The sequence below is a fragment of the Bufo bufo genome, chromosome 2 (assembly GCF_905171765.1).
Source record: "Bufo bufo chromosome 2, aBufBuf1.1, whole genome shotgun sequence".
In the NCBI taxonomy this organism is placed as follows: Eukaryota; Metazoa; Chordata; class Amphibia; order Anura; family Bufonidae; genus Bufo; species Bufo bufo.
In genome coordinates, this window is record NC_053390.1 from 463,146,805 (window position 1) to 463,218,893 (window position 72,089).

The 72,089-nt window shown below is 43.5% G+C and overlaps 1 protein-coding gene across 1 annotated transcript; it reads left to right on the forward strand.

The window, feature by feature from the left end:
* The first annotated feature begins 42,533 nt into the window (after positions 1–42,533).
* Positions 42,534–57,903, forward strand: AMH (anti-Mullerian hormone). Its single transcript, XM_040420419.1, has 5 exons — positions 42,534–42,945; positions 43,345–43,514; positions 44,412–44,532; positions 50,327–50,471; positions 56,488–57,903. The coding sequence occupies exons 1-5, from the start codon at positions 42,534–42,536 to the stop codon at positions 57,371–57,373; spliced, it is 1,734 nt and encodes a 577-aa protein (XP_040276353.1). The 3' UTR covers positions 57,374–57,903.
* Positions 57,904–72,089: the final 14,186 nt, after the last annotated feature.

Here is a 72,089-nt window from a genome sequence, read left to right on the forward strand (position 1 = left end):
TCTACCTGGAGTGGTGGTCTGTTTATCTTATCTTGGACTGAAGGGTCGGTGTTTGGGTTTGGGACCTGTGGCATGGACGTGTCTCTGATCCCTTGCCCTCCATGGACCGGGGTTTCTGCCGTGACAACGGCGGGACCTTTTGGTCCCCGGCCTGTTGTCCTATTATGGAAGTATGGCACAGGTTATTCTTTCCAGTGCTGATATACTTTATGCAAGCCACGTTCACTCTGGTTTATATATATATATACAAATTACAGTGACCTTTTTTGGTCCTTCTACCCACATAGCTCATTGTTGCGATGCCAGTGTCCCTTTTCTCTCCTCTCGTCTGTTATTTCCCCCTCTTCTGCCGTTTTTGTGCCCGGGTGCCTGTACCTGTCATGTGACCTGTGGGTGGACCGCGATGCACATTGCGGGACTGCTGGTGCCGGGGGAGCAGTGTTTCACTGTTGCCTGGCAACGCGGGTCCGGCCTTGTGGGCGTGGTTCTACCCGGCGCGCCCTCCTGAGGAGTCACGAGTCTATCGCTCTGGTCATGTGTTTACACGTTTCCATGGTGATGACGCCTGGCTCCTCGGCTTGGGGCGTCTTTCTGGTGACGCGGCAGGGACTTTGGACATGCGCACTTTGACGGTGAGGACGCGGAAGTTTGGCGCGCCGACCCATACGATCCGGTGTGAGTTTGTTTTTAAACTATATGCACTTATTTATATGCACAGGTGATGTTACACTTTTTTGATGAATTGGATATTGGTCAATTAACTTATTTGATTGTTATCACAATGATCAAATGTGTTTGTACACTATATTGTACTATGATAAATATTATGCAATATAGATCACTTGGCTATACAACATGTGTTTTTTTTTACACTATATAATGTACTGTTTATGCTATACTGTCTTAAGATTGTATAATTGTCACATTTATTATTTGCAATGTATTGTGGGTATATATACCCCCTGATGACACCATTTTGTTATGCTTGAGAAAGACCGCATTGAGACGGTTGAAACGTTGCACAGAGGGGAATAAAGGATCCACTTTTTACGTCTATTGGAGTGCTGCCTCATCTTTGGAAACTATATATATATATATATATATATATATAGGGCTTTTTTCTCAGAGAAAAGGTGGTGGAACTCACCCCCCTGGGGGATCTGGGGATGGCACTGTTATGGGGTGGAGGATCTGGGGATGGCACTGTTATGGGGAATCTGTGGATGGCATCCACAGATCCCCCATCCTATAACAGTGCCATCCACAGACCCCCACCCATCCTATAACAGTGCCATCCACAGACCCCCCCACCCCATAACAGTGCCATCCACAGACCCCCCCCACCCCATAACAGTGCCATCCACAGACCCCCCCACCCCATAACAGTGCCATCCACAGACCCCCCCACCCCATAACAGTGCCATCCACAGACCCCCCCCTTAACAGTGCCATCCACAGACCACCCCCCACCCCATAACAGTGCCATCCACAGACCCCCCATAACAGTGCCATCCACAGACCCCCCCCCACCCCATAACAGTGCCATCCACAGACCCCCCCCACCCCATAACAGTGCCATCCACAGACCCCCCCACCCCATAACAGTGCCATCCACAGACCCCCCCACCCCATAACAGTGCCATCCACAGACCCCCCCCTTAACAGTGCCATCCACAGACCACCCCCCACCCCATAACAGTGCCATCCACAGACCCCCCATAACAGTGCCATCCACAGACCCCCCCCCACCCCATAACAGTGCCATCCACAGACCCCCCCCACCCCATAACAGTGCCATCCACAGACCCCCCCCCACCCCATAACAGTGCCATCCACAGACCCCCCCCACCCCATAACAGTGCCATCCACAGACCCCCCCCCACCCCATAACAGTGCTATCCACAGACCCCCCCACCCCATAACAGTGCCATCCACAGACCCCCCACCCCATAACAGTGTCATCCACAGACCCCCCATTGCCGCTCCAGTACAGTTATAAAATGTGTAATTCAATTAATAATGATTCATGCTGCCCCCTCTGTAGTATAACAATCAATATATCCTACTCACAGGGCTACTGTTATATCGTAATGCAGGCCGGCCGGGCAGACGAGCGACAGAGTGACTGACTGACGTCACGTGCCTGCGCCGCCTGCTTCATTCATAAAGTAGGCCGGGCAGGCACGTGACGTCAGTCAGTCACTCTGCCGGCCTGCATTACGATATAACAGTAGCCCTGTGAGTAGGATATATTGAATGTTATACTACAGAGGGGGCAGCATGAATCATCATTAATTGAATTACACATTTTATAACTGTACTGGAGCGGCGCGGCCGGAGCACAGCGAACGCACCGGCCCCCAGCTCCTCCTCCCAGTCCCTCCCCGCTGATACATCGCAGCCTGCCATGCTGGAGCATGGCAGGTTGCGATGTCAAAAGGTGGCGGAACGCCGTTCCGGTGCGTTCCGCCAGAAAAAAAGCCCTGTATGTATATATATATATATATATATATATATATATATATAGTCTGGTCTGGTCTAGATCATGACTAGCCAAAGGAGTGGGGTTTACACAGGAGGAGGGAGTTGTGAAGAGCGGGGGGCGGGGGGGGGGGCATACATAAAGATACAGATACAACACAGTACATAGAGGACACCACCACACACAGTTGCCTCCCTTCCTGCCCTCCCTGGATGCTAAGCAAATGTGGCTAATAATGTGTATGTATATAAAGTATATCCAGAGTCCACCAATATACAGAAAACCTATGAACGGACACTGAGAGCTGCTAAGCTATAAAAATATTATTTTATTGAGTACATTATTTAAAACATACAAAGGAGATGACAGACAAATGCAAAAGGTGCAGTACAATCCTGGGAGAATTTATAGAGTACAACAATATAATGAAGCAAGTGATATATATTTAACCACCTCCCGTCTCGCTAACGCCGAAAGGCGTGATTGCTGCGGCGCTTCCAGGTCACACTAACGTCAATAGGCGTCATCTCGCGTGAGCCGAGATTTCCTGTGAACGCGCGCACACAGGCGCGCGCGTTCACAGGATCGGAAAGTGAGCGAGTGGATCTACAGCCTGCCAGCAGCGATCGTTCGCTGGCAGGCTGTAGATGCGATTTTTTTAACCCCTAACAGGTATATTAGACGCTGTTTTGATAACAGCGTCTAATATACCTGCTACCTGGTCCTCTGGTGGTCCCTTTTGCTTGGATCGACCACCAGAGGACACAGGCAGCTCTGTAATAAGTAGCACCAAACACCACTACACTACACCCCCCCGTCACTTATTAACCCCTTATTAACCCCTGATCACCCCATATAGACCCCCCTGTCATTGATCACCCCCCCTGTAAGGCTCCATTCAGACGTCCGTATGTTTTTTACGGATCCACGGATACATGGATCGGATCCGCAAAACACATACGGACGTCTGAATGGAGCCTTACAGGGGGGTGATCACCCCATATAGACTCCCTGATCACCCCCCTGTCATTGATCACCCCCCTGTAAGGCTCCATTCAGACGACCGTATGTGTTTTGCGGATCCGATCCATGTATCCGTGGATCCGTAAAAAACATATGGACGTCTGAATGGAGCCTTTCAGTGGGGTGATCAATGACAGGGGGGTGATCACCCCATATACACTCCCTGATCATCCCCCTGTCATTGATCACCCCCCTGTAAGGCTCCATTCAGAAATTTTCCACTATCTCATATTCCACTAACTTGTGTCAAAAAATAAAATCTCACATGAACTCACCATACCCCTCACGGAATCCAAATGCGTAACATTTTTTAGACATTTATATTCCAGACTTCTTCTCACGCTTTAGGGCCCCTAAAATGCCAGGGCAGTATAAATACCCCACATGTGACCCCATTTCGGAAAGAAGACACCCCAAGGTATTTGCTGAGGGGCATATTGAGTCCATGAAAGACTGAAATTTTTGTCCCAAATTAGCGGAAAGGGAGACTTTGTGAGAAAAAACGAAAAAATATCAATTTCCGCTAACTTGTGCCAAAAAAAAAATATTTCTATGAACTCGCCTTGCCCCTCATTGAATACCTTGGGGTGTCTTCTTTCCAAAATGGGGTCACATGTGGGGTATTTATACTGCCCTGGCATTTTAGGGGCCCTAAAGCGTGAGAAGAAGTCTGGGATCCAAATGTCTAAAAATGCCCTCCTAAAAGGAATTTGGGCCCCTTTGCGCATCTAGGCTGCAAAAAAGTGTCACACAAAAAATAAAAACTTCCATGAACTCACTATGCCCATCACGAAATACCTTAGGGTGTCTTCTTTCCAAAATGGGGTCACTTGTGGGGTAGTTATACTGCCCTGGCAATTTAGGGGCCCTAATATGTGCGAAGTAGTTTGAAATCAAAATGTGTAAAAAATGACCTGTGAAATCCTAAAGGTGCTCTTTGGAATGTGGGCCCATTTGCCCACCTAGGCTGCAAAAAAGTGTCACACATCTGGTATTTCCGTACTCAGGAGAAGTTGGGCAATGTGTTTTGGGGTGTCATTTTACATATACCCATGCTGGGTGAGATAAATATCTCGGCAAAAGACAACTTTTCCCATTTTTTTTTATACAAAGTTGGCATTTGACCGAGATATTTATCTCACCCAGCATGGGTATATGTAAAATGACACCCCAAAACACATTGCCCAACTTCTCCTGAGTACGGAAATACCAGATGTGTGACACGTTTTTGCAGCCTAGGTGGGCAAACGGGCCCACATTCCAAAGAGCACCTTTAGGATTTCACAGGTCATTTTTTTTACACATTTTGATTTCAAACTACTTCCCACAAACTACTTCCCACACCTTAGGGCCCCTAAATTGCCAGGGCAGTATAACTACCCCACAAGTGACCCCATTTTGGAAAGAAGACACCCCAAGGTATTTCGTGATGGGCATAGTGAGTTCATGGAAGTTTTTATTTTTTGTCACAAGTTAGTGGAATATGAGACTTTGTAAGGAAAAAAAATAAAATAATCATTTTCTGCTAACTTGTGACAAAAAATAAAAAGTTCTATGAACTCACTATGCCCATCAGCGAATACCTTAGGGTGTCTACTTTCCAAAATGGGGTCATTTGTGGGTTTTTTCTACTGTCTGGGCATTGTAGAACCTCAGGAAACATGACAGATGCTCAGAAAGTCAGAGCTGCTTCAAAAAGCGGAAATTCACATTTTTGTACCATAGTTTGTAAACGCTATAGCTTTTACCCAAACCATTTTTTTTTTACCCAAACATTTTTTTTTATCAAAGACATGTAGAACAATAAATTTAGAGAAAAATTTATATATGGATGTCGTTTTTTTAAAAAAAAATTTACAACTGAAAGTGAAAAATGACATTTTTTTGCCAAAAAATCAGTAAATTTCGATTAATAACAAAAAAAGTAAAAATGTCAGCAGCAATGAAATACCAGCAAATGAAAGCTCTATTAGTGAGAAGAAAAGGAGGTAAAATTCATTTGGGTGGTAAGTTGCATGACCGAGCAATAAACCGTTAAAGTTGTGGAGTCCCGATTTGTAAAAAAGGGCCTGGTCACTAGGGGGGTATAAACCTGTGGTCCTTAAGTGGTTAAAAAGGTATCCACTATCCATGAGAGTGCAAATAATATCATCAGGTGTAAAGTGCAAGTGCAAGCTGCAATATAAGCAGGAAAAAAACAATAGCAACTCTCAGGTGTGAGTCTTGATTATATATATATCTATTCAATCAGATGCAGCAGAATACCATAGTAAAGTGCAAGTGCAGTAGTCAATCAGATGCAACAGAGTCCCATAATAAAGTGCAAGTGCAAGCCACATGGGATGACAGAGAAATATAGTAAATGTTTGTTCAGAAGGCCCAAACCGCAAGGAAATACATCAAACAAGTGGAAAGAAACAGAGGTCACATACTGTATCTTAAAAGTAACAAATCCACAGGAAGACTGCACACCCCGACGCGCGTTTCGATTTGAAACCTTCCTCTGGGGGTACGATCTTCCTACTGAAGAGGTTATACTTAAATGAGTGCTCCACCAATCAGGACACACCAATCCTTGTAAAGTTCAAACATGTGGTGTCCATGGAGCTAACTATCCTATCGCCATCCTTCTAGGAGAAGAGGCACAGGTGAACCGTGCGGTGGCCAATCGCACAAGTGCAGCTGCACCTACCGGTCAAGGACCTGCGGTGACATCATAATCCCGCGAGATATTCGGCGGTCACGTGATGGCCAGTCACGCGGCCGGCGAAGTCAGGGGGATAGATCACATGGTCGCAAGTCGCGATCACGTGATCTCCAACAGCACAACAGCCGGAGGATGGAACCTAACAAAAAGAAGTCCCATGATCGCAAGTCACGACCAAGTGAGTGAAAAAGGCATGAGTGATGCAATTATATGTCCCATTAGGGTACGATGCGTCCATACATGGTAACAATAGTGAATTAATAATGAATTGTGATTTAATACATAAAAAGAGTCGCGATCACATGATCTCCAACGGCGCAGCGGCCGGAAGATGGGACCTAACAGAGGAAGATCACATGATCGCGAGTCACAACCAATATACAATCTACTGGATCTACACTTCTACCCAACTCACATGCAGTACCTGACCATTCGTACATGTACATACAGAGACTCCTGCATAAACAGCATATATAATCTACACATATGTAAACACGTAAAATGGAATTGCAGACTACTTATATCTATATGTACACTAGAGTTGTTGCGATACCAAATTTTTGATTCGGTTTCGATACCATGAAAAAGTATTGCGATACTCGATACCATTCGATACCACGCGAAAAAAATAAACAAAAAAAGCCACGTGCATTCCTCATTTTTAAAAATGGCGAATCGCGCAGTTTTTATTTTATTTTTTCTGTTCCGGCATTCACCACCTAGATTTTTTTTTTATATTTTAATAGTTTGGACTTTTCTGACGTGGCGATGTAATATGTTTATTTATATATTTTATATGTGAAATTGGGAAAAGGGGGGTGATTTATACTTCATATTTTAGTGTTTTTTTTTTTTTCACTTTTTATTTAATAACTATTTCCCCCCTTAGGGGCTAGAACCTGGGATCTTTCATCCCTTTTCCTATTCACCCTGATAGATCTCTATCAGGGTGAATAGGACTCCACACTGTCCCTGCTGCTCTGTGCTTTGTGCACACAGCATCAGGGATGTTACCATGGCAACCAGGGCTTCTGTAGCGTCCTGGCTGCCATGGTAACCGATCGGAGCCCCAGGCTTACACAGCTGGGGCTCCGATCAGAAGCTGCCACTGCACCACCAATGAGGGGGAGTGGAGAGGTCCCTGTGGCCACTGCCACCAATGATTTTAATACTGGAGGGTTGAGAGGGGCCGGCGCACTGTGCCACCAATGATTTTAATGGGATGGGGGGATTGAGGGGGGGGCACACTGCACCACCAATGATTTTACCCCTTTATACAGGAGGCGGGTACTAGCAGATCAGCGGCAGTTAACTGCCGCTGATCGCAGCTCCCTGTCAGGGGCAGGGTGCCGGCAATGCGATTCTGCTGCCGGCACCAGCCTCCTGTATGTGTTAAAGACTGACTACTGTATATGAGTCCAGACTTTCACTATTAGGCCACACAGAGCGGCGCCCAGCGATGTCTCAGCACTCACCATTTAGTCCTGGGCGCCGCTCCGTTCGCCCGCAGTGCCCCATTACTGTCTCCTCTCCTGCTCCACATGCTGCTGATTACTATCGGAGCGATGGGAGGAGACATCAGCTTCACTAGTGGGCGTTCCTTCTCCCTGGCTGTAGCGCTGTCCAATCGCAGCGCAGGGAAAAGGAACGCCCACTAGTGAAGCTGATGTCTCCTCCCATCGCTCCGATAGTAATCCTATCATTGGTGGCGCAGTGCGCCCGCCCCTCCTCCGCCCCTCTCTTCTCATTGCCGCCCCTCCTCCACCCCCTCTCTTCTCATTGCCGCCCCTCCTCCGCCCCTCTCTTCTCATTGCCGCCCCTCCTCCGCCCCTCTCTTCTCATTGGTGGCAGCGGCAGCAGCACAGGGGGAGGGAGGACAGCTTCCTTCTCCCCGTGCTGCTGAGAGAGAACATGAGCGCGCCAATAGCAGCGCGCTCATGTTCAGAGATACTAGACTGCGCAGAAGCGCAGCCCAGTATCGAAAAAACGGAAATCCCGGTATCGTATCGATACCGGGACAAAAGTATCGATTGGGTATCGAAATTTCGATACCCGCAACAACCCTAATGTACACATATAAAGTCTACTGGGATATTATACACTGCTCAAAAAAATAAAGGGAACACTTAAACAACACAATGTAACTCCAAGTCAATCACACTTCTGTGAAATCAAACTGTCCACTTAGGAAGCAACACTGAGTGACAATCAATTTCACATGCTGTTGTGCAAATGGGATAGACAACAGGTGGAAATTATAGGCAATTAGCAAGACACCCCCAATAAATGAGTGGTTCTGCAGGTGGTGACCACAGACACTTCTCAGTTCCTATGCTTCCTGGCTGATGTTTTGGTCACTTTTGAATGCTGGCGGTGCTTTCACTCTAGTGGTAGCATGAGACGGAGTCTACAACCCACACAAGTGGCTCAGGTAGTGCAGCTTATCCAGGATGGCACATCAATGCGAGCTGTGGCAAGAAGGTTTGCTGTGTCTGTCAGCGTAGTGTCCAGAGCATGCAGGCGCTACCAGGAGACAGGCCAGTACATCAGGAGACGTGGAGGAGGCCGTAGGAGGGCAACAACCCAGCAGCAGGACTGCTACCTCCGCCATTTGTGCAAGGAGGAACAGGAGGAGCACTGCCAGAGCCCTGCAAAATGACCTCCAGCAGGCCACAAATGTGCATGTGTCTGCTCAAACGGTCAGAAACAGACTTAGCTTGCTCCTCAAGTGTTGTTGGTCCAGGGGGTGGCAGGAAGATAGAGAGTCCTTAAGTTTCAAAATAGGATATACAGTACAGACCAAAAGTTTGGACACACCTTCTCATTCAAAGAGTTTTCTTTATTTTCATGACTATGAAGGCATCAAAACTATAAATTAACACATGTGGATTTATATACATAACAAACAAGTGTGAAACAACTGAAAATATGTCATATTCTAGGTTCTTCAAAGTAGCCACCTTTTGCTTTGATTACTGCTTTGCACACTCTTGGCATTCTCTTGATGAGCTTCAAGAGGTAGTCCCCTGAAATGGTCTTCCAACAGTCTTGAAGGAGTTCCCAGAGATGCTTAGCACTTGTTGGCCCTTTTGCCTTAACTCTGTGGTCCAGCTCACCCCAAACCATCTCGATTGGGTTCAGGTCCGGTGACTGTGGAGGCCAGGTCATCTGGCGCAGCACCCCATCACTCTCCTTCATGGTCAAATAGCCCTTACTTTCAAAATTTTCCCAATTCTTCGGCTGACTGACTGACTTTCATTTCTTAAAGTAATGATGGCCACTCATTTTTCTTTACTTAGCTGCTTTTTTCTTGCCATAATACAAATTCTAACAGTCTATTCAGTAGGACTATCAGCTGTGTATCCACCTGACTTCTCCTCAACGCCACTGATGGTCCCAACCAAATTTATAAGGCAAGAAATCCCACTTATTAAACCTGACAGGGCACACCTGTGAAGTGAAAACCATTTCAGGGGACTACCTCTTGAAGCTCATCAAGAGAATGCCAAGAGTGTGCAAAGCAGTAATCAAAGCGAAAGGTGGCTACTTTGAAGAACCTAGCATATGACATATTTTCAGTTGTTTCACACTTGTTTGTTATGTATATAATTCCACATGTGTTAATTCATAGTTTTGATGCCTTCAGTGTGACTCTACAATTTTCATAGTGATGAAAATAAAGAAAACTCTTTGAATGAGAAGGTGTGTCCAAACTTTTGGTCTGTACTGTATGTTCCTGTGTCCCAGGACCAACCATGGACTCCACCCTATGACCACCCAAATATCTTCCCAATCTGTTGGCCAAGAGAATGTTGTCCAACTGCTTTTACAATGTGCCCTTCCTGCATTTGATATATTAAAAAGGGACACAATGACCAAATGGCTTCTGGCCATACTGATATCACTCAATGGGTGAATCTCACTGAATAATATCAGTATATGCTACATCATATTTGTGTGGTCTTGGACTGAAGCTCTGGCTGGGAACCATATTTTCCTGTAACAATATTTATGTACATCCATTTCTCCTTAATTCTGGTATGAAATTGCAGTCTGATACAACCAGTTTTGGGGTGTATTTAGTTGGTATATAAGGACATCCATTCCTCCTGGAATCTGGGGTGAAATTGCGGCCTGATACTATTGCTCTTTCACCCTTGCACTTTATTTTAATTTACAGTATGTCGGACGGGCAGTGGCCAAAATGTTTCTGGAGCTGGCAGAGGAAGGAGGGGGCATCAGTTGCAGTGACAGTCCAGAGCTGCCCGCGTCATCTAGCGATCATGTTTTGACCAGAAACCCAGCTGTCCTTGAATAGTTGACTCAGTCTTCTACTTTGTCGCAAGTCACATCAGACACCCTAGCCAAGAGTCGGGGGGTACTACAGTCCCTCCCTTTTCATGTGGTGGACTCTGCAACTTTCATTGAACTGTTGGTTTGTTCTGAGCCAAGGTGAAGAGCCCCAAGCAGTCATTGCTTCTCGAAAAAGGCAGCACTAGCCCTGCACAGGTTTGTTGAACAGAAGGTGGGCCAGTCCTTGAGTCTGTGTCTGCTAAAGTTCACGGCCGGGGCGACGTGTGGAGCTGTAACTACAGTCAATGACAATATAGGTCCTTTACGGCCCACTGGGTAAATGTGGTTCCTGCCCAGCCACACCAGCAACTTGGCCAGGTGACGGCACTGCCGCCTCCACGTTCTCAAGCTGTGGGTCCTGCACCAATGTCCTCCTCTGCCTCCTCATCATCCACCTTGTCCTGAGCCTACACTGTAGTCACAATTCGGAGTGTTCCTCCAGCATACCACATGTGCATGGCACGGCGGTGTCACGCTGTTCTGAACTTAGTTTGTCTGAGCAAACGGAGTCACACAGGGAAGGAACTGCTCAGCATCCTCCATCAAAAAGTCAAATGTCTCCTCGCCAACTAAAAATCGGAACCACTGTCACCGACAACAAGAAGAACATGTTTAATCTGGTTGTAAAGCAGTTTCTGAAGTCTTCCACCCATCTGCAAGACATCCTGAAAATGGCCAGGAAACTGTGCATGCACTTCAGACACTCTTACACTGCAAAGCACACCCTTCTTGAGCTGCAAAGGCAGAATGGCGTTTCCCAACATTGCCTCATATTCGATGTTTCCACCTGGTGGAACTCCCCCCTCCACATGTTGGACCGACTATATGAGCAGAGCAAGGCCACAAGCGATTTCTTGATGATGCAGCCGGACAGGAGCACCCACCGGTGTAACTTTGACATTAGCCAGTGGCAGCTCATGCATGACACCTGCTGTTTGCTCAGGCCCTTTGAGAAGGCCACTTTATTTGTCAGTCGCCAGGACTACAGGATGAACAACATCATTCTACTACTTAATGTCCTGGAACAGATGCTGCTAAATCTGGCTGGCCATGGGACAGGAGACATGGGGCATACATCTCACAGCCACCTAAGCCCTGTGGAGGCTGAACTGGCGGAGGAGGACATTCACGCACAAGCAATGTATACAGAAATGGGAGGTTTTTCTGCACAAGTGACAGGAGAGGAGGAGCAGGAGGAGTTAGAGTGCGATGAGGAAGACCAGGCAGATGACCCCGACACACCGTGGCAGTATGCAATGGAGATGGAGGCAGGGAGTCCCTCCGAGTCCCTTGCACAAATGAATAAACTGAACTACTATCGATAAATCCTATGTAGTCAGTTGGCCACTGCCTAGGTGTGCCATCGCCCATCCTCACGAAGGTCTGACTGGGTGGGCCCTCTGTGCTCACATTCCAATGCCATGGCTTCTGGAGGGGGGTGGGCGGCAGGAGCAGCACCAGCTCCATCAGCAGAAACTTAAGTCTAGAGTCTCTGATGAGCACTTTACTTACCCTTCCTAGTGAAGAAACCACTCACCAGCAGCAGCAGCAAAACATGGAGCAGAACCTGAACCAGCAGGTGGTAGCATACTTGGACTGCACCCTGCCATTCCACATTTAAGATCCCTTTGACTACTGGGCAGCCAAACTTGATTTGTAAAAGCAACTGGCCGAGTTTGCCCTGGACAAGCTTTCCTGCCTGGCCAGTAGTGTGGCATCAGGGCGGATGTTTGGTGCGGCGGGGGTCATAGTTATCCCAAGGAGAACTCGCCTTTCCACCAAAAATGTGGAGACTTACCTTTGTGAAGATGAATCAGGCGTGGATCAGCCAGGATTTCCACATGTCAGTGCCTCGTGCATCATACTAGATCATTCTGGGTGCCACACCCAAACTTTGTCAAAAGAGACCCGTTTCTTCTGGCCACCTGCTTCTGGCCACCTGCTTCAGATGCTGCCACCCGCCTGCTGCCATGTGCTCCTACTGCCACCCCCCATCTTGTGCTGTTATTTCCCCAGCTTTTGCCCCCCACCTCCCCACTCTGTGACTGGGCCACTGTGTTGTCTCCTCATGCTTTTGCCACCCTCACCACTCTGTCACTGGGCCACTGTGTTGACTCCTCATGCTGTTGCCACCCTCACTACTCTGTCACTGGGCCACTGTGTTGACTCCTCATGTTGTTGCCACCCTCACCAATCTGTCACTGAGCCACTGTGTTGACTCCTCATGCTGTTGCCTCCCTCACCACACTATTGTCCCTGTTTGGCCTTTTTGAGATTACCATTTATTTTACCTTTCTTCTGATCTGTCAGAAGGATGGATAAATGAGAAACACAACAGATCCTGTCTTTGGAGCAGCCATAAGGCCTGTATCTTAGGCTACTTTCACACCTGCGTTCAGGTGTCCGCTCGTGAGCTCCGTTTGAAGGGGCTCACAAGCGGCCCTGAACGCAGCCGTCCGGCCCTAATGCATTCTCAGTGGAGGCGGATCCACTGAGAATGCATCCGTCTGCCAGCGTTCAGCCTCCGCTCCGCTCAGTGAGCGGACACCTGAACGCTGCTTGCAGCATTCGGGTGTCCGCCTGGCCGTGCGGAGGCGAGCGGATCCGTCCAGACTTACAATGTAAGTCAATGGGGACGGATCCGTTTGAAGATGACACTATATGGCTCAATCTTCAAACGGATCCGCCCCCATTGACTTTCAATGTAAAGTCTGGACGGATCCGCTCAGGCTACTTTCACACTTAGAAATTTTTCTAAGTTATAATGCAGACTGATCCGTTCTGAACGGATGCAAACGTCTGCATTATAGGAGCGGATCCGTCTGATGAAACATCAGACGGACCCGCTCCGAACGCTAGTGTGAAAGTAGACTAATAGTCCCTATTTTGCATCAGGATTTGCTCATGCTTTGAAAGCCAAAAGCAGGAGTGGGTACAAAACACAGAAGACATGCAAACTTTCCAATCACGTGTCATCTCTGTTTTGGATCCACTCCTGGCCATGCAATCAATCGATCACATGATCATGAGGAGCTGCACACACGGTGCAATCACATATGTCCAATCAGTAAACATACATAGAGAAAATTTAAATCACATGTGCTGACCAAAACATCTACATGAATATGTAGTTGGTGCATATATAAAAGAACAATGGCAACGTGTGTGCAGCTCCTCATGATCATGTGATTGATTGATTGCATGGCCAGCTGTGTGAGCTGCTCATATGGTGCGATCCCATTACCAGTTCGACAAGTCATGAGGAAGGACCGATATTTGTTAGTGGTCTGAAACGCGTAACCGAACATTCCTGTTTCTGTTGAAGATTTTATGCCGCAATAAAGCTACAAATTTTTTCCACCATTTCTTGACCTGGATTTTCCTATATTTTCAAATTTACCATTACGCATCCGGGTGCGTCATCTGTTCTCGACTGGTGAAGGGGAAGGTGAGAGCTGCTGTGTGCTTAATGTGATTCCTTGCTTACCTGGCTAGCGTGCACTCCCTCCCATGGTGTTCCATTCACACCTACGGTTTTCTGTTGACTCTTTCATTTCATCCGGGCAAGATGGCTCATGTATCGATGTGTCCCATCGAAGAAATGGGGTACAGAGTACAGAAAATTAATGCCATCTTCAATATGCCCGAACAGATGATACAGGACGATATTAATGTCAAGATCCATATGTCCACCTTAGAGAAACTACTTTTAAGAGAGGTATCTGGATAAACAAATGATACCCAGGGGGTTAAGAATTAAGAAGAAACCAACCACCAACTATTCTGATTCACTTATTGTTTAATGGCAAAGCATTCTTTCCGAATGTTCATTGAAACTAATGGAATTCATTATTTGACAAGAACAAGCTGTCTTGTTAAACCTAAGAGAAGAAATTACATCCACCCAGGAACTTTTGTTGCCATATGTGGATACTCCAGGCTTTGTGGAGCTGGACAATAAGCTCAAAGATAGCCTGAATAAATTGGAGGACGATTTAATCAAGTTCAAACAAACCAAATACAATAGAGATCTAGTGGATTATAGTTCCAACTCCATATATTCCTGGGCAGAAGTTCGCTCAGGCACTGAACGATTGATATTGAGAAAATTCCGTTCCAGAAGAAGGGCTCAATCCAGAGTTTCGTTCAGCTCCACTGACCCTGATTCAACGGACTCAGCACCTGATAATAAAGATGTTTGTCCTGACCCCGGTAACATTACAGCTGCCTCCAATGTGCACTTGGAAGGTTCTCATAGGAAATCGGCAAAAAACGGAGGTCCGGGTGGCGACACAGGAGGAGGTCGTTGATATCCATCTCGCAACAAAAAAGAGCACAGGACATTTAGGTGATAAACCTGTTGGCGTCGATTATTACTGAGGATCAGATTGGTGTGTTACGCAAGGGGTTGTCCTTTTCCCCCACACGCCATTTTGATCTCTATGCTACCATTCTCGACGTCAACAGGTTTGCACGTAGTCTTACACTCAAAAGACATTTTCACGATATTGTGTCCGAATCTACTGTTTATATTGATAACTATGCTCTCTGTACCTATGCCGATTCCCAGGGTCATGTCCAGATGTTATCTGGCATGAGCTTCCAGGAATTGATTCATGCAAATTTTTTACAGGAATCTCGAACTAGGCAAGGTGACCCCACCAGTACCAATAATCCATCATTTAAAGTCTCCAATAAGGACTTTTATCCGGTACAGTCGAGGTCCCTTGCCCTAGATCGATATCAAGAATTATTAGAAAATGATCTTTGTACATTATATGATTCCACTAAATATGTGACACATGATACTCCCCATCGCAAACATGAGAATTTGTCTCATAAGGAAAGGGGGGCTCTCAAAAGTCTCAAAGAGATGCACAATATAGTAATCAAGGAGGCTGACAAGGGAGGAGCGGTTGTCATTTTAGATATTGGTGTCTATAAATCCCAGGTATTATCCATGTTAAATGATCCTAACACCTATAAACCTTTATCTGGCAACCCTCTCCTCCCTTTTCAGTCCAAAATGGTTACTATTTTAACTTTAGGGTTGGAGAAAGGTTTTTTCACCCAGAAAGAATATGACTACATTTATGTCCAACATCCTATTGTGTCGATTTTCCATGCACTCCCGAAAGTGCATAAGGGAATTTTTCCTCCTCCCTTACGCACTATTGTAGCAGGAAATGGTTCTTTCTCCGAGAGACTTTCGGAGTGGATCGATTCTCTGCTGCAACCGCTTATTTCACATATTCCAGGTTTCCTTAGGGATACTAGGTCTGTGTTGCAGGCATTCTCGGACTTCAAATGGAGGTCTGAGTTTACCTGGATCACAGCAGATGTCACTGTTTTATATACCAGCATCCAACACGACCTAGCTTTGGTTTCTCTTCACTGGTTCCTCAATAAATATAGTGATTATTCGGATGGGCTCCAAGAATATATGGGGATAGTGGTGGAGTTCCTCCTCCAGCACAATTTTTATCATGTTCGATTCTATATTCTATCTTCAGGTTTCAGGGGTGTCGATGGGGGCCAAATTCTCTCCCTCCATAGCCAAAGTTTTTATGGCATGGTGGGAGGGCTGTTTTCTCTTCATCGACACCCACCCATTCAGTGGTCTGGTGCAGTGGTATGGTCGCTACATCGATGACCTGCTCCTCCTATGGTCTGGTGATGTGGCGGCCATACCACTGTTCCTCGACTATATCAACTCATGTGTGGAGTCTATTTCTTTTAGTCTCCAACATCATAGCAGATGCATATGCTTTTTGGATTTGTGCTTGGAGGGAGACTGCACCACATCCGAAGTTATCACCACTACATACAGAAAGGAACTAGCAGGTAACACGATCTTGCATGCCAATTCGTGTCATCCACCCCATACAATTCGGAGTATTCCCAAAGGTGAACTCATTCGAGCTCGATGCAACTGTTCGAATAAGAAGCTAAGAATATCACAGATAGGCTAACTGGTAGGGCTTATTCTCAAAAATCTGTTGCCTCCCCTGTCATTGAAGTTTCAGCCATGGATAGAGCTCCCCTTGTGTTTCCGAAAGTAAAATCACTGCCCCAGGTAAATACCATACCAAAATGTAAACGCGATTTCACTCCCATTGTGACACAATATAGCCTGGAATATGATCGCATATGCAAAATCATTAAGAAATATCTCCCTTTATTGTCATGCGATAGTCAGTGGATGGATATTGTCGCAGAGGGAGTGAAGTGTACAGCAAGAAGGGCTCCAACCTTGGGCAATTCCTTAAGTCCCAGCCTGTTCTCTGAAAAGAGTTTGCAGAGACCAACCTGGCTCAACAACAAGGGCAGCTATAAATGTGGTTATGCTAAATGCATTTGTTGCAATCATACCAGAGCCACAAAAAAGTTTAAATCTACTGCTAACAATAAGGAATTTACCATACAGTCCTATCTTAACTGCAACACAAAGTTTGTGGTTTATCTGATAACATGCGAACTTTGTCAGTTGCAATATGTGGGGTGTACCACAAATGAAATAAAAACTCGCATACGCAAGCATATTTCAGATATCCCACACTACGAAAACCGCAACGTGTCTGCTGTCAGCACACACTTTGCGATTTTGCATGCAGGTGACACCTCCAATCTGGTGGTTCAAGGAATCAAGAGAGTTTTCCTTCCCACCAGAGGGGGCGACCATAGGAGGAAACTTTTAAATCGAGAGGCATACTGGATTTTTCAGCTGGGTTCAAGACAGCCTCAAGGTCTTAATAAAAGACATGATTTAATTCTACACTATTAGGGGAGTCTTCCTTTTCTCCTTTTGTGTTCAGATGTTTCATTATTATTATATCTTTTTGCTTTGCCATTGTTCTTTTATATATGCACCAACTACATATTCATGTAGATGTTTTGGTCAGCACATGTGATTTTAATTTTCTCTATGTATGTTTACTGATTGGACATATGTGATTGCACCGTGTGTGCAGCTCCTCACGATCATGTGATCGATTGATTGCATGGCCAGCTGTGTGAGCTGCTCATAAGGTGCGATCCCATTACTAGTTCGACAAGTCATGAGGAAGGATCGATATTTGTTAGTGGTCTGAAACGCGTAACCGAACATTCCTGTTTCTGTCGAAGATTTTATGCCGCAATAAAGCTACAAATTTTTTCCACCATTTCTTGAGCTGGATTTTCCTATATTTTCAGATATATAGTATATACAGTAGTGTACTGATATGTGAGGTATAATAGATGCAGTGTGCACAAATATATGGTATATACAGCAGTGTACTGATACGTGAGGTACGAGGTGTAATTTATACCTCACATATCAGCACACTGCTGTATATACTACATACAATATATCCACTGCATCTATTATACCTCTTACCACGTGACCATCAGCAACATGTAACCTGTGAGGTCACACCTTCTATTACCCACTCCATTCTAGTCTACACAAACATTGTGTGTACACTGTATTCATGAGCACATATAAGAGGCACTAATAATAATAATGTTTCAACATATTCTGCAGTGCTTTACAATCAGGGGGTACATAATACATATACATAAAGGGGCACGGATAAGAGACGTTATACATAAAGGTTGAACATATAAAAGGGTACTATACATAAAGGTTGCACATATAAGAAGCACTATACACAAAGGGGCACATATAAGAGACACTATAGATAATGGGGTACATATAAGAGGACCTAAACACAAAGGGGGCACGTACAAGAGGCCCTAAACATAAAAGGAGAACATACAAGAGACACTATCCATAAAAGGGTACATATAAGGGGCACATATATAAGGCACTATACATAAAGGGACATACAGAAGAGGCACTGCACATAAAAAAGGCACATATTAGGCCTCTTTCACACTTGCGTTGTCCGGATCCGGCGTGCACTCCACTTGCCGGAATTACACTCCGGATCCGGAAAAACGCAAGTGTACTGAAAGCATTTGAAGACGTAACCGTCTTCAAAATGCTTTCAGTGTTACTATGGCACCCAGGACGCTTTTAAAGTCCTGGTTGCCATAGTAGGAGCGGGGAGCGGGGGAGCGGAATACTTACAGTCCGTGCGGCTCCAGGGGCGCTCCAGAGTGACGTCAGAGCGCCCCATGCGCATGGATGACGTGTCCAATGCGATCACATGATCCATGCGCTTGGGGTGCCCTGACGTCACTCTGGAGCGCCCGGGGAGCCGCACGGACGGTAAGTACACTGCTCCCCCGCTCCCCACTACACTTTACCATGGCTGCCAGGACTTTAGCGTCCCGGCAGCCATGGTAACCATTCAGAAAAAGCTAAATGTCGGCTCCGGCATTGCGCCGAAACGACGTTTAGCTTAAGGCCGGATCCGGATCAATGCCTTTCAATGGGCATTAATTCCGGATCCGGCCTTGCGGCAAGTGTTCCGGATTTTTGGCCGGAGCAAAAAGCGCAGCATGCTGCGGTATTTTCTCCGGCCAAAAAACGTTCCGTTCCGGAACTGAAGACATCCTGATGCATCCTGAACGGATTTCACTCCATTCAGAATGCATTGGGATAATCCTGATCAGGATTCTTCCGGCATAGAGCCCCGACGACGGAACTCTATGCCGGAAGACAAGAACGCAGGTGTGAAAGAGCCCTAAGATGAACTATACATAAAGGGGCACATATAAAAGGCACTATACTTAACCACCTCAGCCCCCAGTGCTTAAACACCCTAAAAGACCAGGCCACTTTTTACACTTCTGACCTACACTACTTTCACAGTTTATTGCTCGGTCATGCAACTTACCACCCAAATGAATTTTACCTCCTTTTCTTCTCACTAATAGAGCTTTCATTTGGTGGTATTTCATTGCTGCTGACATTTTTACTTTTTTTGTTATTAATCGAAATTTAACGATTTTTTTGCAAAAAAATGACATTTTTCACTTTCAGTTGTAAAATTTTGCAAAAAAAAACGACATCCATATATAAATTTTGCTCTAAATTTATTGTTCTACATGTCTTTGATTAAAAAAAATGTTTGGGTAAAAAAAAAATGGTTTGGGTAAAAGTTATAGCGTTTACAAACTATGGTACAAAAATGTGAATTTCCGCTTTTTGAAGCAGCTCTGACTTTCTGAGCACCTGTCATGTTTCCTGAGGTTCTACAATGGCCAGACAGTACAAACACCCCACAAATGACCCCATTTCGGAAAATACACACCCTAAGGTATTCGCTGATGGGCATAGTGAGTTCATAGAACTTTTTATTTTTTGTCACAAGTTAGCGGAAAATGATGATTTTTTTCTTTTTTTTTTTTTTTCTTACAAAGTCTCATATTCCACTAACTTGTGACAAAAAATAAAAACTTCCATGAACTCACTATGCCCATCACGAAATACCTTGGGGTCTCTTCTTTCCAAAATGGGGTCACTTGTGGGGTGGTTATACTGCCCTGGCATTCTAGGGGCCCAAATGTGTGGTAAGGAGTTTGAAATCAAATTCTGTAAAAAATGACGAGTGAAATCCGAAAGGTGCTCTTTGGAATGTGGGCCCCTTTGCCCACCTAGGCTGCAAAAAAGTGTCACACATCTGGTATCTCCGTATTCAGTAGAAGTTGGGGAATGTGTTTTGGGGTGTCTTTTTACATATACCCATGCTGGGTGAGATAAATATCTTGGTCAAATGCCAACTTTGTATAAAAAAATGGGAAAAGTTGTCTTTTGCCAAGATATTTCTCTCACCCAGCATGGGTATATGTAAAAAGACACCCCAAAACACATTCCCCACCTTCTCCTGAGTACGGAGATACCAGATGTGTGACACTTTTTTGCAGCCTAGATGGGCAAAGGGGCCCACATTCCAAAGAGCACCTTTCGAATTTCACTCGTCATTTTTTACAGAATTTGATTTCAAACTCCTTACCACACATTTGGGCCCCTAGAATGCCAGGGCAGTATAACTACCCCACAAGTGACCCCATTTTGGAAAGAAGAGACCCCAGGGTATTCGCTGATGGGCATAGTGAGTTCATGGAAGTTTTTATTTTTTGTCACAAGTTAGTGGAATATGAGACTTTGTATGAAAAAAAAAAAAAAAAAAAAATCATCATTTTCCACTAACTTGTGACAAAAAATAAAAAATTCTAGGAACTCGCCATGCCCCTCACGGAATACCTTGGGGTGTCTTCTTTCCAAAATGGGGTCACTTGTGGGGTAGTTATACTGCCCTGGCATTTTCCAGGGGCCCTAATGTGTGGTAAGTAGGTAAATGACCAGTGAAATCCGAAAGGTGCTCTTTGGAATGTGGGCCCCTTTGCCCACCTAGGCTGCAAAAAAGTGTCACACATCTGGTATCGCCGTATTCAGGAGACGTTGGGGAATGTGTTTTGGGGTGTCTTTTTACATATACCCATGCTGGGTGAGAGAAATATCTTGGTCAAATGCCAACTTTGTATAAAAAAATGGGAAAAGTTGTCTTTTGCCAAGATATTTCTCTCACCCAGCATGGGTATATGTAAAATGACACCCCAAAACACATTCTCCACCTTCTCCTGAGTACGGAGATACCAGATGTGTGACACTTTTTTGCAGCCTAGGTGGGCAAAGGGGCCCATATTCCAAAGAGCACCTTTCGGATTTCACTCGTCATTTTTTACAGAATTTGATTTCAAACTCCTTACCACACATTTGGGCCCCTAGAATGCCAGGGCAGTATAACTACCCCACAAGTGACCCCATTTTGGAAAGAAGAGACCCCAGGGTATTCTCTGATGGGCATAGTGAGTTCATGGAAGTTTTTATTTTTTGTCACAAGTTAGTGGAATATGAGACTTTGTATGAAAAAAAAATATATATCATTTTCCACTAACTTGTGACAAAAAATAAAAAATTCTAGGAACTCGCCATGCCCCTCACGGAATACCTTGGGGTGTCTTCTTTCCAAAATGGGGTCACTTGTGGGGTAGTTATACTGCCCTGGCATTTTCCAGGGGCCCTAATGTGTGGTAAGTAGGTAAATGACCTGTGAAATCCGAAAGGTGCTCTTTGGAATGTGGGCCCCTTTGCCCACCTAGGCTGCAAAAAAGTGTCACACATCTGGTATCGCCGTATTCAGGAGACGTTGGGGAATGTGTTTTGGGGTGTCTTTTTACATATACCCATGCTGGGTGAGAGAAATATCTTGGCAAAAGACAACTTTTTCCATTTTTTTATACAAAGTTGGCATTTGACCAAGATATTTATCTCACCCAGCATGGGTATATGTAAAATGACACCCCAAAACACATTCCCCAACTTCTCCTGAGTACGGCGATACCAGATGTGTGACACTTTTTTGCAGCCTAGATGCGCAAAGGGGCCCAAATTCCTTTTAGGAGGGCATTTTTAGACATTTGGATACCAGACTTCTTCTCACGCTTTGGGGCCCCTAGAATGCCAGGGCAGTATAAATACCCCACATGTGACCCCATTTTGGAAAGAAGACACCCCAAGGTATTCAATGAGGGGCATGGCGAGTTCATAGAAATTTTTTTTTTTTGGCACAAGTTAGCGGAAATTGATATTTTTTATTTTTTTCTCACAAAGTCTCCCGTTCCGCTAACTTGGGACAAAAATTTCAATCTTTCATGGACTCAATATGCCCCTCACGGAATACCTGGGGGTGTCTTCTTTCCGAAATGGGGTCACATGTGGGGTATTTATACTGCCCTGGCATTCTAGGGGCCCTAAAGCGTGAGAAGAAGTCTGGAATATAAATGTCTAAAAAATTTTACGCATTTGGATTCCGTGAGGGGCATGGTGAGTTCATGTGAGATTTTATTTTTTGTCACAAGTTAGTGGAATATGTGACTTTGTAAGAAAAAAAAAAAAATTCCGCTAACTTGGGCCAAAAAAAAGACTGAATGCAGCCTTACAGAGGGGGGGGGGGGGGGATCAATGACAGGGGGGTGATCAATGACAGGGGGGGTGATCAATGACAGGGGGGTGATCAGGGAGTCTATATGGGGTGATCACCCAACTGTCATTGATCACCCCCCTGTAAGGCTGCATTCAGACGTCCGTATGATTTTTACGGATCCGATCAGTCTATCAGTGGATCCGTAAAAATCATGCGGACATCTGAATGGAGCTTTACAGGGGGGTGATCAATGACAGGGGGGTGATCAGGGAGTCTATATGGGGTGATCACCACAGTCATTGATCACTCCCCTGTAAGGCTGCATTCAGACGTCCGTATGATTTTTACGGATCCGATCAGTCTATCAGTGGATCCGTAAAAATCATGCGGACATCTGAATGGAGCTTTACAGGGGGGTGATCAATGACAGGGGGGTGATCAGGGAGTCTATATGGGGTGATCACCACAGTCATTGATCACTCCCCTGTAAGGCTGCATTCAGACGTCCGTATGATTTTTACGGATCCGATCAGTCTATCAGTGGATCCGTAAAAATCATGCGGACATCTGAATGGAGCTTTACAGGGGGGTGATCAATGACAGAGGGGTAATCAATGACAGGGGGGTGATCAGGGAGTCTATATGGGGTGATCACCACAGTCATTGATCACTCCCCTGTAAGGCTGCATTCAGACGTCCGTATGATTTTTACGGATCCGATCAGTCTATCAGTGGATCCGTAAAAATCATGCGGACATCTGAATGGAGCTTTACAGGGGGGTGATCAATGACAGAGGGGTAATCAATGACAGGGGGGTGATCAGGGAGTCTATATGGGGTGATCACCACAGTCATTGATCACTCCCCTGTAAGGCTGCATTCAGACGTCCGTATGATTTTTACGGATCCGATCAGTCTATCAGTGGATCCGTAAAAATCATGCGGACATCTGAATGGAGCTTTACAGGGGGGTGATCAATGACAGGGGGGTAATCAATGACAGGGGGGTGATCAGGGAGTCTATATGGGGTGATCACCACAGTCATTGATCACGCCCCTGTAAGGCTTCATTCAGACGTCCGGATGCGTTTTGCGGATCGGATCCATCTATCAGTGGATCCGTAAAAATCATGCGGACATCTGAATGGAGCTTTACAGGGGGGTGATCAATGACAGAGGGGTAATCAATGACAGGGGGGTGATCAGGGAGTCTATATGGGGTGATCACCACAGTCATTGATCACTCCCCTGTAAGGCTGCATTCAGACGTCCGTATGATTTTTACGGATCCGATCAGTCTATCCGTAAAAATCATGCGGACATCTGAATGGAGCTTTACAGGGGGGTGATCAATGACAGGGGGGTAATCAATGACAGGGGGGGTGATCAATGACAGGGGGGGTGATCAATGACAGGGGGGTGATCAGGGAGTCTATATGGGGTGATCACCTCCGTCATTTATCACTCCCCTGTAAGGCTGCATTCAGACGTCCGTATGATTTTTACGGATCCGATCAGTCTATCAGTGGATCCGTAAAAATCATGCGGACATCTGAATGGAGCTTTACAGGGGGGTGATCAATGACAGGGGGGTAATCAATGACAGGGGGGTGATCAGGGAGTCTATATGGGGTGATCAGGGGTGATCAAGGGCTAATAAGGGGTTAATAAGTGACGGGGGGGGGGGGTGTAGTGTAGTGGTGCTTGGTGCAACATATTACTGAGCTACCTGTGTCCTCTGGTGGTCGATCCAAACAAAGGGGACCACCAGAGGACCAGGTAGCAGGTATATTAGACGCTGTTATCAAAACAGCGTCTAATATACCTGTTAGGGGTTAAAAAAATCACATCTCCAGCCTGCCAGCGAACGATCGCCGCTGGCAGGCTGGAGATCCACTCGCTTACCTTCCGATCCTGTGAACGCGCGCGCCTGTGTGCGCGCGTTCACAGGAAATCTCGCGTCTCGCGAGAGGACGCACCGGCGCGTCCACCCAGAACAACAGGACCGCCGCAAAGACGCAATCCTGCGTACGGCGGTCCTGAGGTGGTTAATTAAAGGGAGCACATATAAGAGGCAGTATTATACATAAAGGGGGTATATGAAAGAGGCGTTTTACATAAAGGGGGCACATATAAAAGGCACTATACATAAAGGGACATACAGAAGAGGCACTATACATAAAAAGGCACATATAAGATGCACTATACTTAAAGGGAGCACATATAAAAAGCACTATACATAAAGGGGGCATATGTAAGAGGTGTTTTACATAAAGGGGGCACATATAAAAGGCACTATACATAAAAGGAGTACATACAAAAGGCACTATACATAAAAGGAGTACATACAAAAGGCACTATACATAAAAGGAGTACATACAAAAGGCACTATACATAAAAGGAGTACATACAAAAGGCACTATACATAAAGGGAGCATATGTAAGAGGCACTTTACAATAGGGGGGCATATATAAGAGGCATTATACATAAAGTGGGCACATATAAGAGGCGCTATACATAAAAACGGCACATATAAGATGCACTATACATAAAGGGGGCACATATAAGAGGCCCTATACGTAATGGGAGCACATAGAAGATGTTCTATACATAAAGGGGCACAGTCACAGAGTGTCATATATAGTAGTGGCAAGCTATCATCAAATAATATCACAGAAGGTTATAGCTACCAATTTAAAATTTAACTTTTACTAAATTATATTAAAAGAAGCATCATTCCAAATATTCCATGATAGTATATTTTTGTATGCCAGACAAAAAGAAGCTAAGCCCACCTCTGGAGTTAGGGTAGTGGGAGAATAATTTATAAATAATAGGTAAGACGGATATTGCACTTACGGTTAGAAGATATCCTTAAGAGATAGATGTGTTATCAGTGGAGGGCTGCAGGTCGGATATCCTTATAGATACCTAGTGACTAGGCCCTTTACTTACCCCTACATGACCCTAAGGTGCTAGCTCACAGTGGGCTGCTTGTTCTAAAGGACAGGATGAATCGTCCTAAAGATGACGGTAGTGAAATGTCCCGACGCGTTTCCCCAAGTAAAAGAACTTGGTTCGTCAGGGGACTTTATATTCCCATAGCCGAAGGATGGTGGCTAAAGATTCTGGCGGTGACAGAGGCTGATGATATGCAACCCCTTGTGTATTAAGGCAGAGTTTAAATAGCCGACTTTTGGCGCCAAGTATTTCGGAACGCCCCCTCTGATTAGGTAGATGATGTCTCAGTGGGTGTGTTGTCATACCGGTATCCTCATTGGTGTTAGTGGTGGGTGCCACGTGTGTGACGTACCTGTAGTCCGGTCTTGCTATTTTCTAGTATGCCGATGTCCCGATACGTCACATCCGGTCATGTGATCGCAAGGTTTAGAGATCATATGACCACAACTTCCTGTCTGTGGAACGCAAGCGGATGGCAGTTCGTGAAACGCATCGCCCGATACTGCTTCCTGTTTCCACTCAGATGACTTGGATGTTATAAAGATGTTATTTTATGGTTCATATGGGCTAAATACTCTGCAAATTAGATATTAATAAAGGAAGTAACGATGGAATCATGATATTTTCATCGATGTTTAAGTTTGATAAAGGGAAAGTGATAAGATATATTAGACCATTAGAGCCTATTCCGGCTCCGATATAAGCTAGATTCCTAGTCTTTATTTGTAGTTTTTTTAAAAATGGATCCCATGTTTGTAGTTATATGACTGGAGACTTTACTAAAAAGAAGGGATTTAAATGAAGCATGTATAGGAGATTTGTTCATTGAGTCCATATGGGTGGACAGTTTTTAATCTATAAATCCACTGGGCTTCTTTTTTCAAGATTCTGTTATCCCAGTCTCCCCCCCGGGTGACTGTCTGACCACCTCAATCACTTGAAATTTTAGTGTCTTGGCATCTCCACTGTGGTGTTCATTTACATGGCGTGCTATAGGTTTATCCCTTTTGTTTCTGATGTCGCCCAGATGCTCGCCTACCCTTCTTCTAAATTCCCGTTTGGTTTTCCCAACGTAAACCAGTGGGCAAGTCCACGAACACATATGTGTTCGTGTACTTGCCCACTGGTTTACTCAGACCAGCCCGTCTGGCTCCAACAACCATGCCACGCTCAAAATTGCTTAAATCACCTTTCTTTCCCATTCTGACATTCAGTTTGGAGTTCAGGAGATTGTCTTGACCAGAACCACCCCCCTAAATGCATTGAAGCAACTGCCATGTAATTGGTTGACTAGATAATTGCATTAATGAGAAATAGAACAGGTGTTCCTAATAATTCTATAGGTGAGTGTAGATCAAGCAGTACGGATTACAAAAGATTAAACTTCTAATATTTTATTACAGATTCCTTGTGAAAAGGAATTACAGTAAAGTGGGGTAAAAATGTCCCTGGGTCTTATGGGGCAAATACTAATGAGCACTTCCATTATGGAAGCGCTCATGAGTACCGGAGGACCAGGAAGGCTCCCGCTTCCTGTTCCTCGAATGTGCTGTGGCTGTGCACAACATGAGGGCACTCTGTGACCTCACGCTGTGTACGTCGGGTCACAGCACAACCGCAGCAGGAAGAAGACAGAGCGCACTGGAGGTGCGGATCGGCGATGTCCGGAGCAGGAGAGGTAAGTTGATTTGTTTACTTTATTTGCTCTGAGGCTGGGGGCTGACATGAGGCTGATGGCTGGGGGCTGACATGAGGCTGATGGCTGGGGGCTGACATGAGGCTGATGGCTGGGGGCTGACATGAGGCTGATGGCTGGGGGCTGACATATGGCTGGGGGCTGACATGAGGCTGAAGGCGGGGGCTGACATGAGGCTGATGGCTGGGGGCTGACATGAGGCTGAAGGCGGGGGCTGACATGAGGCTGATGGCTGGGGGCTGACATGAGGCTGATGGCTGGGGGCTGACTGATGGCTGATAGCTAGGGTCTGATATATGGCTGAACGCTGGGGGCTGATCTGAGGCATAGGCGTCTGATCTGAGGTCTGAATCTTATTTATATTAGGGCTATTAGCTTAGGTATGATTAGGGGCCATGCACATTGGGGTCTGATCTGAGGTCTAATGAAAAATATTTTTTTCTTATTGTCCTGGGTGAAAAATACGGTAATTCCAGTCACTGAACTTTCAGTTCTTGCTGAGGACATCCACTATTTAGCAGATCATCCAAGTGACCTGCAAAGTAATCTGAGCGTGACTCAGAGAGACCATGATGCCACAGCCCATAGCACAAGACTGGCACCAAAATGATGACGACTTTCTGGATTCTGTGAAGTTATGTAACTGCATCAGGGTGATGGATGGAAAGCGTGTTAAAGGAAATGGTCACTAAAAATTTTATCTGCCAGTTAAAATCAGATAGTATCACATTCTTTTTTTCTGTTTTTATTTTCTGATTGCAGATTTATTTTGTCTATTTCCTGAACATTATTATGGGGGCAGCCATCTTGCCAGAGCTATTATTAACAGCATTTAGAAAGCATTCAGAAAATTGCTTTATGGCAGCCCCATGGGCCATGGACACAATGGACAGGACGGGACCTCATTGACTTCTATGAGAGAGTTTTCTAGGCATGCTCTGTGACCTGGGCAGAGGTCATTGTAAAAGGAAAGAATAGCTAAGCTTTGACAATTGCCTATTGTGAATGGTGGATCCTGTCTTATCTATACACAGAGGTGATATCATTACAGGCAGGATTAGAAAGGGTTAACTGCAGTAAAGTAATCTGTACAAACCAAGAAGTATCTTTTTTGTTTAAATATAGATAGTTACATGGGAAATAAAAAATTACATAATCAAAAATTCTTTAAAATATGTTATAGGTAAAAAAGTGATTTAAACAGCAGGTCATTTTTTGATGACACATTCCCTTTAAGAAGCTGTCACACTCATATTCCCAGTACTTTACTTACAAGCAGTTTTTTCTTGGTAATGCTGTTGGCCTTGGCTGACAGTAGTTAACCGTTTGTATTTGAGGATATTGGGTTGCATCTTCAGGGATTCCAGAATGAATGATAAGCATCAGTCCAACCACTCGCCCTCTTAGATCCATGACTACCACCCAGATCTTCTGGACTGTGAGCATGATTTGTCATAGTGGCTGAAGAAAGGTTTGGACTTTCACCACATACAGTCATGTGAAAAAATTAGGACACCCTTTGAAAGCATGTGGTTTTTTGTAACATTTTTAATAAATGGTTATTTCATCTCCGTTTCAACAATACAGAGAGATTAAAGTAATCCAACTAAACAAAGAAAACTGAAGAAAAGTCTTTTCAAGATCTTCTGTAAATGTCATTCTACAAAAATGCCTATTCTAACTGAGGAAAAAGATAGGACACCCTCACATGTATTCCCTCTTAAATTGGCTCAGATCTCACACAGGTATATCACACCAGGTGCACATAATTAGTAGATCGTTACTCTGCATGTTGAATGAGGCTTGCCCTATTTAAACCTCAGACATTTAGTTTGGTGTGCTCCTGACTGTTGAAGTGAGAGTGAGCACCATGGTGAGAGCAAAAGAGCTGTCAGAGGACTTCAGAAAAAAGATTGTAGCAGCCTATGAGTCTGGGAAGGGATTTAAAAAGATCTCAAAAGATTTTGAAATCAGACATTCCACTGTCCGGAAGATAGTCTACAAGTGGAGGGCTTTCAAAACAACTGCCAACATGCCCAGGACTGGTCGCCCCAGCAAGTTCACCCCAAGAGCAGACCGCAAGATGCTAAAAGAGGTATCCAAAAACCCTGAAGTGTCATCTCGAGAACTACAGCAGGCTCTGGCTACTGTTGATGTAGAAGTACATGCCTCTACAATCAGAAAGAGACTGTACAAGTTTAACTTGCATGGGAGGTGTGCAAGGAGGAAACCTTTGCTTTCCAAGAGAAACATCGAGGCCAGACTGACATTTGCCAGCGATAAAGTTGACAAAGACCAGGACTTCTGGAATAATGTTCTTTGGACAGATGAGTCCAAAATTGAATTATTTGGACACAACAGCAGAGGACATGTTTGGCGTAAACCAAACACAGCATTCCAAGAAAAGAACCTCATACCAACTGTGAAGCATGGAGGTGGAAGTGTCATGGTTTGGGGCTGCTTTGCTGCAGCAGGACCTGGTCAGCTCACCATCATAGAATCCACGATGAATTCTACTGTGTATCAGAAGGTGCTTGAAGAACATGTAAGACCATCAGTTAGAAAATTAAAGCTGAAGCGGAACTGGACCATGCAACATGACAATGACCCAAAACATACTAGTAAATCAACCAAAGATTGGCTGAAAAAGAAGAAATGGAGAGTCCTGGAATGGCCAAGTCAAAGTCCAGATTTGAATCCCATTGAGATGCTGTGGGGTGACTTGAAAAGGGCTGTACGTGCAAGAAACCCCTCAAACATCTCACAGCTGAAAAAGTTCTGCATTGAGGAGTGGGGTAAAATTTCCTCAGACCGATGTCGAAGACTGGTAGATGGCTACAAGAACCGTCTCACTGCAGTTATTTCAGCCAAAGGAGGTAACACTCGCTATTAGGGGCAAGGGTGTCCTATCTTTTTCCTCAGTTAGAATAGGCATTTTTGTAGAATGACATTTACAGAAGATCTTGAAAAGACTTTTCTTCAGTTTTCTTTGTTTAGTTGGATTACTTTAATCTCTCTGTATTGTTGAAACGGAGATGAAATAACCATTTATTAAAAATGTTACAAAAAACCACATGCTTTCAAAGGGTGTCCTAATTTTTTCACATGACTGTATGTTGTGACCATTCCCCAGAAGATTATTGGATAACAGGAGGTGCATATTCAACTACCAGTTCACCCAGGCTTGCTGGTTTGTTGAATGCGCCTTGTATATTCTATCCAACAAATGGATCGTATTTATGTCTGCAGTAAGATGGATTTGGACAGTGTGACTCTAGTTATTCAAGCCTGTGTGATCCTAAACAATTTCTTTAGGATCCATGATGCTGTATTGAATCTGGAAGAATACTTGACCACATCAGCAGTCAGACACCACATGGAAGAACTGAAGTGTCAGGACTTAATGCGATTGAGCTAAAGGCTGACAAAGTATAAACTGCTAGTAGTGTTTGGTCATATTTTGGGTTCTGCTGCAGAGTATATGTTGAGGCAGAGTCACATTATTAGTGGGGGGCACTAATACAGGCTATCACTTTGCAAGGTAACGGTCATAAACATGCTTGATGTTCTCTTGTAGTATGTAATTCCAAGTTCTTTTAACATGGCCCCATAGTGCACCCGAGGTAGTTGCTGTGCATGGGAGATCTATTGCCCCATCCAGTGCCAGACATTCTTGATAGGGGAAAGATCTGGAGATCGAGTTGGCCTGGAGAGCTCCTGGAAACCTCAAAGAGCGTAATCTTGTTAGCACCACTTCTCCTAACTGAATCAAAAAAGGCAGTAGGACTTGTTCTGTAATGTCCTAGACCAGGCATGCCCAACCTGTGGCCCTCCAGATGTTTCAAAACTACAACTCCCAGCATGCCTGGACAGCCTACAGCCAGGACATGGTGGGAGTTGTAGTTTTACAACAGCTGGATGGCTGCAGGTTGAGCATCCCTGTCCTAGACATACCAAATGATGGTCAATGTCCCTCCGTGAACACCAGACTGGAACTGGCATGGTAGTTAATGGCGCCCCACACCTGCTGTTGATCCTGTGGGTTTCCACACTATGCATGCTAGCAGTAGGTGTTCTCCAGCCCTCCTGCAAACTCTGATGCTGCCATAATTAGTAGTAAGACCAAAGAAGAACCTGTTTTCCTCACTGAATACTATTGCTGGTCATTCATGCCTCCAATGGGCTTTCTCACTGCACCAGTAGTGCAGATGCTCATGGTGATGATGACAGGTAAGTGATCACTACTTTGATCACTATCTTAACTCCCTTTAGATGTTTTATCTTTTCACTTTCCAGGTCAGGTATACATATATATATATTTTTTTTTTTTGTGTGTGTGTGTGTATATATATATATATATATATATATATATATATATATATATACAGTGCTGCCCATAATTATTCATACCCCTGGCAAATTTTGACTTAAAATTACTTTTATTCAACCAGCAAGTAATTTTTTGACGGGAAATTACATAGGTGTCTCCCAAAATATAATAAGACGATGTACAAGAGGCATTATTGTGGAAAAAAAACATTTCTCAGCTTTTATTTACATTTGAGCAAAAAGTGTCCAGTCCAAAATTATTCATACCCTTATTAATAATCAATAGAAAAGCCTTTATTGGCTATTACAGCAATCAAACGCTTCCTATAATTGCAGACCAGCTTTTTGCATGTCTCCACAGGTATTTTTGCCCATTCATCTTTAGCAATGAGCTCCAAATCTTTCAGGTTGGAGGGTCTTCTTGCCATCACCCTGATCTTTAGCTCCCTCCACAGATTCTCAATTGGATTCAATTCTGGACTCTGGACTCCAAAACATTTATGTTGTTGTCTGCTAACCATTTCTTTACCACTTTTGCTGTGTGTTTTGGGTCATTGTCATGCTGAAATGTCCACTGGTGCCCAAGGCCAAGTTTCTCTGCAGACTGCCTGATGTTGTCGTTGAGAATCCTCATGTATTGCTCTTTTTTCCATGGTGCCGTTTACTGTGATTAGGTTCCCTGGTCCATTGGCTGAAAAACACCCCCAAAGCATTAGGTTCCCACCACCATGTTTGACAGTGGGGATGGTGTCTTTGGGTTGAAGGCTTCTCCTTTTTTACCCCAAATGAAGGAAACATCATTGTGACCAAACAATTTAATTTTTGTTTCATCTGACCATAACACAGAAGACCAGAAGTCTTCTTCTTTGTCCAGATGAGCTTTTGCAAAGGCCAAGTGAGCTTTTGTGTGCCTTATCTGGAGAAGTGGCATCCTCCTTGGTCTGCATTGTGCAGTGTCCGTTGAATTGTCTGCCTTGAGACATTGCCACCAGCAGAGCCCAGATTCACCAGGATGGCCTTGTTGGTGATCCTTGGATTCTATTTCACCTCTCTAACTATCCTCCTTGCCAGCACAGGTGTCACTTTGGGCTTCCGACCACGTCCTCTGAGATTTTCCACAGTGCGGAACATCTTGTATTTTTTGCTCAAATGTAAATAAAACCTGAGAAATGTTTTTTTTTCCCCACAATAATGCCTCTTGTACATCATCTTATTATCTTTTGGGAGACACCTATGTCATTTCCCGTCAAAAAATTACTTGCTGATTGAATAAAAGTAACTTTAAGTCAAAATTTGCCAGGGGTATGAATAATTATGGGCAGCACTGTATATATATATATATATATATATATATATATATATATATATATATATATGAAAAAAGAGAATAGATGTGATGCACTGGACTAACTATTGACCCAAGAGGTGCACTCAGTCGAGTGGACTCACCCAGTCCACTCAAAAAGAGAAATATAATAGAACAAAAGTAACTGGGCACTCTCAGGATATCTGGACCATTTGAAATTTATTAACATATAATAGCATGAATAACTGTACTTACTGACAATGATAATATAAAACTGTAATTTAAAATACCTATCCACTACACCATAAAACACAATATGCAGTAGTCCAATATGGCAAATACTAAGATATAAAATACAAAAATTTGAGGAATAAAATAGAATATTCAATAATTCGTACGAATATTCGGCAGATATTCTTATGGGAAAGTCTAATATTAAAATTTTTTGGCGATAATCCAATGTCCTTTATGTACGTCCCTTTCGATATATAACAGGGATATCCGAAAATAAGCAAAGTCCCAATGCGCAATCAAAGAACAAACTCAAGCGGCGTCCCGCTAATAGCATCCACCAGCAGCGTCCCACTGGAATAGTAATGCAGTTTTTAAATCGCTGGATAATAATTGCTGGATAAAATCGTACGGTCTTACCGTCTCTTTTGATAAGTCGACAAAGATGCAGTTATGGACCTCTGAGTTTGCAGCGCATATCTCGTAGTAAACTCGCACACCGGCAATTGTTTGGCACATGTATTCAAGTGGAAGGGGTACTTCTAAACCCCGAAACGCGTCTAGCCTAGACAGGACCCCAACATTTGGACCACTTGGGAAGCTGGAGATTTGACTGGAAAGTCGCAAAGAAAGAACCATCTGTCACACGAAAGGTATACTTGGAAAAGAATGTGTAAGGCCTGATTCCATGGTGAAGGCCTGAATACATGTGCCAAACAATTGCCGGTGTGCGAGTTTACTACGAGATATGCGCTGCAAACTCAGAGGTCCATAACTGCATCTTTGTCGACTTATCAAAAGAGACGGTAAGACCGTACGATTTTATCCAGCAATTATTATCCAGCGATTTAAAAACTGCATTACTATTCCAGTGGGACGCTGCTGGTGGATGCTAATAGCGGGACGCCGCTTGAGTTTGTTCTTTGATTGCGCATTGGGACTTTGCTTATTTTCGGATATCCCTGTTATATATCGAAAGGGACGTACATAAAGGACATTGGATTATCGCCAAAAATTTAAAATATTAGACTTTCCCATAAGAATATCTGCCAAATATTCGTACGAATTATTGAATATTCTATTTTATTCCTCAAATTTTTGTATTTTATATCTTAGTATTTGCCATATTGGACTACTGCATATTGTGTTTTATGGTGTAGTGGATAGGTATTTTAAATTACAGTTTTATATTATCATTGTCAGTAAGTACAGTTATTCATGCTATTATATGTTAATAAATTTCAAATGGTCCAGATATCCTGAGAGTGCCCAGTTACTTTTGTTCTAATATATATATATATATATATATATATATATTTATTAATTTTTGTTCCCATATACATATAGTGCATTTTGAAAGTCTTCAGACCCGTTCGCTTTTTTCACATTTTGTTATGTTGCGGGCTTGTGCTAAAAAAAAAAAATATCAAGTTTTCCCCTATCAGTCTGTACTCAGTTTCCCCATAATGAGAAAGTGAAAAGAGAATTTCAAAAATGTTGGTACTTGCATCCCTGGATCCGATGAAAGCTGTAATGGCACCGGACGGGGTTACAAGCAAAGTGTACTTGGCTTGCATGCTGACCTGCATTCCCTGGATTTTATGTGGCTGTCATGGCCCATGAACAGGTAGGAACAAGAGTTAGGGACCACTCATGAGACAGCCTTGACGCGGTGAGTGGCTTACTATGCTTTGGCCAAAATATAAACCAATGTCTCATCCAGCATGGAGGGCAGAGTGCTGGATGTAGTGTGCGATCACATTTGCATTTTCCGTTTGTATATGTATTTCGCCATAGCGATCTGCACCTACAGGCAGGTTGTGCTGACCCAACCCCTTATTTTTTTCTTTGTAGTATATATTGGAGGCGTGGCGATCTCCTTGGAGTCATTGCACACCTGACCAGTTAATCTGTCCTTGAGGCTGGTTTTAAAGTCAGTATAAAACTGAGTCTGCTTGTATAGAACCTACCATTAGCCATTTGGCTCCAGGAGAAGTATATGGTGGGTTCAGCATGCATGTTGGTACTTGCATCCCTGGATCCGATGAAAGCTGTAATGGCACCGGACGGGGTTACAAGCAAAGTGTACTTGGCTTGCATGCTGACCTGCATTCCCTGGATTTTATGTGGCTGTCATGGCCCATGAACAGGTAGGAACAAGAGTTAGGGACCACTCATGAGACAGCCTTGACGCGGTGAGTGGCTTACTATGCTTTGGCCAAAATATAAACCAATGTTTCATCCAGCATGGAGGGCAGAGTGCTGGATGTAGTGTGCGATCACATTTGCATTTTCCGTTTGTATATGTATTTCGCCATAGCGATCTGCACCTACAGGCAGGTTGTGCTGACCCAACCCCTTATTTTTTTCTTTGTAGTATATATTGGAGGCGTGGCGATCTCCTTGGAGTCATTGCACACCTGACCAGTTAATCTGTCCTTGAGGCTGGTTTTAAAGTCAGTATAAAACTGAGTCTGCTTGTATAGAACCTACCATTAGCCATTTGGCTCCAGGAGAAGTATATGGTGGGTTCAGCATGCATGTTGGTACTTGCATCCCTGGATCCGATGAAAGCTGTAATGGCACCGGATGGGGTTACAAGCAAAGTGTACTTGGCTTGCATGCTGACCTGCATTCCCTGGATTTTATGTGGCTGTCATGGCCCATGAACAGGTAGGAACAAGAGTTAGGGACCACTCATGAGACAGCCTTGACGCGGTGAGTGGCTTACTATGCTTTGGCCAAAATATAAACCAATGTCTCATCCAGCATGGAGGGCAGAGTGCTGGATGTAGTGTGCGATCACATTTGCATTTTCCGTTTGTATATGTATTTCGCCATAGCGATCTGCACCTACAGGCAGGTTGTGCTGACCCAACCCCTTATTTTTTTCTTTGTAGTATATATTGGAGGCGTGGCGATCTCCTTGGAGTCATTGCACACCTGACCAGTTAATCTGTCCTTGAGGCTGGTTTTAAAGTCAGTATAAAACTGAGTCTGCTTATATAGAACCTACCATTAGCCATCTGGCTCCAGGAGAAGTATATGGTGGGCTCAGCGTGCATGTTGGTACTTGCATCCCTGGATCCGATGAAAGCTGTAATGGCACCGGACGGGGTTACAAGCAAAGTGTACTTGGCTTGCATGCTGACCTGCATTCCCTGGATTTTATGTGGCTGTCATGGCCCATGAACAGGTAGGAACAAGAGTTAGGGACCACTCATGAGACAGCCTTGACGCGGTGAGTGGCTTACTATGCTTTGGCCAAAATATAAACCAATGTCTCATCCAGCATGGAGGGCAGAGTGCTGGATGTAGTGTGCGATCACATTTGCATTTTCCGTTTGTATATGTATTTCGCCATAGCGATCTGCACCTACAGGCAGGTTGTGCTGACCCAGCCCCTTATTTTTTTCTTTGTAGTATATATTGGAGGCGTGGCGATCTCCTTGGAGTCATTGCACACCTGACCAGTTAATCTGTCCTTGAGGCTGGTTTTAAAGTCAGTATAAAACTGAGTCTGCTTGTATAGAACCTACCATTAGCCATTTGGCTCCAGGAGAAGTATATGGTGGGTTCAGCATGCATGTTGGTACTTGCATCCCTGGATCCGATGAAAGCTGTAATGGCACCGGACGGGGTTACAAGCAAAGTGTACTTGGCTTGCATGCTGACCTGCATTCCCTGGATTTTATGTGGCTGTCATGGCCCATGAACAGGTAGGAACAAGAGTTAGGGACCACTCATGAGACAGCCTTGACGCGGTGAGTGGCTTACTATGCTTTGGCCAAAATATAAACCAATGTCTCATCCAGCATGGAGGGCAGAGTGCTGGATGTAGTGTGCGATCACATTTGCATTTTCCGTTTGTATATGTATTTCGCCATAGCGATCTGCACCTACAGGCAGGTTGTGCTGACCCAACCCCTTATTTTTTTCTTTGTAGAATTTCAAAAATGTTAGCAAATAAAAAGTAAAAACTAAAATATTGCATGTCATGGACATAAGTATTCAGACCCTTGAAATTTAGCTCTGGGGCCTCCTATTTCTCTTGGTCATCTTTGAGAGTCCACCTGTGGTAAGTTCATTTGATTAAACATGATTTAAAAAGACACACCCCTTTCTATATAAAGTCTGACAGTTACCAATGCATATCACAGCAAAAACAAAGCCACAAGGAAGAAATAACTGCCTGTAGAGTTCTGACACAGAATTGTATGGAGGCACAGATCTGGAGAAGGGTACAAAAATTTCTGCTGCACCGAAAGTTCTAAAGAGCACATTGGCCTCCATAATTCTTAAATGGAAGAAGCCTGGAACAAACAAATCTCTTCCTATAGCTGGCCGTCCCACCCAAAGATTTCTAACATTCTATTTTCACTTGCTCATCATAGGGCACTAGTGCAGAATGATGGGGAAAAACAACAGACTTTACAAATGCACTGTATATATACAGTGAACTGTGCAAAAGTTTAAGTCAGGTGTGGGAGAAATTGCTGCAGAGTAAGAAGACTTTCAAAGGTATAGTGTTAGTTTATTTTTAGCAATTAAAATGCAAAGTGAATTAACATAAGATAAATCTAAATCTAATCAATATTTGGTGTGACCACCATTTGCCTTCAAAACAGCAACAGTTCTTCTAGGTACACTTTCACACAGTTTTTCAAGGAACTGGGCAGGGATGTTGTTCCAAACATCTTGTAGAACAGAACATCTCTGGATGTAGGCTTGCTCAGATCCTTCTGTCTCTTCATGTAAAGAAAAGTAAACATTCTCTTCAGCATGTTTTCCACACCTGCCTACAACTTTTCCACGTTACTGTATATATAAGTATTTTTTAGATCAGACACTGATTTTGGATGAGAGAGCCTGATTCACATTCTCTATCCTAGTTCATCCCATATGTGTTTAATGGGGTTGAGATCAGAGCTCTCTGCAGGCCAGTCAAAGTTTCCCCCAAAATATTCCCAAAATGTACAATTTACGCAGCCCACCAGTTTTACTATAACTTATGCCAGTAGGTGTCACGGATGGTTTTGCAGAAAACTAGAAGTCACAAATAAAGATCCAACTGACTTGATCCCAAACTAAGGAACATATGGGTGAGCCCTACAAAAGCCCTAGAGCTCTCCCTGACTGCTCAGCCCATGCAAAGATCTTAATGATAGAAAGTTGCATGCCCCCGTACCTAGACTGAGTAACACCTGAAAACCCTATAATAGTGAGGGGACACGACCACCGTCTCCCTGCACTCAATACGGAGGGAGTCAGGGTCACCCAGAATCAAGCCAACAGGAAAACACAAATAAAGGAATAGACTTATCTGAGGAACCAGCAGTTGCAGCATCTAGCAGTGAGCACAATCCAGGAAGTGGTATAAACCGCAAAGTGAAGCAGTATGGGAGGGGATATAAAGGGAGGCGATCACTGCTAATAGATGACAGCTGGGAGAGGGAGGAGAGATGACAAAACGAAACCAAAACAAAAGAACATCATGCAAGAGGTACTGAAGAACGTCTGTCAGAACTTCTCAGAGATCTGGTGGTGACAGTAGGATAGCATAGACTCCAGTTTGTGGTGCACAAACTGCCCGACATGCGCCTAATTTTGAACCTATTAAGAGGCACTTGCCTTTTAAAAATTAGGCGCATTTCAGGTGCACAGGAATCAAGACTGCTGTGTGGGAATGCGAGTCTTGATAAATAATTGATAAATAATTATATTGTGCATGCTAATATAAGTCTTGCATGCAGCTGCCTGACCATGGAAACTCATGCCATGAAGCTTCCAGCCCAAAGTTTTTGTACTGATGTTAATACCAAGGGAGGTTTGCAACTATTGCAGTTGAAAGGGATTTATCACACCCTCCACTCCAGAATTCTGTTGGTGTCAAAACGTCTCAAAGTAGGGATTTGCAACTTTTTGGGCTTAGTTGCACAAAACTTTTTGCATTTTTACACCACTCATTCCAGTTTTTGAAAAGTGGGTGTGGTAAGCAATAGGGTTGTTGCGGGTATCGAAATTTCGATACCCAATCGATACTTTTTTCGATACTGGGCTGTGCTGCTGCGCAGTCTAGTATCTCTGAACATGAGAGCGCTGCTGTCAGCGCGCTCATGTTCTCTCATCAGCACAGGGAAGAAGGAAGCAGTCTCTCCCTCCCCCCTGTGCTGCTACTGCTGCCACCAATGAACGGAGAGAGGGGCGGAGGAGGGGCGGGCGCACTGCGCCACCAATGATAGGACTTTTCCTACACAGAGCGGCGCCTAGAGATGTCCCAGCACTTACTATTATTCCTGGGCGCCGCTCAGTTCGCCCGCTATGCCCCATTACTGTCTCCTCTCCTGCTCCATATGCTAATTACTATCGGCGTAATGGGGAGGAGACATCAGCTTCTCTAGTGGGTGTTCCTTCTCCCTGCGCTGCACTGCGATTGGACAGCGCTACAGCCAGGGAGAAGGAACGTCCACTAGAGAAGCTGATGTCTCCTCCCCATTGCTCCGATAGTAATTAGCATATGGAGCATGAGAGGAGACCGTAATCGGGCACAGCGGGCAAACGGAGCGGCGCCCAGGAATAATAGTGCTGGGACATCTCTGGGCGCCGCTCTGTGTAGCCTAATACTGAAAGTGCTGGGAGATCTCTGGGCGCCGCTCTGTGTAGCCTAATACTGAAAGTCTGGACCCATATAAAGTAGTCTTTAACACATAATACAGGAGGCTGGTGCCGGCAGCAGAATCGCATTAAAATCATTGGTGGCACAGTGCCCCCTCCCCCCACCCCCCAGTATTAAAATCATTGGTGGCAGTGGCCACAGGGTCCCCTCCACCCCTCCTCATTAGTGGCAGTGGCAGCTTCTGATCAGAGCCCCAGCAGTGTAAGCCTGGTGCTCCGATCGGTTACCATGGTAGCCAGGACGCTCCTGAAGCCCTGGCTGCCATGGTAACATCCCTGATGCGGTGTGCACAAAGCACAGAGCATCAGGGACAGTGTGAGGTCCTATTCACGCTGATAGAGCTCTATCAGGGTGAATAGAACAAGGGATGAAAAAAATCCCAGGTTTTGGTCCCTAAGGGGGGAAATAGTTATTAAATAAAAAGTGTAAAAAAAACCCCACCAAAATATTAAGTATAGATCACCCCCTTTCCCAATTTCACATATAAAATGTATAAACAATAAATAAACATATCACATATCGCCACGTCAGAAAAGTCCAAACTATTAAAATATAAAAAAAATCTATGCGGTGAACGCCGGAACAGAAAAACTAAATAAAAACTGCATGATTCGCCATTTTTTAAAATGCGGAATGCACATGGCTTTTTTGGTTTATTTTTTCGCGTGGTATCGAGTATCGCAATACTTTTTTATGGTATCGAAACCGAATCAAAAATTTGGTATTGCAACAACTCTAGTAAGCAATGTTAATGCATTTCACTCCAGATTTAGGTTCAGGAGGTTTGAAACTCTGCAGTTATTAAGTGAGGAGTGTGCCACTTCTATGTATATGCGCCTCAGCACTAAGCAACCATGAGTATCCAAACAATATTCACAGAAAAAACGAGAATGGCAGCACTCCAATGCAAAAGAGTTGTCTTATTAGCCCAATGTGGGACAGCAAACAATATTAGGGTACTTTCACACCAGCGGCAGGACGGATCAGACAGGCTGTTCACCCTGTTAGATCTGTCCTGCTGCTATTTCGCCGTGCCGCCGCTCCGTCCCCATTGACTATAATAAGGACAGGCGGAGCCCTGGCGCAGCACGGCGAAAGGCCGCCGGACTAAAAGTACTGCATGTCTGATTTTTTAGTCCGGCGGCCTCTCACCGTGAACTGCCTTGCTGCGCCGGAGCTCCGCCCCCATCCCCATTACAGTCAATGGGGACAGAGCAGAAGTCCGGCGGCACGGCGAAATAGCGGCAGGACGGATCAGACAGGGAAAACAGCCTGTCGGATATGTCCTGCCGCTAGTGTGAAAGTAGCCTTATAATACCATATACATGCAAAAACAGTAACCATTTAAATAAAGCAGCCAAAGGAGATGGCCTTATTCAGCCATAAAGATAAAAACTGCTGACCCTAAATGCAGGACTTTTGTCTCCGCTTCAAAAATCTTCTTCTTTGCGGAAACCTAATGGACCCCATTATAGTCTATGGGGCTCGTAGGCTCCATTCGGCTCAGTTATGTTCCAATTCCGTCCTTTCCGTTCTCCTGCTTCTATAACAGAGCAGAAGAACAGAAACACTGAACGCTGATGTGAACTCCTTAGCTCTCCTGTTTATCTTATTATTGGTGGATTATCTTTTCCTCTTATTGCCCTTACTTATATTTTAGGAGATGGGGGTCTAACAAATTGTATTAGTAGGTTTAAACACAGGGCTGCCATTTTTGAGACACTCACTCCATCCCACATTAATGTGTTGTTCAGGGCACAAAAAGGTGAATGTGATAGCATCCCACCCTCCAACCCTTTACAGCCATCTATCCCAGCATATTGGTTCCTTTATGTTGGAGATCAGATTTTTCATTGTTTCCATTTGTTTATACTGTATTGTGAAATATTTATAAACATCAATTAAAAGCTATGTTTTAGTATTTATATCCTTTTATTGGTAGTTGAAACTCCAGTAAGACTCTTGCCCCTATAGACTTCAGTGGGATAGTCAGATATCCAAAAACAGACAGGAATAGGACCTGCGGTGAGTTTTGCGGAATGGGCCCACAGATCAATGAAAAATATGGATGTGTGCATGGCCCTATTGAAATAAATAGTTCAGTGTGCTATCCATTTATAAACACTAGTAAAGCAAATAACATGAAAACATATTTCCCAAAATATATATAATTTACTCTAATGAACAATGTAACATAAGACAAAATTGATAGAAATGAAGACACATTGACTTTCAAGGTTCAACGTTTTTTTTTTTTTTGTGGCCAGGAAAATATATTAATGAATTGTTTCATGAGCACATTCCTTTAATTCTAAACATTAGTCTATAGAAGAATCATATCAGGATACAACTGATATGGGCTACAATTAGTCTCTGACTGCAGAGCAGACAGATGGTTCTCACATATTTCTGTAATAACCATATATATTCTGCTTGACCCCTTTTTGGCATTCAACCATGAGGACAGCACATTGAGAGATGAGGCGCCTTCAATAGAGGTATTGTTATCCTGACCATGTTCAAGGCCAAGGTACAGGACATTCTTTCACAGAAGCAGCAATCTAAAAATACTTTGCTAGCAATCCTAGCCCATCTGCATTACAAATATACACACATGGGAGAACTCCGTTTGGGAATATACATCCCACAGGTTGTTCAAGGTTTAAGCCTTGGCCAAAACAAGAGAACTTGCCTCCCTTTTGTACAGTTTTTTGGCAGCTTACTCTTTCTCAACGAAAGCACCTGGGGTGTGACAGTACCAACTGAGCCGTCTAATTGGAAAGTGGTCTTTCTGAAAGATGCCTTTAATCCAGGACATATTTAAAGAAACAGGTCCTAAATAGTGTTGACACTTCGGACTCTTTCAACTTATTGTATTTACAAACAGGGATGGGGATTTTTCAGATTTTTTTCTGTTTCTTCTTTCCATTTTTTTGCCAGACATTGCCTAGCAATGAGCGGGAAAGAGAACTGGCTCCCATGGATGAGGAGAGGCATCTAGTCTTGGCACCAGACATGCTGCATGGTGATCATTTAATTGTTAAGGATGCTTCATTGGAGTTCCAAGGATGTGGAAGAAACATAGGCACTCGTTGGGGCAACCTAGAGACCCTTGGGTTTCTCAGAGAGTATGAAACTGGTTTTCTGGACAGAATAAAGCAGAACTCAAGGGAAGATCTTGCATTATTTGGAATTTGCCCAGAGGAGGCACAGGCTGCCAATAAAGGAGCTATGAAAGAACTTGCAAGATTCATTGCAGAACCTGAAGGAAAACAACTTGTTGTCCTGCATCTTCAAAAAGGTATGAGTATGAGCTCATCTATCCAAATGATAACATCCAATTCTAGAATAATGTCTAGCAACGTAAATGAAATTCAGCAGTAGGCCTATCACTTGCCATCTCCAACTTTGTTTTAGGCCTCTTTCACACAGTATTTGGTCAGTATTTTATTTCATTATTTGTAAGCCAAAAACAGGAGTTGGTGCAAAATATAGGAGAGGCACAAATCTTTTTATTATATTTTTTCTCTGTAGGTTCCACTCTTGGTTTTGGCTTCTAAATAGTGATGCAAAAATACTGACCATGTGAAAGTGTCCTTTCAGTGAGGCTTCTTCATCACTACGGCTTGCATGAACATACTTGTATTCTGCATCCTCACTTTGTTAATAATTATAATCATACATGTTTTCTTATTTACAGAAGACTGGGAGACTGAGACCAACTTCAATTTTCAAGGACCAGTGCAGCAACATATTCCCCCCTTTCTTCAGCATTTGCATTTACTCATAGCTGTTTTTTATCCTGATACACACAACCTTACAATGGGATCGAAGGTCATAATATCTGGGGAAGCCATCTCACAAAGTCAGGTAAGTTAACAGAACAGTTACTTCAGGGTCACCAGGTTCGGTCACTGTTTTCCATCAATGATTTTGAGCCAAAACCAGGTGCTGCTCTAAACACAGAACAGGAGCAGATCTTTCTCTTATACCTTATGTATGTGGAGGCTCCAATCCTGGTTTTGGCTCACAATGACTGATGGAAATCACTGAGAAAACACTGATGTGTCAATGAGGCTTTAGGGCTCATGCACACGACTGGATGTATTTTGTGGTCCGCAAAAAATGGATCCGCAAAAATACGGATGACGTCCTTGTGCATTCTGTATTTTGCGGAACGGAACAGCTGGCTCCTAATAGAACAGTACTGTCCTTAATGCGGACAGTAATAGGACATGTTCTATTTTTTGGCGGAATGGACATATGGAATGCACACGTAGTAACTTCCGTTTATTTGTGGACCCATTGAGATTAATGGATCCGCATACGGTCCACAAAAAAAACCCCGGAACTAACACAGAAAAAAAAATATGTTCGTGTGCATGAGCCCTAACTCCCATAGAAGTGAACGGAGCACTCTGGGAGTTGTAGTTTCAGAACACCTGGAGTGCTGGAGGTTGCTGATCCCAGCTTTAGGGCGTCCTTCATCTGATGTCTCCATTCTCTACTGATTTAATTTTTTTTAAATAGGGAAGAAATCTTATTATTTTTCTTACTCCTTCAAAGATCTAATATTATATATTGCAAAAATGGGGAATTGGGACCTTGAATATACATCAGGTCTAATGTGTCTTATACAATCAGATATACATATGTGGTACAGCTAAACCCCCTATAAGAATAATACAATACATCTGTGAGGTGGTCATTATTCCTTGTGTCACACAGCAGGAAAACGCTGTTTTTCTGATAATTCTTTTGCTGTAGGTTGTTTGCTTGTCATCGGAAACTCGATATCTTGTTGTCAGGCTGAATGAGAAGGCTGTAAGCGCTGAACCAGAGGACCTAAGACTCAACACATCCTTTCAAGTAAAAAAATATTCAGATGGTATGAAATGAAGACATGAATACTAATGCCTCGTGATACTCACTAGGTGTATAGTCTCTATAGAGAGAGACATTTAAAAGGGTTTTCCAAGACTTTAATACTGGAAAGGTCACCAGTATCTGATCAGTGGAGGTTTGGCACCCAGGACTCCCTTCCCCCACCCCTTCCCCGATCACCTGGTTGATAAGGCACCGGTGATCCTGCGAGCATTGTAGCCTTCTCTCAGCTCACCAAGCACAGCGCCATACATTGTGCAATGGCTGATCTTGGTATTGGGCTCTGCGCCATTCACTTCTATGGGGCTGAGCTGCGCCTAGGAAAACTGAGAGAAGGCTGCGGAGCTCACAGAAGCATCATCAGTAGTGAAACCTCGGAATACCCCTTTAAGCATTTTTAAAGTATCATGTTGTATCAATGTATGTACAGTATATGCACTATATAGTCATGTTTTTGATATGTTATATTTGTACAGGTACATTTTTAATCTCTGTATAAGACTATTAATACTTTTAAATACAGTTGAACCTTTTTAAGACAGTCACCGAAAACTACAACGATATATAATACAGGCAGATACTAAAAGGACCCTGTGCGACTAGTCTGTCTGAACTCTCCTCCCCTTAAAGGAAACCAAGCTACAAAATTCATATTATATACATATCAGTTACACATCAGATACGTTCCGTGCAAAGCAACAAATTAGACACACGCTACACACACTCACTCATTGTACAACTGAGGTACATGCTACACACACCACTTGCACTTCAGACACATGCCACCCATACACAAATATATGCCAAACATTAGACACACATGACACACATTAGGCACATGCCAGGCACATAACATTCACACATCAGACAAATATTGCATTACATTATATACGCACTGCACACACATCACTTACCCACACTAGATACAGATTTGTGTGCAACATGTATCTAATGTGTAAGTGGCCTGTGCAGCAAATAATAATAATAATGTATACAATTAATGTAATACATTACATTCTGTGTATTTGTCACACATCACACATTCCATACATGCTATACAAGTCACTCACACATTAGATAATTGCCGAACATACATGTCACCCATTAGATATGTCACGTCAGATTTAATACATGCTGGACATATGCCACTCACACTTTGCCACACGCATTACTCAAAGTGCTTATTTCACTTATCATACACATATATATATATATATATATATATATACACTGTCCATATTAAATTCACACTGCCAAGATCACCCAAACACTTCAACCATACTGAAGTAGAATTTACCTGTTTTTTAGCAGGCAATACACTGGCCTCCTGACCTTGATAGCACCAGTCCCACCACTAGTAGGCTTGTGCCCACATGGCATCAAGTTCCGCCAACTAGGCTAACAACCCATTTGACATGGCCCCAGGGCATTAAAAAAAAATAGTTGAAATTTAATCAAAATTTTAGATATAATTTTAGCAATACGACTGAGGATCATTGTCAACAGTTATGCCTCTCTTACTTGGGTTGTCCCCCTTCCTCTCTGGATCTCTATGAAACTGTGCCTGCTACAGGTGGTATGTCCATCCACAGTCTGGAGGAGTGCTTTACTCACCAATCTTCTAATATATAAAGCTGAGTGTATGTGTGTGTGTATGTCCGATAAAGGAATCCGCACCGTCGCATTTACAATCACGAAATTTGGCACACAGGTACATCAGGTGTCCGGGAAGGTTTTAGAGTAGGTCTCAGCTCTCTAGGACGTACTGTTCCCGAGATATTCCCAAAAATGCATTAGCCAACAGAAGCTTTGTCACATGACCCTTATCAGCCAATAGAAGCTCTCAGGTCCTTCAGCCTCCACATACAGTTTTACTTCAGGTTTCCATAACAACCCAGCCATTTATCTTCACCGCTGTAGGAGAGCTTTAAAAGAAATCTGTCACCAGGATAATTGCTATAGAAGTAAAGCCATGGCCTAATAGCACTTAGTACCTTATTTCAAGATGTGCCTTTCTTCCAGCAATAGATGTTTTTATCCTCTGAAAATCCAGTTTATTTGATATGCAAATGAGCCAGTAATGTGCCCAGAGGGGCGTCACTCTTGCAGGAAGGAGCCCAGACACGCCCCCTGCCACAATGTGTCCACCGTCAAAAGACTTGAAATCACGCCCCCATGCCCCACTAAGCCACGCCCCTCCCACTCCTGAGCCTATGGGGATTGAAAAAATGAAGGTAAAAATCAACTTCTGTCAGCTGCAGGGGTGGGAGGGAGCGTGACTTTCTCCCTGCAGCTCACACTCACTTAGGCTCCATTCAGACGTCCGTAGTGCATTGCGGATCCGCAAATTGCAGATCCGCAATACACCCAGCCAGCACCCCCATAGAAATGCCTATTCTTGTCCGCAATTGTGAACAAGAATAGGACATGCCCTATTTTTTTCCGGAGCTGCAGACTGGAAGATCGGGGCCGCGCTCCGAAAATGCGGATGCGGACAGCACAGACAGAATGAATGGGTCCACACCTGTTCCGCATAATTGCGGAATGGATGCGAACCCATTCTACGGACGTGTGAATGGACCCTTAGGCCCCTTTCACACGGGCGAGATTTCCGCGCAGGTGCAATGCGTGAGGTGAACGCATTGCACCTGCACTAAATCCAGACTCATTCATTTCTATGAGGCTGTGCACATGAGCGGTGATTTTCACGCATCACTTGTGCGTTGCGTGAAAATCGCAGCATGCTCCTCTTTGTGCGTTTTCCACGCAATGCAGGCCCCATAGAAGTGAATGGGGCTGCGTGAAAATCGCAAGCATCCGCAAGCAAGTGCGGATGCGGTGCGATTTTCACGCACGGTTGCTAGGAGACGATCGGGATGGAGACCCGATCATTATTATTTTCCCTTATAACATGGTTATGAGGGAAAATAATGGCATTCTTAATACAGAATAGGGCTGGAGGGGTTAAAAAAAATATATAAATAATTTAACTCACCTTAATCCACTTGTTCGTGCAGCCCGGCTTCTCTTCTGTCTTCTTCTTTGCTGTGCACAGGAAAAGGACCCGTGGTGACGTCACTACGCTCATCACATGGTCCGTCACCATGGTAAAAGATCATGTGATGGACCATGTGATGAGCGCAGTGACATCATCAAAGGTCCTATTCCTCAAAGAAGAAGACAGAAGAGAAGCCGGGCTGCGTGAGCAAGTGGATTAAGGTGAGTTAAATTATTATTTATTTATTTTTAACCCCTCCAGCCCTATTGTACTATGCATTCTGTATTAAGAATGCTATTATTTTCCCTTATAACCATGTTATAAGGGAAAATAATAAAATTTACACAACACCTATCCCAAACCGGAACTTCTGTGAAGAAGTTCGGGTTTGGGTACCAAACACGCATGCAAAACGTATTACAATGTTTTGCAATCGTGCATTTTCCCGCGACACACCCGAATCTTATCCGGGCCAAAAACATGACGCCCGTGTGAAAGAGGCCTTAGAGTGAGCTGTTCAAAAGGACACGCCCCCGATCCGGTTAGGCCTTGCTCCCTCCCACTCCTCAGCCGACTGAGATTGAAAAAATGAAGTTAAAAATCAACTTTTAGGTCCCGCTAAGCCACGCTCATATCTGGTTAGGCTACGCCCCCTCCACTTCGTAGCCGACAAAGATTTTAAAAATGAAGGTAAAAATCAACTTCTGTCAGCTGCAGGGGTGGGAGGGAGTGTGACTTTCTCCCTGCAGCTCACACTCACTTAGGCTCCATTCAGACGTCCGTAGTGCATTGCGGATCCGCAAATTGCAGATCCGCAATACACCCAGCCAGCACCCCCATAGAAATGCCTATTCTTGTCCGCAATTGTGAACAAGAATAGGACATGCTCTATTTTTTTCCGGAGCTGCAGACTGGAAGAGCGGGGCCGCGCTCCGAAAATGCGGATGCGGACAGCACAGAGAGAATGAATGGGTCCACACCTGTTCCGCATAATTGCGGAATGGATGCAGACCCATTCTACGGACGTGTGAATGGACCCTTAGGCCCCTTTCACACGGGCGAGATTTCCGCGCAGGTGCAATGCGTGAGGTGAACGCATTGCACCTGCACTAAATCCAGACTCATTCATTTCTATGGGGCTGTGCACATGAGCAGTGATTTTCACGCATCACTTGTGCGTTGCGTGAAAATCGCAGCATGCTCCTCTTTGTGCGTTTTCCACGCAAGGCAGGCCCCATAGAAGTGAATGGGGCTGCGTGAAAATCGCAAGCATCCGCAAGCAAGTGTGGATGCGGTGCGATTTTCACGCACGGTTGCTAGGAGACGATCGGGATGGAGACCCGATCATTATTATTTTCCCTTATAACATGGTTATGAGGGAAAATAATAGCATTCTTAATACAGAATAGGGCTGGAGGGGTTAAAAAAATATATAAATAATTTAACTCACCTTAATCCACTTGTTCGCGCAGCCCGGCTTCTCTTCTGTCACCTTCTTTGCTGTGCACAGGAAAAGGACCCGTGGTGACGTCACTACGCTCATCACATGGTCCGTCACCATGGTAAAAGATCATGTGATGGACCATGTGATGAGCGCAGTGACGTCATCAAAGGTCCTATTCCTCAAAGAAGAAGACAGAAGAGAAGCCGGGCTGCGCGAGCAAGTGGATTAAGGTGAGTTAAATTATTATTATTACTTTTTTTAACCCCTCCAGCCCTATTGTACTATGCATTCTGTATTAAGAATGCTATTATTTTCCCTTATAACCATGTTATAAGGGAAAATAATAAAATTTACACAACACCTATCCCAAACCGGAACTTCTGTGAAGAAGTTCGGGTTTGGGTACCAAACACGCATGCAAAACGTATTACAATGTTTTGCAATCGTGCATTTTCCCGCGACGCACCCGAATCTTATCTGGGCCAAAAACATGACGCCCGTGTGAAAGAGGCCTTAGAGTGAGCTGTTCAAAAGGACACGCCCCCGATCCGGTTAGGCCACGCTCCCTCCCACTCCTCAGCTGACTGAGATTGAAAAAATGAAGTTAAAAATCAACTTTTAGGTCCCGCTAAGCCACGCTCATATCTGGTTAGGCTACGCCCCCTCCACTTCTTAGCCGACAAAGATTTAAAAAATGAAGGTAAAAATCAACTTCTGTCAGCTGCAGGGGTGGTAGGGAGGGTGACTTTCTTCCTGCAGATCACACTCAGACAGCACAGTGCTGCTGTCTTAGAGTGAGCTGTTCAAAAGGACATGCCCCTCATCCAGTAAAGGCCACTGTTAAGGGGGAGGGCCCCTGTGGAGGTCACTGTCAAGGGGGTGGTATTCTGTGAAAGTCACTGTTAAAGGGGAAGGCTGCTGTAAAGGTCAAAGTTAAGAGGGTGGGCTGCCGTGGAGGTCCAATTTTAAGGGATGGGGCACTGTAGGGGGGGGCAGTGTTAAGGGGTGGGGGGCTGTGGAGGTCACTGTTTTGGGGGCGGGGTGCTGTAGATGTCAATGCTATAGTGGATAGTGTTGATATCTTTTAACGACACGCACAAACATTAAATGAAATAGAGTAAATATACCCGAGCAAAGCCGGGTCCTTCAGCTAGTATAAGATATAAGGGAACTGAAAATTCATCAAAGGACAATCTGGCCTGGACTGTGGCTGATCTTAGAGGTATTTCACTGTATATGCTGATAACATTAACAGCAAGATAGACTAATCTGTCAGACTAATTTGACAAAATGGAGAATAACACTTATGAAATGACTTTTCTAATGTTTTTTTTGTTTCTTCCTTTTGATTATTAGGATCTACGCTTTCAACTACCGACTTTGTGTGCCACCTGTTTGGAATGGATAAAAGGTGCTTTACCAAGATCACACCTGTCATATTTATGGTCTTAAGCCACAATGGCCCCATCATAAGGTCCGATCACACTTTCTCAGTATCTAGGTGAGCATATTGTTTCAGATGGAAAAGTATAAGAGTTTGGTACTAACCTTCTCATGTATATATTTCATATACAGTATCTAATTGTACGTGTATATTTAAATCAGGGATGCCCAACCTGTGGTCTTCCAGCTGTTAAAAAAACTATAACTCTCAGCATGCCCTGATGGCTATAGGCTGTTTGGACATGATGAAAGTCGTAGTTCTGCAACAGCTGGAGAGCCGCAGATTGGGCACCCCAAATTTAAATAATCACATTTCTGGTTCTCATTTACAAGGCAAGCTGTGTCCTCCACCTGATTAATATGTACAGTTAGTGCATGTTTTAGTCCACTTACCAACAAACCAGTTACCGATCTAAATTAGATTGTACTCATACCTAGGGTTGGGCGATATACCGGTATTCACGATATACCGCGGTATTAAGAAATGGCGATATCGCCGTTTCTTAAATACCGCAGAATTTTACTGATGTCATAGGGGCAGTCGCACTTTAGTGATCACTGCCTCTAAAACGTCGGGCGCACATTACAGTGCAGTACGCCCATCAGCTGGCACAGTGGAGAAGGAGAGAGTCCCTCCCTCCACACTGTGACGCGGCTGCTGCACCACCAATGAGAATAGTAGTGAGGAGGAGGGGAGGGGCTGCGGCTGCTGCACTACCCATATGAATAGCAGTGAGGAGGGGGGAGGGGCTGCGGCTGCTGCACCACCAATGAGAATAGTAGTGAGGAGGAGAGGAGGGGCTGCGGCTGCTGCACTACACATGAGAACAGTAGTGAGGAGGGGGGAGGGGCTGCGGCTGCTGCACTACCCTTATGAATAGTAGTGAGGAGGGGGGAAGGGCTGCGGCTGCTGCACTACCCATGAGAATAGCAGTGAGGAGGGGGAGGGGCTGCGGCTGCTGCACTACCCATGAGAATAGCAGTGAGGAGAAGGGGAGGGGCTGTGATCGCACCTGAGGGGTTAACTGACAGAGTTCGGCAGGATCCTTGTCAGAGGCTAGGTGGGGGTAATTATATTCATTGATGGCGCAGCGTCCTCCTCCCCCTTTACTCCAATATTATCTTCATTGGTGGTGCAGTGCTCCCCCCTTACCATTAGTATCATAATCATTGGTGGGGCAGTGCGCCCCCCCAACCCCAATATTATCTTCATTGATGGCAGTGGCCACAGGGTCCCCTCACCTCCTACTCAGAATATTAATTGGTGGCAGTGGCAGTGGCAGCTTCTGATCGAAACCCCAGCAGTGAAATTGAGGGGCTCTGACCGGTTACCATGGCAGTCAGAATGCTACTGAAGCCCTGGATGCCATGGTAATCTCCCTGCTGCTGTGTGCACTATGCACAGGGCAGCAGGGATAGTGTAAAGTCCTATTTACCCTAATAGAGATCTATCAGGGTGAATAGGCCATCAGCTGTTAAATAAAAAGTAAAAAACAAACAAACACAAATATTAAAAGTTTAAATCACCCCCTTTCCCAATTTTACATATAAAAATATATAAACAATAAAAAAAATATTAAAGGGATTCTGTCACCTCTTTTTACCCTATAGAGATGCGGACATGCACGGCTAGATCGCCGCTAGCATGTCCGCAATATACCTGTCCCATAGCTTTTGTGTAAAAAATGATTTTATATACATGTAAATCAGCCTGGTAAGGAGCCCAAGGGGCTGTACTAACCGTTCTGGAGCCCAGCACCGCCCGTAACCAGGAATCTCCTCCTTGCTCAGGAAGTCAGATCGCCCTAATCTCTCGATGCGCAGTGCCGGGATAGTGTTCCTTCCCTGTGCTGGCATCAGCCTCAGGGAAGGAAATGCGCATCGTAAGATTACAGCGATCTGACTTCCTGAGCAAGGAGGAGATTCGGAGGACGCAGGCGGTGCTGGGCTCCTTCACAGGGGGGCGGTGCTGGGCTCCAGAACGGTTAGTGCATCCCCTTGGGCTCCTTACCAGGCTCATTTACATATATATAAAATCATTTTTTACACTCCATAAAACCACACAGAGCTATGGGACAGGTATATTGCGGACATGCTAGCGGCGATCTAGCCGTGCATGTCCGCATCTCTATAGGGTAAAAAGAGGTGACAAACTCCCTTTAAGTATCGCCACGTCCAAAAAAGTCCAAACTATTAAAATATTATAAAATATCTTCTATGTGGTAAATGCCGTAACAGAATTTTTTTTATTTTTTTTTAAAACACGCAATTTGCCATTTTTTGGTCACCTTGTCCCCCAAAAAGTAGGATAGGACTGCTCTATTATGGGCTGGACGTTCCATAAAATGCAGAATGGGCATGGCTTTTTTGGCGTTTTCTTTTTCTTTCGTGTGGTATTGAATGGTATTGAGTATCGCAATACTTTTTTATGAGATCGAAATCGAATAAAAGTTTTGGTATGGTGACAACCCTATTTACAGGGGCATAACATAATGTCAGGTCCTTTAGCACACCAAGAAATGGCATCTAGCAGCTGCAAACCTGCGCGGAGAGACCGGTGCTGGATAAGGCTCCATTCACACGTCCGCGGTGTGTTGCGGACCCGCAAATTGCGGATCCGCAACACACCCGCCCGGCACCCCTATAGAAATGCCTATTCTTGTCCGCAAGCTGCGGACAAGAATAGGACATGTTCTATCTTTTGCGGAGCACTGTGTGCTGTCCGCATCCATTCCGTCCCCATAGAAAATGAATGGGTCCGCACCCGTTCCGCAAAATTGCGGAACGGATGCGGACCCATTTGCGGACGTGTGAATGGAGCCTAACAGTCACTGCGCTCTGGGACCTGCTGCACGGAGAGGCCGGGGCTGAGGTAATATGGCTGCAGTGTGTAGGGACTAAGACCCATATGGGAAGCATCAGTCTTTAGTAAATGACCCCCAATGTTTTATTTGACTGAAATATATGTTCATGATGCCAGTGTGCCCTTTCTGACAATGTGCACCTATGATGGGCACACTCTGAACAACCCATTTATCAGGGTTTTCGGTTAGCATGTCCCATTTTCTATGGGAGCGCTGAAGATAGATTATCGCTGCTATCTCCAGCACTCCCATAGAGAATGAATGAATGAAGCAGCAGGGCGGCCACTCCATTAGATTGGGGGGAACAGTGACCCCATTCTTCGTGGGGCAACTAAGAGATATTACTGTACGGGGGCCTCAAGGCGACAATATAATGTACGAGGGCAACAAGGAAACACCAGTACATGTTTTGAGTGTTTTTTCTTCTAAATGGGCATTTATCACAATATATATTGTTATCGCAATAAATTTCTTAATATCATTATCATGGGAATATTTTTGATATCGCCTAACTCTACTCATACATGATCCATTTCAAGTTTTCTAACAGAAACTCTTTTACGTCTAGGTATATTTGCTGCTGGTTTACAGAATTCAGTTGATAACTAGTGGATCCTGATTACAGTCTCCTATGTAGTCAGGTTGTATCAGTAGAAGCTACTATTAGTTTGTGTTACCTGGCTAATATGCTGAAAATATTTCTGGGTCATGCATCTAAATGTACAGGCACATCTGCATTGTGTGAACATAACAGCTTCTGCAAACAGAGGGAGACAATAGAGTACACGGTTTGTGGTTGATATCCACTAGTTAATTGGGTGTTCCCATCTTGTATTCCACAAATGTTTAAGATTGAAATACCCTTTTTACCACAAGTGATGTGATGAGACAATGATCACACAGCAAGTATCACTAAAGGAAATGCTCCCTAGGCTCTAATTTAGGATTTTTCTGAACAGCCATCCTATAAAGTTATGGTCACTTTATTATAGCGATTTACAGACATTATCATCCCTCTGTCCCCAATGAGGCTCATCTGTAATCCCTATCAGTATGTCTTTGGCGTGTGGGAGGAAACCGGAGTGTCCAGAGGAAACCCACGCAAACATGGGGAGAACATACAAACTCCATGCAGATATTGTTCTTGGTTAGTGATGGACGAACATCTGCCGGGACGGTTCGCAAACGCGATCGCGCAAACACGATCAAATGTTCGCGAACCGCAAGTTCGCGGCGGGTCCCATTCATTTTAATGGCAGGTGAACCTGAAAAACATATCTTCAAACCTTCAGCTCATATTTGCAGCCAAGAAATAATTACTAGAAGTGCACAAATAGTCCCACAACATGGACAGTGACATACCAGATGTATTATTCGAATTTGCGATCTCCATAAAAAAAAATTTCAATGCGAAATATCGGCAATTACATTTTTTTCGTACGCGCATGCGCAAATGCACTGTACAGTACCGAAATGCACTATAAAGAAAGTATATTGGTATATAACACCCCGCTTCAATCAGTTTTTTTGGGGGGGGGACTAGTATATCAGACCAGTAGAAATTATTTGTTCCAATAACGCTTGTCCCTCTATATACCTGCAGTATCGCAGCAGAACCGCACGCAACTGCCGCATAATACAAATGCACTATAATATACTTTCTAACATAGAAAGTATATTATAACATTGTACAAGGAAGGCAATCCATTAGAATATACATGAAGATAAAACGTAACCTTTAATAATGTTACTATGAGGGTCCATTCACACGTCCGTAAGTGTTTTGCGAATCCGCAAAACACAGACACCGGCAATGTGCATTCCGCAATTTGTGGACCGCACAACGCCGGCACTATAATGGAAAATGCCTAATCTTGTCTGAAATTGCGGACAGGAATAGGACATGTTCTATTTTTTTGCGGAAACGGAAGCACAGATGTGGAAGTGCGGATCCGCAAATGCAGATGTGGATCCGCAAATGCGGACAGCACATTCCGGCCCCATTGAAAATGAATGGGTCTGCACTCGTTCCGCAAAATTGCGGAACAGATGCGGACCAATTTTGCGGACGTGTGAATGGAAAAGATATCCCTCAAAATGAAAATATATAAAATTATTAAAGTTAAGTAAAAAGCATAGATGTGGTAGGCAATAACAAGTGCTCGGCGGCACTAAATCAGGTGCTCGGCGGCACCAAATCAGAAACCATATGTCCTACCACAATCCGGGGGGTTCCAGTGCACATCCATGAATCCCGGAGGGAAAGCAAAAAACATCTATCCCTGGGCTAGATGATGATGTGGTATTGAAGGACAGGGTGGACAAAGAACTGTCCCTGATATTGCCCTACAGGGGGTGCTATTCTGGCCCTGAAAGCCTAACCACAGACCACCCACCCTGTTAAGAGCGACCTCGCCTGGAACCTTACCCTATATAAAAATGCCCTTAGTAAGCCCCTAGCCCCTAGGCCCCTGACTTCCAGGTGATCACTATATAGATCTATGTGTTTTTGACTCATTATAAAAGTATATTATAAGTAGATCGCACCCCTCTGTGTATCACACCTATCGATAGCACACCTATACTAGTCCTTAAAATGACTTTTGTAGCCCTATTAGCTAGTGTTTGGTGTCCCTAACAGCCTGTCCCTGCTCCACACAGCAACCTCTCCCTATACTGGCAAAACACTGAATGTAAAATGGCAGACAGATCAGGTTTATTTATAAGGTAGGGGGTATGTCCATGTGCTGAAATGTCTCAATTGGCTGTCCTGTACCACCTGATGGATGTGTCATGGGTCAAAGTTCTTCACAATGTAAAAGAATATGGCGGGCGCGAATTTCTCTATATGTTCGCATGTTCGGCGAATCGCGAACACGCAAAGTGCTCCGCGAAACGACCGCCGGGCGAACCGCAAGGCCATCTCTATTCTTGGTCGGATTCGACCAAGCCACTGTGCTGCCCATAAAGTTAGAAATCAGAGCACATGTATAGCATCTTTTAAAGGTCCTTAAACAGCAATAATTAAACAAAACTGAAAATTGAATAAGAGGCCTCTTTACCATACTTCTGAATCTTTCCATATATGTTTCAGGGGACAATGATTTTCACTTTGTGTGATAATAGGACAATTTAGCTTTTTCTGATGTAATATGTTTTTCTTACATTGTGACAGATATATACATCAGGTTTCTATGTTTATCTCTACAGGGTTCAGAACAAGATAATTCATTCCAAGAAGGATGAGTTTCTGGAAATTCTATCCCGTTTATCAACACTTCTGATGCCTTCTAACACTAAACCATCTTCCACTATTCACGTGTCTCTTGATCCTAAAGATGAAAGTGATGTTGAATTTCGTCCTCAACAGCTGAATGTTACAGAGGTAGAGGCATTGGAGTGGTTGGTGGACTCTCAGGAACCCCTTGTGTTTCTTTTTTTACCTGGGAGCAAACATCTTTTGGCTAATAGAATTCACGAAAGAATGAATGTGACATTGCTAGAGAGAATCACTGAAAAGACACAAGAGGTGCTAGAAGACATGAAAGATATCTTTTCAACGGGTGATCATGTCCAAATTCTTCAAAAACTTATTATCTCTTGCCATAGCCACTTCAATGTTAGCTATCTATCTATAGACGAGGAGCAGTCACCACAGTTGGGAAATAAACAGCATAGGAAACTGCATTCACTGATGCTCCTTAAAACGTTACAGACAATTCGTGCCTATTGGCAAGACCGCAAAAAATTATCACGACAGAACCGTGGAGCAGGCCTCAAACCTCACTGTCGCCTGCAGGAGCTGACCATCAACTTAAAACCATACCCAGAATATAAAGACATCCATTTTCCAGAAGAAATAAACATCAACAACTGTGTAGGGCCTTGCCGATTCCCACAGACCACTCAAAGTGAATACCATGCCCATGTAATTCTGCTCATCCAGCTCCAGGAGAGAAGACAATCTAGCCTTGATCGACCACCTTGTTGTGTACCTGTTCAATATCAAGAACAGTGGCTGATGGTGGCACATGAAAATGGCATTAGACTTCACCTCTATCCAAATATGGTTGCCAAAGAGTGTGGTTGTAGATAGGTATATTATATACAACTATCATATTCAGTTTTACAGCAAATTTTAAGTGTTAATTTTTACCATTTTAGAAATAGAGGACACATTCATGTACATTGGGCACTGACAGTCCAAGCCATACAGTTCAAGCCCATCATGGTAAAGATACTTTCTAGGCCCATCATCCAGATTCCTTGACTTTTTTTTGCATCTTTGGTTATAAAACCTCTAATCTGCAATATCAAAATTATTTAAAAATGAAATGTGCAAAATACAGGGCACATTTACTATGTTAATCTTCTTCATGTATATATGTAGTTTAGGTCACATATATAACAGAAAACTATTTCTTTGTATATCATCTTCACTCCATAGCTTTATCTTGACCTTTCATGGTTACACCTACCCTATTATAGGGCTCTGCAGTGAATCTTCGTAATTTTTTCTTTTAGTAGTATTCATAAGATTGAGGCTGTTGTATATGTATAAGCCTGCCGCTTCATCCTTTGGCCGAATGTAATGTTTCAGGTGTGGCCATTTAATTATTTAATAAACTGTGATTAGAGTTCCTTAGTCCTGTTCCATGCATTTGTAGCTAATGTGGCCCAAGTCACAACACATTTCTATCCAAATTTTAGTATGTTTTTTGGTAAAAAAAAAATAATAAAATAAATGATCACTAGTAATAATGTGGCTAGTGTGCCTTTTTATTTGAAAAAAGATGCTTGAATTTTCATTAATCAAGTTGATTATTAAAGGGCTTGACCACTTTACATTAGTAGTTGCACATGTGCTTGGAACAGCACATATCTGTCCGAAAGCTAAACGTGAATTATTTCATATTAACTTGCAGGTCCGCTCAACTTCTGTGAGCACTGCGCACTGAAAAAGACCAATGATGGAGAGCTCCGTCCATGAGCAGCCTCCATTAACTTGTAGAGGTGACAGTAGAGACCATTGATGGTCAGGCCCTTTCATCAGTGCCTATTTTCGGAGCACAGTACCGGCAAGTTATTCATATTAAACTGTGAGACATCAGTGCAGATAGTTGATCACATGGACACAACTTCTTTGTACATGTATAACATAGTTACTTGGCCCAAGGCATTACATGACATACATGTACAATCACTGTGTGCCAAGGGGGTAAAGTGTACCTTGGACTACTAACAGCTTAGTGCATGGCCGGTTTTACACACAGCAATTAACCATATGTTCTGCAGAGCTCCAGAGTTGTACTCACTATTCTAATGGTGAAGTTCATGTTTAAATACACTTTCCCTCAGAAAATCCTGAATTATCCTCCAGAGCTGCACTCACATACATTACTTATCCTGTACTAAGCCTAAGTTACAGCCTGTATTATACTCGAGAGCTGCCCTCACTATTTTGCTGGTGGAGTCACTGTGTACATACAGTTGTGTTCAAAATTATTCAACCCCCACTGAAATTGAGTGTTTTGGCCAGTTTGACATTGATTTTGATCATTTCAGTCATCTTGTTTACAATTAAATCAAAGAGGCACTTGTAAGTCAGACAAATATAACATAACATTTATAATGAAATAACCACAAATGTCTTTTCTGTGCTCACATCATTATCAGTTTTATTCAACCCCCAAGTGACATTCAATCTTAGTACTTAGTACAACATCCTTTTCCAGTTATAACAGCTTTTAAACGTGACGCATAGCTTGACACAAGTGTCTTGCAGCGATCTACGGGTATCTTCGCCCATTCTTCATGGGCAAAAGCCTCCAGTTCAGTCACATTCTTAGGCTTGCGCGCTGCAACTGCTTTCTTTAAGTCCCACCAGAGGTTCTTAATCGGATTTAAGTCTGGTGACTGCGATGGCCACTTCAAAATGTTCCAGCCTTTAATCTGCAACCATGCTCTAGTGGACTTGGAGGTATGCTTGGGATCATTGTCCTGTTGAAAGGTCTAACGTCTCCCAAGCCTCAGGTTTGTGATGGACTGCATTACATTTTCATTCAATATCTCCTGGTACTGAAGAGAATTCATGGTACCTTGCACACGCTGAAGCTTCCCTGTACCTGTAGAAGCAAAACAGCCCCAAAGCATGATTGACCCCCCGCCATGCTTCACAGTAGGCAAGGTGTTCTTTTCTTCATAGGCCTTGTTCTTCCTTCTCCAAACATAGCGTTGATCCATGGGCCCAAACAGTTCTAATTTTGTTTCATCAGTCCACAGAACACTATCCCAAAACTTTTGTGGTTTGTCCACATGACTTTTGGCATACTGCAGTCGACTCTTCTTATTCTTTGGAGACAGCAAGGCGGTGCGCCTTGGAGTTCTGGCATGGAGGCCTTCATTACACAGTGTGCGCCTTATTGTCTGAGCTGAAACTTCAGTACCCACATCTGACAAATCTTTTTTCAGTTCCTCAGCAGTCACACGGGGACTTTTCTCCACTTTGCGCTTCAGGTAGCGCACAGCAGTCGAAGTCAGCATCTTCTTTCTGCCACGACCAGGTAGCGTTTCAACAGTGCCCTTTGCCTTGAATTTGCGAATGATGCTTCCTATGGTGTCTCTTGGTATGTTTAACATCTTTGCAATCTTCTTATAGCCATTGCCCTTCCTGTGAAGAGAAATCACCTCTTCTCTTGTCTTCCTGGACCATTCTCTTGACTTCACCATGTTTGTAAACACACCAGTAAATGTCTAGAAGGAGCTGAGTATCACAGTCCTTTTAAATCTGCCTAATTGGTGCTTATTATGCTTGATTGCTGCTCCTTGACATCCATAGGTGTTTTCAATACCTGATCGAAAACACTTGAATGAACCTCTGTTCTTAAGAGTGGTAGTCTTTAAGGGGTTGAATAATTGTGTCAATGAAGAAATCACAAAAAAAACATTTAATACTGTATTACAAAAACAATTGATGTCATTTTAGTTGCATTTGGTTCTTTAAAAAGTCCTTGTAAGATTTCATTCTGAACACAATTACAAATGTACACTAAATTCCCTAAAACCCTTTACAGCATTGGGGGTTGAATAATTTTGAACACAACTGTACATTATAGATGTAACCAGTGTTAGTACAATAGTCCACTTCCCTATTGACATAGTGTGCCATAGCAGAGATATTGGTTATGACGCCAAAAGGTTTGCACACCTGGATTTGAGGATTTTCTGCAGATCCTCTCAAGGTCTGTCAAGTTGGATGGGGACCATCGGTGGACAGCCATTTTCAGCTGTTTTCAGAGATGTTCAATTGGGTTCAAGTCAGGGCTCTGGATTGGCCACTCAAGGGCATTCACAGAGTTGTCCCTAAGCCACTATTGTGTTGCCTTGGCTGTGTATTTTTTTTGACTATTCTAACTGTTGCTATATGTTTATTATTTATCCTGTACTGAATCTGAGTTACAGGCTGTATTATACTCCAAAGCTGTATTCAATATTCTGTATTATACTCCACAGAGCATGTAGACCACTAGGGTGAGAACTTTTTGGCTCACAAAGGGGGGTACCAATTATGTGGATTCCATATCAAGATGTCTTGTTGAGACAAACCCCAAATATGTAATTTAAGGCTGTATTCTGCTTGCTGCTGGATTCATTTATGGCTTTGTCTGAAAAAACTGCACCTCAAACTGCATGTGTGATTCCAGCCTAAAGCTCCTGTATCTCTTTACCTACAAAGTGCTATTTAAAATGTTGCTGTCTTCTAATCTGGTAGGGTAGATTAAGAGCATTTGGACCCCATCATGGACACGGCACCCCTCTGCACCCCGTATAACTATGCTCCCAGACAACTCATTTAAACCTTATAAAACGGTCTTAAAGATTAACAGTCTCTTTTATTTACAGCAAACAATCACAACACAACTTTCATTTGCCAGAGCTGTTTAACCCCTTCCTGACATCCTCTGTACATGTACAGCAGATGACAGGTCTTTAAAGATGGCGCCTGCTCTGGAGCAGAGCGAGCTCCATTGCTACCGGGTGCCTGCTGTTTCACACAGCTAATGTATGCAATTGCCGGTAATGCCAATCACAGACATTTAACCACTCAGATGGGGTGGTTAAATGTGACCACGACATCTGAAAGGCAAAAAATCTGCAAGCATGCACTTTCCAGGCAGAAATGCCTCCTCCTGGCTGAGAACGGGGAAGGTGTTCCATTTCTGTAATAAGCCAGAGCCTGCAGGTTGTGGCACTGAATCGTAATATACCAATCTTTGCATATTGTATAAAATTCCATTACTTTATGCAAATTTCAATCTAATGATTGCATGTTGGGGTCTACTTAGAGGCCCAAAAAAGTAAAAAAAGTTTTTAAAAATATAAAAATTCAAATCACCCCTCTTTCCCCAAAATTAAAATAAACAATAAAAAAATAAATTATAGACATTGCCTCCTCTGAAAAAGACTATTAACGTCTATGTACTATTAAGATAAAAAAATTTTTATCCCATACGGTAAATAGCATAACAGACAAAAAATAAAAAAGGCCAATTCGTCGATTTTCTATCTCTTCTCCCCCAAAAAGTTTAATACATGTGATCAAAAAGTTATATATACCCCAAAATGGTTTCAGTATTAAAACACAAGAAAAACTACCACATTTTTTGCATCATAAGATGCACCTGATAAGACGCACCTGGGTTTTTGAGGAGGAAATTAAGAAAAAAAATACTTTGAACCAAATGGTTTGCTTTTGAACTAATGGGGGTCTCTGGATGGTGCACTGTTATGGGGGACCTGTGGATGACACCCTGTTATGGGGGATCTATGGACAACACCCTGTTATGGAGGTTCTGTAGATGACAAACTATTATGAGGGATCTGTGGATGACACACTGTTATGGGGGATCTGTGGATATCACTGTTATGGGGAAACTGTGGATGGTACTGTTATGGAGGATCTGTGGAGGACACTGTTATGGGGGGATCTGACACATTACATTGGGCTCTGGTGAGAGCAGCCATCACAAAGTGTATTCAGTTCAGCTCCTAGCAGTGCTGTTTTGGTAAAATACCGGCAATCACCTAGCAGTAAGCAGTACTCACTGTGGACTCAGCGGGCAGGCTGGCAGTGCATGTCACTCAGTCAGTCATACTCCAGCTCCGCCCACTTCATTAATGACTGACTAACTTACAGCTAGGTGATTACTGGTATTTTAGCAGAACATCACTACTAGGGGCTGAACTGAATACTGTGGCGGAAATAACCTTGCCGCTGGGTTTTGGAGGGGCCTGTTTGCCAGCCTCTTGCCTCAGGATTATGGCCCATATACTAAAACTTTGAAGGAGAAGGCAGACTGGCCGCAAAGTCTAAATCTGTGGAACTGTTTTGGGCAGGAAAGCCATGCTTGCGGTTGGTCAAATGTGACTTCCATGGAATTCGGGAACCCCTGCTCGGATCTGGGTGATTTCTGAATATGTTGATCACCCAGATCAGAGCTATCCAGGGATGTATTATTTATGGGGATATGTGGGGCTTTGGGGTGTTTTATGTGTTTTGGGGAAAAATGTGTGTTTTCTGATGTGAGTGATTAAGTTAGCCAATTGTGTTTGGTAATTGTATCACAGGCAGAGCCCATTGTGTTTGGTAATTGTATCAGAGGCAGAGCCCATTGTGTTTGGTAATTGTATCACAGGCAGAGCCCATTGTGTTTGGTAATTGTATCACAGGCAGAGCCCATTGTGTTTGGTAATTGTATCACAGGCAGAGCCCATTGTGTTTGGTAATTGTATCACAGGCAGAGCCCATTGTGTTTGGTAATTGTATCACAGGCAGAGCCCATTGTGTTTGGTAATTATATCACAGGCAGGGGGGGGGGGTTCTGTACAATTGCTGGGAGTGTTTCCATACTGTAAATGCATGTGATTGGCTAATGTATAAACTGTCTCAGTCTTCCACAAGGTCCCCAGGGGAGTGTCCCTTGCTGGAAGACCTGCATAAAAGGCTTACATGTAGCCCCATTAAAGAGTTCTTGTTTTACCCTCAAAATTGATTCTCGTCTCATGTGTGTGGGGAAAAGGCTGCATCTACTCTGGGGAATGCTATACGCTGTATACTCCCCTGGCTATAATCCCTGAGCTCTTTTAAGAGCTTGTTCCTGCATCGCTCTCTGAAGGAAGAGTGGTTCACCCACTGGAACCTGGAAGCCTTGTCGTAGGTCTAGGGTGGGTAGAAGATGGCGAGATCCCAACCAAGCTGCAGCGTTCGTGGGGTCGGCAGTGCTTACGGTGTCAAGTGGAGTGCTTGTAGCCCTCGGGAAGCACTAGGAACATCCATCAATGGAGGTACCCAGTCAGGGTGCCAGGAGATCCGTTACAAATACTCTTTGTGATGTTGTGATGGCAGCTTTAACTGGGCCCCGCCGCCACTGCAGCAGCAGTAGCCAGCCTCCAGGCCCCCTCTCTCCTGAGATGGAGCTTCTGACCACACGGCCATTTCCCTCCCACTTTTGCATCTTGTAAAGTGGAAAATACGGTATATAAATGTCGTACTGACCAAGAGAATGAAGGGAACTGGTCAGTTGTACTGCATATTAAACACCGCAAAAACAAAATCCACAATACTATGGCAGAATTGCATTTTTTTCCAACTTCCCACTACATCATATGCCATATTAAATGGTGCCAACTTGTAAAGCAAAAAAAAAATAAAAATAAAAATAATATGGCTATGTGAATGGAAAAATAGAAAAGTTATAGCTCTGGGAAGGCAGGGAGTAAAAAACTGAAAGGCAGAAACGGAAAATCGCCATGTCATGAAAGGGCAAGAATGCAAAGCCCCCCTACCCACCCTCCAGGGATGACACAAACAGTCCATTTTTAAGCAGCTTTGTATAAATCCTATCCTTTTTGTGCTCTGGTTCCCAGGGGTGTCCTGGCAAAATTTGAGCAATGTTTATGAGTTCAGTCCTGCCTAGTCAAAGAAATCTGAACCAAATATCTGCATGGCTACAATTTCTTGTTAATTTGAGCAAAATTGTCCAATGAACACAATGTCTCATTCAGTCCTATTTCCACAGGTGCATAACATCCAGCACCTAGCCATGCAGTCTGCCTTTAAAATGATGTATTCTTTTACAAATGTATGTAAAGAGCTCACTGAATTCCAGTGTGGTACTCAAATAGGATGCCACCAATGTAACAGGTCAGTTCAACTTTCTTTACTAAATATTACACAATCAGCTGTGAGTCATATTATTACAAAGTGGAATATTTAGGAACTACAGCAACTCAGCCACAAAGTGGCAGACCATATAAAGTTACAGAGTGGGGTCAGCAAGTGCTGAGGTGCTTAGGGTACATTCACACTTGCGTTTTTCTTTTCCGGCATAGAGTTCCGTCCTAGGGGCTCTATACCGGAAAAGAACTGATCAATTTTATCCCCATGCATTCTGAATGGAGAGCATTCTGTTCAGGATGCATCAGGATGTCTTCAGTTCAGTCTTTTTGACTGATCAGGACAAAGATAAAACCGCAGCATGCTACGGTTTTATCTCGGGACCAAAAAACTGAAGATTCGCCTGAATGCCGGATCTGGCATATTTTTACATAGGAATGTATTAGTGCCGGATACGGCATTCAAAATACCGAAATGCCGGATCCGTTCTTCCGGTCTGTGCATGCAGGTGAATAAAATAAATGCCGGATCCGTTTTTCCGATGACATTGGAAAGACAGATCTGGCATTTCAATGCATTTTTCTGACGGATTAGGCATTTTTAAGACTGATCAGGATCCTGATCAGTCTTACAGATGCCATCAGTTGGCATACGTTTTGCCGGATGCGGCAGGCAGTTACGGCGACGGAACTGCTTGCCGGATCACTCTGCCGCAAGTGTGAAAGTAGCCTTAGTGCATAAAAGTCAACAACACTATGCAGATTTCCAAATATTCTCTGGCATTAACATCAGCACAAAAACTGTGCTCTGGGAGCTTCGTGATATGGGTACCTATGGTCAAGCAGCTGCATGCAAGAGTTACATCACCAAGCACAATTCTAATAGTCAGATGGAGTAGTGTAAAGCACTGCACCACTAGACTCTTAAGCAGTGGAAACATGTTCTGTGGAGTGATGAATCACACTTTTCTATTTGGCAATCTGATGGACGTGTTTGGCAAATGCCAGGAGATCGTTACCTGCCTAACTGCATTGTGTCAACTGTGAAGTTTGGTGGAGGAGGGATAATGCTATGGGAATATTTTGTTTGGCCTAGGCCCTTAGTTCCAGTGAAGGGAACTCTTAAAGTTTTAGCCAGGCCCTCTCATCCAACATCAGTGACTGACCTCACAAATGCGTCATAAAAACTCCTGTTGATGTAATGTGTAGGTGTTCCAACACCTGTGTCTCTCAAGTTACAATATTAATTGGTGTTAGGGTGCCCACTGTAAGGTAAAAATATTGTAAGTTGCACCCATAAGCCTATGAAAAACTAGTAATTGGTTTTAAAAGTCATCACAAAATAATATAAAATAGACAGTTAAGACAAATAAGCAGGTAACTAAGACAGATAAACAAGTCCTTACATGTAACAGTCAGACATAGATGTCAGAAGTTGTAAATCACTTTCTGTGATGAGGACAGGAGCTTCTTTAGGGCCCTGTATAGCACACAGTGTACCATAAAACACAGAGCAGGAGATGTAGTACCATTAAGAGGATCTACTACACAACCAATACAGAGAAATGGCCATATTGATTGGTTGCATCTTATTCTGAGGCATTGTATGTTCAGTCTATTTTTTTGTGTTTTTCCGCTGTCCTCATTATTGACGCGGCCCCGGCATATTGACCCTCTTTTTTGACCAGTTTTCTGGTGTAAAGGAAGACTGAAATTTATGCCAGCAAAGAGCTTGCATAGATTTCAGTTTATGTGCATGTACTGCTGGTGTGTAGCATCGTAATAAATTAGTCGCAGCACATGGTGACATCATAGACCTGCATAAAACGCTTGTCTATGATACATTTCCCCCATTGTATGTTAAAAGTATTGTATCCTGAGGTTTTTCAAGATTCTGATACTGATGACCTATCCTCAAGATAGGTTGTCAATGACAGATCGGTTGGGGTCCAACACCAGGCACCCTTGCCACTCAACTGTTTAAGGAGGCTGCGGCTCAGGTGAGGGCCACAGCCTCCTAGCAGCTAACCAAGCACAGCACTGTCCATTGGAGAGCAGCTGTGCTTGGTATTGCAGCTCAGTCCCTTCCACTTGAATGGGACTGAGCTGTGCTTAGGACACATTACCATTTAACGTGATGTCACTGGCCTAGGAAGAGCCTGTGGACTCTTCAAACAGCTGCTTGGCAAGGTTGCTGGCAGTAGGACCCCCACAGATCTGATATTGATTATCTATCCTGAGGATAGGCTATCAGTATTAAATCTCTGCGAACCCCTTTAAATGATCTCTTTAAGTTGATATGTTGGAAGCATGAAAATGGGCAAATGTAAGATGTGAGGGATAAAAGTTGCAGTATCCATTTTTGGTCAACCCCACCTGCGGTGGCCAATATTAGTTCAACCTACAAAATGGAGGTGTCATTGACCACCGTAGGTGCGCACTAGGTTTTGGTCACATGCATATGCCGAAACATGTGTCCATAAGCTTAGGATTTGGGCAACTTGATAGCAAAATTGTTATAGCTAGATGACTGTGTCAGAGCATCTCCAAGAAGGAATGGAATGCAGTGGTGGTTAGAACCTACTAAGAGTTAACCAAGGAAGGACAACCGATGAACTCGCAAGAGAGTATTACAGATTGCTGTGTATGGGAATGCATAGCCCCAGACTGGTCAGAGTAACCATGCTGACACAGTGAACAGCAGGTCTATGGATTAATTAAGACAAGCTTCTGACTCTATTTTTCCACACCTCATAAAAGACTAATAATTAGTAATTAACTCATTTAGAACAGGTTTGGCGGATTTTCGGTAATAACTGAGATCATTAGTTTGCTCTGACATGCATGATTGATCCAGTACTGCATTCTTATTGCTACATTTGGTGTTGGAAAGGATTTTGCCTTCTCCTTGATTAACAAAGCATGAAAATCATAGGATAACGAGTAAAGGAACTATGTAACTGTACTGTTTGCAAAATAGTCCTCTGAAAACTAAATTCTTTGGAGTAATTCCATGTGAGCAATCATATTTTTCTTTCCCATTTATTATAGAAAATTGAGTTGATGAATAACCAAGGATATGCTGTTTACTGTTTATATGTGACCTGGGGTAAAAGTGGGAGAACTGCAGGACACACACAAAATATTTAAAACAAAGCAATGTCATATTATTATTATTATGAAAAAATGCTATCTTATTTTACATACTTCACTTATTAAATAGCACTTTTTATGAAAAAAAACATCTCCACAGAACAGAGCCATCCAACAAGCTTAACCCTTTCAAGACCAAGCCATTTTTCACCTTCGTGACCAGGCTTAATTTAGCAAATCTGACATGTGTCACTTTATGTGCCAATAACTTTAGAATACTTTTATTTATCCAAGCCATTCTGAGACAGTTTTTTCGTGACATCTCATACTTAATGTTAGGGGTAAATTTGGGTCAATAAGTTTTACCTTTAGATTATAAAAAATCCAAAATTTACAGAAAATTTGGGGAAAAAATTAATTTTCTAAATTTGAATTTAAGAAACAATTTTTTAACTTTTCTATAAAATTTTCTAATCCAACTTTTTCAAGGACCAATTCATTTCTGAAGTCACTTTGAGGTCCTTAATATAATAGAAATCACCCATAAATGACCCCATTTTAGAAACTACACCCTTCAAATTACTTAAAACTGGTTTTACAAACGATGTTAACCCTTTAGGTGTCCTACAAGAATTAAAGGAAAATGGAGGTGAAATTTACAATTTTCAGTTTTTGTGCAGATTTTAAATTTTAATCCATTTTTTTCTATAACACAGCAAGGGTTAACAGCAAAATGAACCTTAATATTTATTACCCTGATTCTGCAGTTTACAGAAACACCCCATTTATGTTCGTAAACAGTTGTATGGGTGCACAACGAGCAGATTTGCTGGAATAGCTTTTTAGTGTCTTGTCATATTTGAAGGCACACTAGGACACCCCGACAGTAGAAACCGTAAAAAAGTGACTCCATTTTGGAAACTACACCCCTCAAATAACTCATTGAGGGGTTTACTGACCACTTTTACCTCAGAGGCGTTTCATAATATTTAGAAACACATGGCTGTGAAAATGAAAAATTATATATTTTTTTTACAAGAAAAATTCGGCAAAAAGCCCAAATTTTTCACTTTAACAAGGGATAACAGGAGAAAATGCACTCCATAATTTGTTACCCATTTTCTCCTGAATACGACAATACCCTATATGTGGTTGTAAACTGCTGTATGAGCAGATGGCAGAATTAAAAAGGAAAGGGGCGGCATCTGCATTTTTTAACATGAAATCTGCTGAAAAAGATTTTAAGGGCCATAACTAAAAATTTTGGTTGACTGAGCTGTGTAGGGCTCATTTTTTGTGGGGTGAGCTTTAGTTTTTAATGGTACCATTTTTGGATATATATGACTTTTTGATCGCTTTTTATTACATGTTTTATTAGGTGAAGTGGCTAATATAGCAATTCTCCCAGTGTTTTTTTTTATGGGGTTCTCCATGTGGTATAATTGATAAGAAGGTTGTACTCTGTGGGTTGATACGGTTCTGGAGATACCAAATTTATATTATTTTATTAATGTTCTACCACTTTTACATCATAAAATCACTTTTTATTAAACTTTTTTTTTGCATAACCAAATCGAAGACCCATAACTTTTAGATTTTTCCATCAATGTAGCTGTGGGAGAGCTTGTTTTTTTGCATGATGGGCTTAAATTTTTATTGGGGTCTATATGGCTTTTTGAGTGCTTTTTATTAATTTTTTTAGGAGGTGAAGCGGGCAAAAATTGCATTTCTGTCAGTGTTTTTTATGAGGTTCTCCATGTGGTATAGTTGATATGATAATTTTATTCTGTGGGATAATACGGTTATGGTGACACCAAAATTGTATTGTTTTTTTCATTTTCCACCCCTTTTAAATCATAAATCACTATTTATTAAACTTTTTTTTTTTGCATCACCAAAATCTAATACCCATAACTTTTTTCTTTTTCCGTCAACATTAGTTGTATGAGGGCTTATTTTTAGCGGGATGGGCTGTAGTTTTTATTGGTATAATTTTTGAGATGCATATGACTTTTTGATCACTTTTTATTAAATATTTTTGGGAGGTGAAGCAAAAAAAGCAGCAATTCTACCATTGTTTATTTTTATATTTTTACAGCGCTCACCACGTGGGATTGGTACCATGATCATTTTATAGATCAGGTCATTACGGACAGGGCGATACCACTTATGTGTAGTTTATTTTATTTTAATCTCTTATAAATGAGCGGATGTGGGAAAAGGCAATTTATTTTATTTTTAATTTCCTTTTTTCTTTTATTGACATTTATTTTTAACTTTTTTTTATTTTCACAGCTTTTTATTTTTTTTTATCAAGTCCCACTTGGATCTTGAAGATCCAGTGGGGCTGATGGCTGTACTATATTTTGGTGATGAGCGCAGTGACGTCAACAATGGTCCTTTTCCTCCCAGGTCCTCAAAAAAGAAGAAAGAAGACGAGCTGGATGAGGTGAGTTTAATTATTATTTTTTTTAACCCCTCCATCCCAAATTTACTTAGCATTCTGTATTAAGAATGATATTATTTTCCCTTATAACCATGTTATAAGGGAAAATAATAAAATCTACACAACACCGATAGCAAACCCGAACTTCTGTGAAGAAGTCCGGGTTCGGGTCTGGGTACCAAACATGCCGATTTTTCTCACGCGAGTGCAAAACGCATTAAAACGCTTTGGACTCGCGCAGAAAATTTTTCCCACAATGCACCCGCATCTTTTCCTGCAACGCCTGTGTGAAAGAGGCCTAATACTATCAGTTTTACACTGATAGATGGCAACACTGGACGCCTTTTCAAGGCGTCCGGGTGCCATGGCAACCATCGGGCCACTGCCATCGCAGCGCAGCAGCCCAATGGTTGAGAGAGGGATCCCCCTCCCTCTGTTAACCCCTTGGATGCCGCTGACAGCGGCATCTAAGTGGTTACAGCAGAGTGTCAACATACAGCAGACACTCGCTGCAGATGGTGGCGGCTCAGGAACAGAGCCGCAGCCATCAGATACAGCAGGGGCACCGCACACAGATGGGAAGCGGACACAGATCGCTGGGGACATGGAAGGGGGCAGAGGCCATGGATGGGGGCAGGCGGGCACAGTTGCCAGCACATACACAGTGCAAAGCTGAAGGCAGGGCGCACAGAAGGGGGCACAGATCAGGGCAGGGGGCACGGAGGATATGGTACCTGATTTGAGGCTCTGATCTGCAGAGTGCAGACCAGAGCCTGAAACCGACACTTTTACACTGCGGCGATCCGATTGGTTAGTCTGCACAGACTAACCAATCGGAGCGATCACCGGCAAGGGTCCACTCTGATTGGTCCCTTGCTGGCATTACTGGACTCTGCACTGTCTCTGGTAGTGCAGGGGCAGAAGCTTTAATCCAAGCTCTTTGCAGCGCTTGGATTAAAGAGCTGCCATGACGTTTATATACGTGCTATCTGCACAGGGTATGTGCAGATAGCACGTATATAGCCGTATGGCAGTCAGGAAGGGTTTAAAAATTTATATATATATATATATATATACAGTACAGACCAAAAGTTTGGACACACCTCATTCAAAGAGTTTTCTTTATTTTCATGACTATGAAAATTGTAGATTCACACTGAAGGCATCAAAACTATGAATTAACACATGTGGAATTATATACATAGCAAACAAGTGTGAAACAACTGAAAATGTGTCATATTCTAGGTTCTTCAAAGTAGCCACCTTTTGCTTTGATTACTGCTTTGCACACTCTTGATGAGCTTCAAGAGGTAGTCCCCTGAAATGGTTTTTACTTCACAGGTGTGCCCTGTCAGGTTTTCTTGCCTTATAAATGGGGTTGGGACCATCAGTTGTGTTGAGGAGAAGTCAGGTGGATACACATCTGATAGTCCTACTGAATAGACTGTTAGAATTTGTATTATGGCAAGAAAAAAGCAGCTAAGTAAAGAAAAACGAGTGGCCATCATTACTTTAAGAAATGAAGGTCAGTCAGTCAGCCGAAAAATTGGGAATACTTTGAAAGTAAGGGCTATTTGACCATGAAGGAGAGTGATGGGGTGCTGCGCCAGATGACCTGGCCTCCACAGTCACCGGACCTGAACCCAATTGAGATGGTTTGGGGTGAGCTGGACCGCAGAGTGAAGGCAAAAGGGCCAACAAGTGCTAAGCATCTCTGGGAACTCCTTCAAGACTGTTGGAAGACCATTTCAGGGGACTACCTCTTGAAGCTCATCAAGAGAATGCCAAGAGTGTGCAAAGCAGTAATCAAAGCAAAAGGTGGCTACTTTGAAGAACCTAGAATATGACATATTTTCAGTTGTTTCACACTTGTTTGTTATGTATATAATTCCACATGTGTTAAAACAAGTGTGAAACAACTGAAAATATGTCATATTCTAGGTTCTTCAAAGTAGCCACCTTTTGCTTTGATTACTGCTTTGCACACTCTTGGCATTCTCTTGATGAGCTTCAAGAGGTAGTCCCCTGAAATGGTTTTCACTTCACAGGTGTGCCCTGTCAGGTTTAATAAGTGGGATTTCTTGCCTTATAAATGGGG

Excerpts from the sequence above, each read along its gene's own strand:
- AMH (XM_040420419.1), top strand. The coding sequence starts at position 42,534 with ATGGGGATTTTTCAGATTTTTTTCTGTTTCTTCTTTCCATTTTTTTGC. Across the intron at positions 43,515-44,411 it reads AAGCCATCTCACAAAGTCAG|GTTGTTTGCTTGTCATCGGA; the intron begins GTAAGTTAACAG and ends CTTTTGCTGTAG. Across the intron at positions 50,472-56,487 it reads CACACTTTCTCAGTATCTAG|GGTTCAGAACAAGATAATTC; the intron begins GTGAGCATATTG and ends TTATCTCTACAG.